This window comes from Leptodactylus fuscus, chromosome 1, assembly GCF_031893055.1.
Source record: "Leptodactylus fuscus isolate aLepFus1 chromosome 1, aLepFus1.hap2, whole genome shotgun sequence".
Lineage (NCBI taxonomy): Eukaryota > Metazoa > Chordata > Amphibia > Anura > Leptodactylidae > Leptodactylus > Leptodactylus fuscus.
In genome coordinates, this window is record NC_134265.1 from 251,953,671 (window position 1) to 252,005,219 (window position 51,549).

At 43.3% G+C, this 51,549-nt stretch overlaps 1 protein-coding gene across 1 annotated transcript; it reads left to right on the forward strand.

Annotated features, from left to right (window-relative positions):
* The first annotated feature begins 1,088 nt into the window (after positions 1–1,088).
* On the forward strand, positions 1,089–15,917 carry LOC142217261 (alcohol dehydrogenase 1). The gene is made up of 9 exons (XM_075285458.1): positions 1,089–1,121; positions 4,699–4,800; positions 6,030–6,168; positions 6,781–6,868; positions 9,094–9,313; positions 9,829–10,089; positions 12,814–12,949; positions 13,608–13,746; positions 15,730–15,917. The coding sequence occupies exons 1-9, from the start codon at positions 1,104–1,106 to the stop codon at positions 15,752–15,754; spliced, it is 1,128 nt and encodes a 375-aa protein (XP_075141559.1). The 5' UTR covers positions 1,089–1,103; the 3' UTR covers positions 15,755–15,917.
* The last annotated feature ends 35,632 nt before the right edge of the window (positions 15,918–51,549 follow it).

A 51,549-nucleotide genomic window follows, 5' to 3' on the forward strand; every position in this document is an offset into this window, starting at 1 on the left:
TGGCAAAATAAATGTGCATTAGTTCTAAGAGCGAAGCTGATGGTGCAGAGCTGGATTTGATAGGTGATGAGAATGCCAAATTTACATGCTACAGGACCAAGAATCAGCTTGCAATAAACTCACTTTTAGGTCTGTGTTTACATACAGAGATAACACACTCCCTGTCTCAGCCAAAAATTCAATTAGCAGACCTGATAACTGGAAGAGGGAGATAAACAGCTCAGAAATACAAGCTTGCTCTCAAGTCCTGAGCACTCAGCTCCCCCTCCCCTCCAGAAAGCAGGGAGCTATGTTACTTGTCCTGGGCGGAAAGATAAGATCATCCCCAGGTCTGTGCTTATGGAAACGCTGTGTAAACAATGAAGTGTATAATCTCAGATAATAGCCAAACAAAGCAGTTTTGCTGAAACAATGTATTTAGGAAAACTCATACATCCACATAAGCTAGCAGTATAGATAGGATCCTTGAGATGGGACAACCCCTTTAAGCACAATTATGCTGTACATGAACATAACTGCGCTAAACCCAACAGCAATGATTGCTCGGAAAGAGTGGGATCTAGAGAAAAATTCCACCTGTGCCAAAATCAGTGACTAGAGATAAGCAAACACTGTTCGGCACAGCCGTTCCGAACAGCACGCTCCCATAGAAATGAATGGACGTAGCCAGCAAGCTGGGGGTTAAGCGACCGGCCGCCAGCAAAGTGTACGTGCCAGCTGCTTCCATTCATTTCTATGGGAGTGTGCTGTTCGGAACGGCTGATCCGAACAGTGTTCGCTTATCTCTATGAGTGACATAACTGCTTGTCTGTGTCTAGTAACATCAGTTATTACATTTTTCAACTACATAAACAGCAATGTGAATAAAGTTCACATCTAAAAGGAAAAAAACATAGTTATAACTGTTAATACATAAAGGATCATTACCTTTTACACGTTTTATCTTTCACCTATCACTGTTGCAATACTCTGTAATTACGATCAAGGGAGGGTTATTTATTTAAGGAGATTAAAATGGGAGGAATGATTTGGAACCTTTGCAAATGTGAATTGTGATAGTGGTTTACAATTATCTCTGGATAGTTTGTGGAAGGGAATGTGATATGGCTACTGCTGGGAAGGTAAGTATTGTTCTAAGGTGTTCAGGGTTTCTTGATTTGTAACAAAAGTCTTATCAGGTCATATTTATATGTTTTTTTACATTAATGATTATGTGAGAATTTTTGATCTTATAATTATTCTTTGTATCTAAAGGCTGGATTGACACTATGCTTTTATGCTGAACTGCATGCAGTTTTTATTTGCAGGAATTACCTGTTTCTAGTACTATGCAGTAAGGCTAGGGCTCCATAGCTGTGATTTATTTTTATGCGACCAAAGATCACTGGGTCACCTTGTCACTTCTTTAATAATTTTAGTACGTGGAGTTACTTTGCAACCTCTAGTTTGTAGCAACAGTGACTTCAAAACGCTGAACATTGTTCAATTTGAAGTCATAACACCCCTGAGGTCGCAATGCGACTCCATTCTCTAACATTAGGGAAAGAGTCGCAAGATGACTTTGTGCTCTTTGGTTGCATGATGGGAATCACAGTCAAAATCACCATAAAACTCTAGCCTAATCTAGAGGTTTTCAATTCATTGGCCGTTACCATACAGGTGAAATACAGGAAAATGTGCCAGGCATTACTGCAAAAAAGGGCAGTGTAAACCCAGCATAAATGTTCTTAAAGGGGCTATATCATTGGGAAAAGTCATTTTAAACTAATCACATCCTTGCATAGCCTTTAGAAATGCTATTCCACACCTACCTTTAGTATGTAAATTGCATCAGTGGTTTTTTAATAAGTCCGTTTTTATTCATATGGAAATAAAAGCCTCCCATCGATTTCAATGGTTCTGCTAGCTTTTTTTTTTTCCACTAGTGGAACCTGAAGATTATATGTCTCAATAGGTTGTCAATAGCCTCATCCACCTTCATGTAACTTTGCGAAAAACACAAATTATTTTTTGAAAAAAAAAATGCACTAAAACACATATTTGCACCTAAAAATCATATTCAATCTCACAATCACAAACAAAATACACTTAAAATAATAGCTCAAGATGTAGACTATATATATATATATATATATATATATATATATATATATATATATATACTATTTGTACCGCAAACTTTAACTACAACAAGAGCTTGGACTCTCAAAAGCACAAATACACAAGACAAGCAAGATTTTGCTGTTATTCATTAATATGTTAAAAATCTATACTGCACCTAGCAAACTGACTGTGACACAAAAATCTAACTTTTTAAAGATTGCACAGCATACTGTATATAAAAACAAAACTTAATATGTCATATATACAACCACCTTCATGCAACTTTGCAGCAAACAGAGATTACAAGCAAAAACTGCACAAAAATTCAAATTTGCCACTAAAGTTTATGCACAGTCCCTTTCTGCATACAAAATGTACTTTACAAAAAGTACAGTGACAGTGTCAATACACTTCCTGGTTATGCTCAGAGGGGTATTACAAAAGAATACCCCTCTAGTAAGGCTCAGAGGGGTATTACATTTTCCATCTATGTGACAATCAGAGACAAAAGTATAGTATGCCCTCTGATTGATAGGAGAGAGGTAACATAGACAGAAGTCCCCCCCCCCCTCCACCCTGGATCACATACAGGTTATGCACAGATAATGACACTTCTTAAGATTCTACCTGAGGCAGGAAGGGGGGGGGGCTACACGTTATCTCAGGACTGGTTGGGGCTATGAAGATGATTTTGGATTAATTTTAAAGATAAGAATATCATCTTTAAATAATACCAAGATCTTATTGATAGCCTTTACAGATTCTGAGTGAATTGCTGTTAAAAATGTTATCAGGAATTGAAATCTGGGAGCCTAATGCTTAATAGAGTTTTCAACAGTGAATTGCTCCAGAGCTGTAAGAGTTATCTTGAAGATCTTGGTATCACTTTAAAGAAACTCCAATCATCTTCATAGCCCCAACCAGTCCTGAGATATCGGCATTTGTAGTAAGGACATATTAGATACATCCTCGGCTACAGAAATGCAACCCAGGGAGGACATACAGATACATTGTTTCCAGGGAAAGGGTTAAACTTTGGAGCCAAAAATAGGAATAGACCAAAATGTAGCATATATATTTGAATTATATTTACACAAATCCAGTAAGCAGCAACTCTTTCTCGACTATTAACCTTCTAAAACCTCGGTCAAATATGACAAGTTGCCATTTTAGAGTGGATCACTACCCCCTGGAACAAGATCTGGGGGTGGAGATCCATTACCATTTTCTCTAATTCTGCCTTATTCTGAGTTGTTTTTTCCCCCCAACTTCCCAGTACATTGTACAGATTGTACAATATTAAATGGTACCTACAAAAATTGAAAGGGTTGTCCTCTTTCAGACCAATATTGATAGAAAATTGTTATTATTTTTATGATAAAAAGTTGTACAATAAATTAATATCACATGACCCTTATCTTCCCAGGTGGGACCAGCAGCATTGACTGCTCTCTATCCCTAGTAAAGATTTTTGTATTTTTTTGTGAGTGTTTTTCAGGTTTTTGTTATGTTATTGTCAGGGTCTGGGGTTGCTAGGTGGGGTGGCATAGACACAAAAGTCCAGCTTCTTTTAGTCCAAAACAAAGGTAGAGTTTACTTACACTCAAAAAGGTAGTGCAGCAACAAAAGGAAACAATACAAAAATAAATACCTGCCCGGCTAGGCTCTAACTAAACATGGAATAGGTTACCTCACCTAGAATAACAGAAATCAAAAGCCAGTAGAATCATTCAGGACACAGCTCCAAAAATATGACCTCTCTGTCAGCTCTCCATCCAAACTGCCAAAGTGTTGCTGCTGGAGCTGGCTTCTTAAGCCTCCTTGACGAGGAGACTCTCTGCAGCTGAGTCGTTGCCGGAACATCCCCAAAGTGTGGACTGGAGGAGGGGGATGACAGGTCCCACTACCAATCCTACCTGTCATTCCTAAAAATCCAGCCGAATACTGAGCATTTACCAAAATGCTCAGCAGACGAAAGTTGTCTGCTGAGAACAAACATTCCTGGAGTTTTCTCATCTCACCCACCTGAGTAGTCTGGGTGAGATGTACACCCCCTCCATTACCTGACCAGCTATTGGCTTACATTATGTATGATCACATAGTTGCATTTATGTACTTGCAGCTTACTATCATTTGTTAGTACCAGCATGTAGGGCAACCTAGAACATACCCACTGTGAACCAAAGGCACCTGCCACCCTTCCTGTTGCATTCAGCTATGCCCTCCTCTCTTCTGTTTCTATTATTTTTGGGTGTATTAATTTAGGTAGGTATTGGTTATGAGCTTTGTTGGGTACTGGATGAGCACCCATAGGAAAAAGTATAGAAAACTCGGTTTCCTGTAGTCTGACAGTTAAGTCTTTATGTTTTTCTACTGGTTTGTACAAAATATTTGATTTATCATACAACCTTTCAATGAAATTGGGTTAAATATGAGATATTTATTTTAGAGTTATATAAAAAAAACACAATATAATATCTGATACAAGTTCATTCCTGGGTTTGAGGAGACTGTGCAAAAGACATGTATATATATTGATCTAAAATGGTGGATGTCACATGAGCATATTCAGTTTTATTATCAATTCACATTCAGGTAATCAAATGTAAGGCAGCCGTGTGCTGGGGCCCTAAACAACCATTCAGCATTGAAGAGATTGAGGTTGCTCCACCAAAGGCTCATGAAGTTCGCATAAAGGTGAGGTTTATACTTGCAAACAATTTTATTCCAATATTTAGAACAAATACTCCAAATCTACCTGGGGTGTGCCATGGTTCTTACAAGAGAAGTGCGAATCTCTGAAGATTTCTTTTTGGGTTTGAGTCATTCGGTCCAAAGATTAGTTTTGGTTGAACTTGTTCGTTATGAACCAGAAGTGCTGTTATTGTACCCTGGGGTCTTCAGAATCCCTTCTCTCACCTCCCCTGGGAATGACATTGGCTTATGCTATGTGACTGATGAGGGTCAATCGCAGGCCTCAGAGATCATCCTGGAAGAAGTGATGTCACCCAGAAGACCCCCCAAGGAGCTCCAAATGTTGAATCCTACCCTAGAATTGGCTCAAAAAAATGTAGCAACATTTGTAAAAAAACACCCCCCCCCCCCCACAGCTTTAAGGGGATATTCCCATTTGATTATTATTATTATTGTTTATTTACATAGCACCATTAATTCCATCGGATCCATCTCATTCCAGCGGATGAGAGTAGAGCGGAGTAGGAGGTCATTGTAGGATCTGAGGTTACGTGTAGGCCAGTAGCGGGAGATTAGTTCAGAGATATATGGAGGGGACAGGTTGTGGATCACTTTGAACGTTAACGTTAATAGCTTGAACTCAATTCGCTGGGCTATAGGTAGCCAGTGGAGGGACTGGCAGAGGGGAGCAGCCGTTGAAGATCGGGGGGGTGAGGTGAATTAAGCGAGCAGCGCAGTTTAAGGTGGACTGGAGGGGGGGGGGCGAGGGTGTTTGCTGGGAGTAGGGTGTTGCAGTAGTCTAAGCGGGAGATTATGAGGGCATGGGCGAGCATCTTGGTAAACTCATGGCATATTACTAGGATATTTCATCAAGTTATCAATGTTGAGGTCTAGCTTCTTAAATCCCATGGATTCCAGATTTTCACTGCACACTGGTGGCCCCAGTCCCCAGCTGTGAAGGAGAGCTGCAGCAAAGCTCAATTTAAGTGTTGTACAGTAAAGTCTGGGTGGGGAAAACTTGAGTTTTCATGAAGCACTGCATATTTCCAAAGAGTCCATTATACAACAATTCCCTCTGATAAATAAATGAAAGTTCTTATAAAACACCTTTGTGGAGAATGAACTGGCCTTTCTGTTGTACATGTAACCACAAGATACACTGTGTCATATTTTAGCTGGATTCCTGTCAGAATTTTCAAGAATATAATCTTAAATATTATGTATTCCTGCAGATTGTGGCGACTGGAGTTTGCCGATCAGATGATCATGTTATAAGTGGATCATTAGATGTAAAATTCCCTATAATACTGGGGCATGAAGCTGCTGGCGTTGTAGAAAGTGTTGGTGAAGGAGTGACAAATCTACAACCTGGTAAGGGTAGAGGGCTGTAAATATAAAAGAAAAAGTAGAAGCTGATATTAACATTGATCATCAAAGGCAGCTTTGAAAAACTAGAGAGGATTGCTATAGATGCAAAAAATTAAAGGCTATGAACAACTTTGTGACATTATTTCATTCCTCCAAGTTAACTGAAATAAAGAAGAAGCAAATTAACAAATAGTTTTCATTAAAAAAAATAAAAAATTCCTTCCATTTTGTGTATACAAATCCTATGTATATCTGTTTACATGGATACCAGCTTCAAACAGACCCTGTGTAGTCTGATCCTATCTATCTCTACAGTCAGAAACGCCTTCCCTATTATGGCTCGGCGTTTATACATTTTAGACAGAATTGGCTGTCATTCAATGAGTAGGACTTCCCACTAGAGTCGACTCATAAGCCGAGAATAAATAAGTCCATATATTACACATAATAATACAGATTTCCAAAAACTATGTATTTGTCTGGTTCATGTAAAAGATGACAATTCCCCCTTCAAAATATTAAAAAAGATCATCTACTGGAGTATACACACAAACTGAGTTTTTTATATGAAACTGTAATGTAATGATATTTTTACTTATATTCCTTTTCTTATAGGGGACAAAGTAATCCCATTGTTTGTTCCTCAGTGTGGAAAGTGCAGATGTTGTATAACTCCAGAGAGTAACCTTTGTTACAAGAATGAGTAAGTATTTCATTTAATACAGGGTTCTTGAAAGGGGATTTATTATAAGCTAATACACATAAATGGCTAACTTAAGGGCTCGTTCACACCGGGCAAGAGGAGGCGGATTTTGGTGCTGAATCCTCCTCAAAATCCGCCCCCTCACAATAGAGGTCTATGCAGACTGCTAGCGTTCCTTTTTCTGCTAGCGGAAAAAAGAAGCGAGCTGCCCTTTTTTCAGGCGGATTCCGCAGCACTCTCCGGACTAGGCCCATTCATTTGGGCCTACTCCGGAGTAGGAAGACGCGACTGTGGGAAGCTGCGACAGTCGTGGCAGGCGCATTTTGGTCCTATTCTGATGCGGCTTCCCGCGTCAAAATCAGGACCAAAATATATGGTCCCGTACCCCGTCTGAACGGAGCCTTAGGGACAGGACACAGGGAAAAACACACACAGGTCATACATTACGTCCTTTGTTATACCTTCATGTAAAGGTAAAACAAACTTGCAGGACAGGCCAAAGTAGGCCTTGGTTCCCTCTACATCTTTGAGAATACCTCGGGGGTAAGGACATTCAACTGTTCCAGATTCTTTCCTAAAAGATAATGTTATTTCTGTCTCCAACACTGCATGAGTCTATAAAATGTTGGGCTTCTGCTATAATAGAGGCAGTTGCGCTATTAGTAGCAGATTATGCTACTTGGATTTTTGTAACAAAAAAACCTCAAAACAAAACATGCATTAATCTAGAGAGCTACCTTCCAAAACATGGTCCTAGACTCCTAGAGCCAAGTTCACTCTTACAGCAAGGAGCAGATATTGTATATTCCTTATTCAGCATTCTTAACAGGGGATGCATGGTCTAATAAGTCCCTGTAGCATCTCTTCCTAATGAGACTTAGTACCCCTTCTAGACCTCCAACACAGCCAGCCAGTCAGTAACCCTGGAGGACCCTGGGTCTTCCTTTTTAGTGGTGGGGGGTTCCTAATTTGGCTCTGGTTCAGACAACCAATTAACTGTCACTTTTATTTGTTTTATGTTCACATTACATACAGTAATAATAAAATACACAATAGCCTATAGTTATAGGTTATTTTATTAGGTTAATCTATAGGTCAAACCGTCTTATTTTCTAGGCAGTATGTATACAACCAGTAGATCTGGCTCTACTCCTATTCAGTGGACCTGTCAAATATCTACATCATAATTGCCTTCAGGGGGTAGATTTTTCAGTTTTACATTTTTTTTAAATGACTTGTTTCATGGCTGGTTTCAAGTCTATCTATAAATTTTCTAACTCTCTAAGGCAAACACAGCCAAAGTTATGTGAAAATTAAAGTGACTTGTATGTCTATGGAAAATGAAATGTAAGCTTTAAATACAAACTCCAAGTTTACGAATGCACTGCGCTGCCACTCGCTTTTACACAAAAAACGTATTTCTCCTACTCCTAAACTCTATGGCAAGCTTTGCAGCACTCAGTGCTCTGTATCATGCAGTTAGATAAATATCACATCCATCCCTACATCCACCATTACTGAAATGCCTTGTGTTCTAGCCCACCCAACCTTATATAGTGTATGTGACATCAGCACTGTAAGGTGTACACCTACCGCTGACTATCGCCTTGGAGGCTGAAAGGTGGCACCAGAGCATCACATTCATTTACAAGACACATGCCTCCTGTATTTTTACTGTGCAATACATGTGGCGCCAGCCATTTTAGTTTGTCCAACACGGATTCTATTTGTTCGGTTTTTGTTAACAACTAAATTTGTAATATTCAGGTCAAACTCAACTTTTGATGAATTGGTTTACCCTTCTCTAGTTATATTCAGTATTTATGGATGAACTGAATCACAAGTGTGAGGTTAGCTTTAGCTCCGCCATGAGTATTTGCTTGACACGTCTCTTCAGATTTCTGCCAAACCAACACATCCTTCCTCTGCCTGTTTCAATAAATAAGTTCCTCTGTGATTAGATGTCAGTAAGCTACAAGTACGCCGAGTCCTTACTGCTTTGTGTCTGAAAATCTTCATCTGAAAACATTGTATTTTAGAACCCAAAATACTTCTATAATAATGAGCACCTTGCACAGTCATACGCTACACTTGGTCACTTCTTCTTTGTGTTGGGCAAGATGCGTATATAGAACTCATATATGCATCTATATGTAATAGTGAAAACACAATAGAAAAAATAGTAAAAATTTCCAGTCAATTATTTCCTTCCATTATTTTCACAGCATTGGAAAATATAGTGGCATGCTTTTGGACAAAACTACTAGATTTACTTGCAAGGGGAAACCGGTTTCTCACTTTGTTGGTACCAGCACATTTACTGAGTACACAGTGGTTGATGACATTGCTGTGGCTAAGATACACAAGGATGCTCCGCTGGATAAAGTCTGTCTCATTGGCTGTGGATTCTCTACTGGATATGGTTCGGCTGTGAATACTGCTAAGGTAAATACTAGATTTATTTCTATATGTGTATGATTAATTTATTCAAAAAGACTTGCTTATTTTTTGTCGAAAGGGGCTCTATTAAGTAATCCCTACATCTATCTCTGCTAAACACAGCTTTCTCAAAGACTAACTCACTTGATATAGGGATCTGCTTTAAATATACACATCACATCTGTACATAAGTGCTGCTTGTAGTACTTTCCTCTCTGCATGATTCCTGTGGACACCACATGGAAAACACATGGACCCCATTATAGTCTATGGAGTCTATGTGCTTTCATTGCTCACCGCTTGTCAATGTGTTCAGTATTCCGTTTGGGGGGGTCCCCAAGCAGACTCCCCGAACGGAATACCTAACGTAGATGTGAACCGGGCCTAAGATCTTATTTACCAATATTTGTACAGTTCATGAAATGGTGTTCAGCAAAAGTTGAAACTAAAGCAAAAATGTATCATCATTTACACATTAACAATAACTAAAGCAGTGGTTACAAATGTTTTACTTACTACAGGTTAAACCCGGCTCTACCTGCGCAGTATTTGGTCTTGGGGGAGTTGGATTGTCAGTGATTATTGGATGTAAAGTAGCTGGCGCTTCCAGGATTATTGCAATTGATTTAAACAGCGACAAATTTGCAAAAGCCAAAGAGTTTGGTGCTACAGAATGTATCAACCCCAAAGATTATGACCGTCCTATCCATGAAGTGCTGGCAGAGATGACTGATGACGGAGTGGACTATGCCTTTGAGGTCATTGGAAACACTGGAGTCATGGTACATTGATAAATTATTTGCATAGTACTAATTATATTAATCTTATGAAATGTATTAGGAATTTTCCAGGAATTGGGCAAAAGATAAATATGTCGGTGTACTAGCAGTAATTCATTTCTACATATAAGAAGTGGGGGCTCATGGTGCCCATGGGCATATACAGTCCTATGAAAAAGTTTGGGCACCCCTATTAATCTTAATCATTTTTAGTTCTAAATATTTTGGTATTTGCAACAGCCATTTCAGTTTGATATACCTAATAACTGATGGACACAGTAATATTTCAGGATTGAAATGAGGTTTATTGTACTAACAGAAAATGCGCAATATGCATTAAACCAAAATTTGACCGGTGCAAAAGTATGGGCACCTCAACAGAAAAGTGACATTAATATTTAGTACATCCTCCTTTTGCAAAGATAACAGCCTCTAGTCGCTTCCTGTAGCTTTTAATCAGTTCCTGGATCCTGGATAAAGGTATTTTGGACAAACAATTCAAGTTCAGTTAAGTTAGATGGTCGCCGAGCATGGACAGCCCGCTTCAAATCATCCCACAGATGTTCAATGATATTCAGGTCTGGGGACTGGGATGGCCATTCCAGAACATTGTAATTGTTCCTCTGCATGAATGCCTGAGGATTTGGAGCGGTGTTTTGGATCATTGTCTTGCTGAAATATCCATCCCCGGCGTAACTTCAACTTCGTCACTGATTCTTGAACATTATTCTGAAGAATCTGCTGATACTGAGTGGAATCCATGCGACTCTCAACTTTAACAAGATTCCCGATGCCGGCATTGGCCACACAGCCCCAAAGCATGATGGAACCTCCACCAAATTTTACAGTGGGTAGCATGTGTTTTTCTTGGAATGCTGTTTCTTTTTGGACGCCATGCATAACGCCTTTTTTTATAACCAAACAACTCAATTTTTGTTTCCAAAATGAAGCTGCCTTGTCCAAATGTGCTTTTTCATACCTCAGGCAACTCTATTTGTGGCGTACGTGCAGAAACGGCTTCTTTCTCATCACTCTCCCATACAGCTTCTATTTGTGCAAAGTGCGCTGTATAGTTGACCGATGCACAGTGACACCATCTGCAGCAAGATGATGCTGCAGCTCTTTGGAGGTGGTCTGTGGATTGTCCTTGACTGTTCTCACCATTCTTCTTCTCTGCCTTTCTGATATTTTTCTTGGCCTGCCACTTCTGGACTTAACAAGAACTGTCCCTGTGGTCTTCCATTTCCTTACTATGTTCCTCACAGTGGAAACTGACAGGTTAAATCTCTGAGACAACTTTTTGTATCCTTCCCCTGAACAACTATGTTGAACAATCTTTGTTTTCAGATCATTTGAGAGTTGTTTTGAGTAGCCCATGATGCCACTCTTCAGAGGAGATTCAAATAGGAGATCAACTTGCAATTGGCCACCTTAAATACCTTTTCTTATGATTGGATACATCTGGCTATGAAGTTCAAAGCTCACTGAGGTTACAAAACCAATTTTGTGCTTCAGTAAGTCAGTAAAAAGTAGTTAGGGGAATTCAAATCAATAAAATGATAAGGGTGCCCATACTTTTGCACCGGTCAAATTTTGGTTTAATGCATATTGCACATTTTCTGTTAGTACAATAAACCTCATTTCAATCCTGAAGTATTACTGTGTCCATCAGTTATTAGATATATCAAACTGAAATGGCTGTTGCAAACACCAAAATATTTAGAACAAAAAATGATTAAGATTAATAGGGGTGCCCAAACTTTTTCATAGGACTGTAATTGTAAAAAACAAAACATAAGCTCAATTCTCAGATGCTCCACAATCAACTGCAAAAACTGCAAGCACAGACCCCAAAAATAGCAAGCTCCACTTCTGACTCCAACAATGTCTCTCCCCTGACTTCAGCCCCTTCTGAAGCAGGAAACCCTTCCTAATGCTGAGTTCACACAGAGTTTTTTGGACTAGATTTTGCCGCGGAATCTGCCTCAGAATCCCCTCCAACAAGCACCTCCCATTGACTTCAACGGGAGCCGTTCACTTCTTTTTTTCCGTGAGCATTTTTTTCCCGCTTGCAGAAAAATTAAGCGAGCTGCCCTATCTTGCTGCGGGTTCTGCGGCTGAATCAGCTGTGGACATCCGTGGCGCGACACTCCCTCCTGACGACGTCCATTCATTTGGGCCTAATCCAGAGTGGAATACCGCGACTGTATGCAAGTGGTGTTTTTTGGAGCGGATTCTGAGGTGGATTCCCGCCTTAAAATCCGCTCCAAAAAACTCAGTGTGAACTCATCTTAAGGCTGAGGCCCCACGGTACGGGAACACAGCTTTTTTTGCTGCGTTTTTTTCAGCCAAGGTCAAGAATGGCAACAAAAGGAATCGAAAATATAAAAGAATTTCTTATACTTCTATCATTTGTGCAATCCACTCATGGCTTTGGCTCAAAAAACCTCCGCAAAATCTGCAACAAAGAAAAGCTGTGTTTCTGCAACATAGGGCCTTAATCTTAGGATGGATTTTAAACAGACAGTAGAATTAGTGGCCATTTTCTTTTTTACAGTCATACCACTATAGGAAAAATGAGTTCATGCATAAGGTTTTGTAGGCATCTATCAGGGCTAATACACTGACATGATTTTTTTTTTTAATTGCTACATTTCTGGAGTATCTCTTCAAGTATTATAAATTGTATTATTTATTATAAACTGAATTTTTGTGTTTTTCCACCAGACTTCTGCTCTATTATCCAGTCACTTTGGCTGCGGAAAAACTGTGATTGTAGGTTTAGCTCCTTCATCTTCTACCATTACATTTGATCCATTGGCAATTCTAACCGGGCGAGTTCTGACTGGAGCTATTTTTGGGGGTAATGTATATGGAAATTCCCTTACCATAGCTTATGTTATAATACATTACAACTCAGGTGTAAAGGCTGCGCCATTGATAAAGATCTTTATTTTATATAAAGTGGATCTTGAATCTGTGGTGGCAGAACGTGGAACAACTTTTTGACTGACAATTCATTGAAGCAGTCACATACTAAGTCCTTTCTATTAATGGCTAATGCATCTGTTGGGTGGCAAAACTGACTTTCCAAGTACTGGCTATGAATGGCCCTGAAAAAAAAATAAAAAATTAAGTATTGAAAACATTAGACCCAGCAATCCACAAATATCTACCTTCAGCTTGTATGACAGCAAAGGAGTCTGTGCAGTAGCATAACAATATATGGTACAGCAAAGCTTGTGATAAGTCTGGAAGTGGTTCTGGCAATTGTAGGCAGAAACCTAAAACAGTGATGTGACCGTGATCAGCAGCCACACACAATAGCACAAATCCAGTAGTAAAGCTGCACAGGACAAGGCAAAATAGCGTAAAATAACTAATAGCATTTTGAGAATTTTTCCTCAAATCATGGGTTCCTCCCTTTAATCCTTATAATCTTTCTCATATTCAGAACAACTCACATGGACATGTAATATATTCAATAATATACTTTAATAACAATCTTGTTTTTGGGGCAGGTTGGAAGAGTAAAGATGATGTACCAAAACTTGTGTGTGACTATATGAATAACAAATTTAAGTTTGATGGACTGATAACCCATAGACTACCATTTGAGAAGATCAATGAGGGGTTTGACCTCCTGCGCAAAGGAGAAAGGTATGCTTTATGCATTAAAACTATACTAGCAATGAAATCCCTTGTACCAAAAATCCCTGCCCCCTAATATGTTATCATATCACCTCGGAAAGTCAGCATGCAAATTAGCTGAGATAAGTCACCCTGGCCTGTTAGAGGAGATGAGTCACACTGGGAGGCTGAAAGGGGGCATCACTTTATATGGCAATATGTTGGGTTCTGTACCATGGTCCCAATGATTTACGATGAAATTGCCCGTTTTAAAATCCCATCATGCTTGCAGTTCTATGCGCTACAGAATTGGAGCTATCAGTTGTTAAAGACCCGGTGATGGGGCACATCCTAACCAGAAATTATTGGGAGTTAGCCACCACAATGTTAGTGCAGGTATAAGACTTATGAAACTTGAGGTTGCATTGAAACAAGGTAACCTGTAACTTTACTTGAGGCGGCAATGCAGTAAAACAGCTTCCAAGAATGGAGCTACAGTTCTTGTAGTCACCACTATGAGTCGAGAATGAGCTTGTCCTCCACTTTTATTATTTGCCACTTTTTTTTTCTCTTATTGTTCTCAAACGTACAGCCCCAACAGGGTATCCACTGTATGCCGTGTCCTTTCCATGACTTGGGCAGGGTCGTTGCACTGACACTTATGTCCAACTTATACTCCGAACCCAAGTCTGGCACTCTCTTTAACTATATCAACTAGGTATACAGTCTCGCTCCTTCTGACTAGGGCTGACTGGACTGTCTCGACACCAGGCAGGGACCTTGTTCAGCCCACTACTTATCCCTCCCTGCTCAACCTCTCTTTCAAAGCTCTTGTCCTCTCCTTCTCTGCTCTAGAACCCTGTACTAGGAACTTGACAAAACTGTGCCACCACTCACAATACAGAAATATCAAGCTAGGAGAGCCATTCACAGGGTGATTTGCAAGTGGAAGATTGCTGCAAAAGTAGGAGGGGCCTTTTCAAGAGGCTTGGCCTTTAAAAAAAAGTGAATAGATACATATATTCAGACCCCATATAATAGTATTAGATCCCAGATTGTTGCTAGTTAAATAAAATAATTGTGCCATTTTTATTTACATCATTTAGTGATAATGTTAAATATTGTGCTAATTTTATTGTGGGGTCCATAATGGTAAGGGTATGCTCACGTGGTAAAATTTGACAATTTCATCCCAAATCCGGGGAAGATTCCACCCAGAATCCATCTATAATGCAGTGGCTCCTATGCATACCGCTGAGTTCAATTCAAGTCCACACGGACCCTTACAGCAATAGCAAATATGTCTGTTACTTGCTTTGTTTTGAGAACATTATTTCATAAAGTGTATTAGTAAAATGAATTTATTGTAGTTTACTTTACTATTAAAGCTTTAGTAACTAGAGATGAGTGAGTACTGTTCGGATCAGCCGATCCGAACAGCACGCTCGCATAGAAATGAATGGACGTAGCCAGCACGTGGGGGGTTAAGCGGCCGGCCGCCGTCAAAGCGGAAGTACCAGGTGCATCCATTCATTTCTATGGAGCGTGCTGTTCGGATCGGGTGATCCGAACAGTACTTGCTCATCTCTATTAGTAACCTCAAATAGGGCTATCTGAGTCACAGCGGAACACTTAATAGGGTCTGTCAGGTACCATATGTGGCCAAAGTTGTAGTGATTCACTTATCGGTTGTTCAGGTCCTCTAACAGACCAGAACAACAGATAGGCCTACACTAGTGTGAACCTAGTGTAAAAAGAACATGGCGTTAAAACTGTATATCTTTCAAGTTTCTTAAATTTTCTCAAAACAATAATATGGAACGCTTTATGTAGTACTGTATTTCCTCAGAAAACTATGTATAATCCGTAGAGTGTGAATATTTCTTTGTAGATGGATTGTTTATTTTACATAATGTTATGCAGTGTGATATGTAAAAGGTGGAAAATAGACTTACTGTTGATAGGTTACGGTATATACTATAAAAGGCTATAACAATTGTATTTTCTTTTTAGTATCCGAACAGTGTTGTATCTTTAAAGAGCCTGATCCTGGAAGACATATAACAAAGAAATATCTAATGTCATCTGCCTGCAAGATGTAATATTCATTTATCATAAGAAAAGTTATTATATAATTGGAAGGTCTAAGGCCTGGTTCACATCTGAGTTCAGTATTCTGTTTGGGGAGTCAACACATTGACAAGTGGTGAGCTCATGAAAGCATACGGCCGCATATACTAAAATGGGGTCCATGTGCTTTCTGCGCGGTGTCATGGAACATGCAGAGAGAAAAGTAAAGTACTTCATGAACTACTTTCCTCTCCGCATGACTCGTGCAGAAAACACACAGACCCCATTATAGTCAGTGGCTTAACTACCGCCATAGCAGCAGAGGCAGCTGCCACAGGGCCTGGGACATTAGGGGCCCGGTGACAGCCGCTACCGCTGCGTTTTTTCATTTTTTCTTAATAGGTTGTGACCCTATTTACTTACCAATCCTAGCAGGGCCGGGATTGGTAAGTGACACCGCCCCACAAACACTATCATTATACTCGGGGGTCTTTTCAGACCCCCGAGTATAATGCTCGGAGGCCTGGAAGAGGTAAGAAATATAAAAAACACTGTTACTTACCTCTCCACGATCTGAGCAGGCTTCAGGCCTAGTCGTCTGACATCTCATGACCCCAGCCTGCATCCTGGGTCATATGACGTCTGACGTCATTGAAGATGGACTACAGCAGAGGCCGACAGCGTAGGTTTTTTAAAATGTTTTTCTCCCCCTGGGTCTGAAAAGACTCCAGAGTATAATAATTGTTTCTGGGTGTCCACAGTGGGGCATAATACTGTGTGCAGGGGCCACTATGGGGTACAATACTGTGTGCAGGGGCCACTATGGGAGATAATACTGTGTGGAGGGGCCACTTTGGGGGATAATAGTGTGTGCAGGGGCCACTAAGGGACATAATACTGTGTGCAGGGGCCACTATGGGGTATAATATTGTGTGCAGGGGCCACTATGGGGCATAATAGAGCACGCAGGAATGCATAGTAGGGGGTTGGTCGAGGTCTTCGGTGTCGGTCGGGGGGGGGGGCTATGTGAAAAGTTCGCCACGGGACCCCGCTATTCCTAGTTACGCCACTGATTATATTCTATGGGGTGCGTGTGCTTTCACTGCTCACCTCTTCTCAATGAGTTCGGTATTCTGTTTGTGGGTCCCCATGTGGATTCGCCGAACGGAATACCGAACACAGATGTGAACCGGGCCTAATGTTACAGAATATGGCTGATGTATACTGTATCTTCAATACATCTAATCTTATTTAGACACTTTAGGAAAACTGTTTATACATCTACACATAATCTCTCTATACAACAGTGGTTCCAAAGCTTTCTTAATGGCCAAACTCAGCATCGAAAGAAGATTGCTGGCCACATTTAACATGAACAGTGTACATATGACCGATTTTACTAAAGATGTGTTCACAATAACTGTTGCATTATATTGCTGGATATCCCACCAGGCATGCTGCAGCATCTTTCCAGGCCTTATTAGAAGTTGCACAGTTGACATATGGCTGAGGCCCCACGTTGCGGAAACACAGCTTTATTTGTTGCAGATTTTGCTGCATTTTTTTGAGCCAAAGTCAAGAATGGTTACAAAAAGAATAGGAAATGTATTGGAAATACTTGTGCTTCTTCTGCTCAATCTACTCCTGGCTCTGGCTCAAAAAAAAATGCAGCAAAATCTGTAACCAAAAATAGGCTGTGTTTCTGCAACGTGGGGCCTCAGCCTAATGAAGGAGACACTCAGGCAAGATGGCAGCCCCTATAATCATGTATGGAAACTAAAAAAAAACAGATTGGAATACAGTAACATGCAAGATAAAGGTTGGAACCCCTGCTTAAGAGAGAGCTAGAGTCTTATATTTCTCTCAGCTTCAGAGTGTAGGTCATCGATACGTGGCACCAGCACCTTTGCATTGCACCAAGTGAAAGTGCCAGAAAGTACATGAAGATCTGGCAGTGTCACGTGCTGCAGCCGTCGTTGCTAGGAAAAACATTAGTTTTGGTGATGATTACATTGTAATATCTCCCTACATTGTGTGTTTCTATGTTTGAATAAGGGTGTGAAAAAGGGTAAATGATTTTAATTTTAAAGCAACTCATAAAAATGTTTTGTAATAAATATTACTTACATTTGTCCAATGAAAATTCCTGTGTTTCTTTGTTTGTTGTATCCATGGTGAAACCAGAATGAATATTTATTTCCATCTATCCATAGGATCTTCCATAAATGTCTGATTAATGTTGGTTCTACCTTTGGGATCTGCACCTATCCTTAGAATGGAGGCTCCTTGATCTTGTCCAGGTAGCCACTGGTAGAGGTGGCTGAGATTGCAGAAATAGCTAAGCTCGCTGCTCTATGCTTTCCTTAAGGCTGGGGTCCCACGGGACATAAATGCCGCGATTTGCACGCAGCGGAGATGCGTTTTACAGTGCAAGCAAAGGGGATGGGATTCATGCGAATCCCATGCCCACTTTGTGGAAAAAAACGCAGTGCGGACACGCTGCAATTTGCAAAGCCGTTGCAAATTCCCATAGATATAATTGTAACAGAAAGCCCACGGAGGAAAACTCAGCGAAATTTCTGTTGAAAGCGCTGCGGAAAGAACCTCAGTGCGTTCACGCAGTGGTTCTTTTCGCAGTGCTTTAGTGCTGTGATTGCAGCCCGTGGGGCCTTAGCCTAACTCTGAAAGAGGTGAAAGGGAGCTAGGTTCCCTATCTTCCAATAACTTTCATGAAACATATACCTGCCAGACTACTGCAGCCTACTGCAACCATTGGTGTAACGATTGAGAGAGTGTAACCGCAACTAAGTATGGGCCCACGGCCAGATGGAAATGGCCCGGGCGCTGGACCACAGTGGTTGGGGGAAGCCTTGTTCCCCGACCGCTATACATATTGTTAATGCAAAGGGGCCTGACTGGGCCCTTATCCATTAAATGCCATCCCAGGGGAGGTGTATAAAAAAAATAAAAAAACTTACCTGTCCTTGGCTGAGCATCCCCTCCAGGGCTTTTCCCGCGGTAGATGCTAAATCCTAGTGGGCTAAAGGACCTTTGATGGTGCCATGACCATGTGATCAGACTCTTGTGTGGGTGGAACTATTCTGGATTGTAGAGGACAGTGTGGAAGCTGCTGAGAATGAGACTGATGGAAGGTAAGGAGGAGAAAAGAGAACATGTGTGAGCAAGAGGGGGACATGGGGGTGCAGGCTGTGTGTGAGCAAGGGGAGGGAATGGGGGTGCAGGCTTTGTGTGAGCAAGGGGAGGGAATAGGGGTGCAGGCTGTGTGTGAGTAAGAGGACGTATATGGGGGTGTAGGCTGTGTGTGAGCAAGAGGGGGGAATGATGGGTTCAGGCAATGGTGGGGGATTGGCACTGTTAGCACAAAATACTGTGTGGGGGCCGCTGTTAGTATTATATGCTCTACAGTGGCTCGCACGCAGCATTATATGCTGTGTGGGGACCACAGTGGAGCACATAATACTGTTTGGGGGCCACTGTGGGGCATGTAATACTGTTTGTGGGCCACTATTGAGCACGTAATACTGCGTGGGGTCCTCTGTGGAGCATGAAATCTGTCACAGTATTGTTTACATGCTGAGCACTGTGCTGCTCACTCACCGTATTCTTGAGAACTACAGTTGTGGGTACTAAAGCTGTACCCCTTTCAAGTAGCTGAGATATCGCTTCAGCGCCCATAACCACCACTATCAAGAATTTGCTCTAGGAAAGGGGTAGGGGGCCCTAGATAAAAGTTTGCACCCATGCCCACAAGACTTTAGTTATGCCACTGACTGTAGCTAACGACTGTCCTCAGTGGTATACACCAAATGGCCACAGGCCAGTAATTGCCTGCAATGATGATGTGAGTATATGGCTATATTACGGCTTCAAACAAATAAATAGAAAGCTGCAAGCAGGACAGGAGTAAAGGGGTACAGAAGGGGGAACGATCAGGATAGTAATCCTTTTTATTTTATTTTTTAACATTTACCAGCACCACCACCGTTCCTTAGTTTTGTCTCTTAAATGCAGAGTTGGGAAATGTAATAGCAGCAGGTCTACTTACATTGAATTCTTCTAAAGCAGGGGTCTCAGCCTAACAGGCCGCATGCGGATCGAGTGTTTGTCATCTGTGGCATGAGGCTTTCTCCCTGGTTCTATCAATTCAGTTATGAATAACAGAACCCTCATCCCAGCTTTCCTACTTTGTAGATGAAAGGCAAGCTTCAGGGTAGATACCTGCCTCATTGCATCCCTCTTGGTACACTGCTGGGATGTAGGTGCACCTGTTGCAGGATCAGAGAGTGTGCCTGGTAGCAGTGAGGTAAGTACTGATTGGGGGCCCCTGATGGGGTTGTTTAATCACACAAAGATCAGGCCCATCAACTTCAAATGTGCGGCTCATGTTCCCAACCAAGTTTGAGAGCCCAGTGTCAAAACAAGGCTTGTCCAAGAAGCTCAAAAACTAACACTGACTTTAGCCGACAGAGGTTTTGTAACTGGACATCCACATCACGGCTACGTTGATTATTTATTGGTTCCTTTATAATTTATGAATCACATCCAAACATTGGACTTTGAGGGCAGGACCATCAGGCCAGCTACACTTTTCATCTTTTTTTTTTTTTTTGGCATAAATGATGCCTAAAATCTATTCTAGCTGTAAACTGGCTTAGATTTCTGTGCAAACACACGGAGTTTTGGGGACTTCCTGAATGGAATACCAAATGCATTGATAAGCGGTGAGCTTATGTGAGCTTTTGGAAGCACATTATAGTCTATGGGGTCCATATGCTTTCATAAGCTCACCGCTTGTTTTCCGCGCAGTCTCCGCACGAGTATTTTAAATACCCCCTCCCTTGTATTAATAATGCCCCTAAAAGCCCTTATATAAATACTGCATATCATTAATAAAAGGGGGGGGGGTTATATAGGGGCTATTAGGGGCATTATTAATATAAGGGGGGTATTATTATAAGGGGAACTATTTAAAGAGGACCTTTCATGAGTTGGGGCAAATGCGGTGTTATATACTGCTGGAAAGCCGACAGTGCACTTAATTCAGCGCACTGTCGGCTTTCACGATCTGTGCCCTGGGTGAAGAACTATCAGTGCTGGTACCGAAGCTCTTCACCGTCAGAAGGGGCGTTTGTGACAGTCAGTCAGGAACGCCCTTCTTCACAGCAGCGTCTATAGCGTTGTACTGTGAGAGCGGGGAGGAACGCCCCCTCCCCTACTGATAGTACTTGTCCATAGACGAGTACTAGGGGGACGTTCCTCCCTGCTCTCACAATACCTCAGGCAGCAGAAAGGCTAGGTTCACCACTGCCCAGGACTACAGCGCTGCAAGGCTACAGTGCTAACCACTGAGCCACCGTGTTGCCCCATAGTCCAAGCTTTTATCCATAATTGCAGATAAAATGTATGGTCATGAACATTATAGTTTAGCAACTCAATGTGCCTTATATTAATAGCAATTAACCCCATCATGTTCCTCACATTAACCACTGGGTGTTTCTCATAAGAGTTACTGATACGTGAAAGACATGGAGGTAAAAATAAAGCATCTTCATCACTGAGGTCCTTTATTAGTACCGCCCTATGTATGTCTCACATATTAGTAACTCTAAGGGTCCATTCACACAAAGGAAAATGGTGACTAATTTGGTGTGGAATTTCAGCGCTGGAAAAAAAAGACTCCCATTGAGTTCAATGGGTTCCTTTTTCAGCTAGTAGAAAAAGGATCCCATTGAAGTCAATGGGAGGCTTTTCAAATCGCATCTCCAAGGCTCATCTGGAGACAGCCCAAAGAAAAGGGAGTTTTCAGTCAGGCGTTTGGACTCTGCAGGGAGGAGCAGTGGAGCCCTGTGACAGGAGTTGTTTACTCGGCACCTTATCTAATGGTAACCAGATCCCTGTCAGGACTACCCTGCACTACAGTCCCCAATATGTACAGCTGGGAGGGCACAGACCAACTGTATTGGATCCTTAAAATACCCCCTCTCTCCAGCACCTGCACCTTGAAGGCTCTGAAGAGGCTAAGGAACCGGCCATAGACTGCAGGGTTGTTTTTATTTTTAAAATAGGTGACGCTTTACAATGTAAGAGTATATGAGCGTATGTAATGCACTGGAGAGCACATAGGCGGGGCCTGACCTTCTGCCTGTCTGATGAGAAATACACCAGCCCACCCTGCCCTTTTTATATGGTGTTCTTGGTATTTTTTGTTTTGCATTGTCTTTCTTTCTTTGCAAATGTCACGGCATGGTGGGAGACCATGCCCAAATAAATTGTGGTTAGGGAAAGAGGGCCTACTTGCCAGCTGTTTCACAGCGGGGCATTCGGGTAAGAAGGTGTTTGAATTAGTAGTATCAAATATAACACTGACACTGATATTGTGGGGTTGGCCACAGCTTTATTAAATAAATTATAACATATAAGAAGAACCTTGTTACTCCATAACGACCTATATAATGTGTCACCAGATGCCAGCCACCACGTCCACAGTGGGCATGGATTCAATTACAGGTGAAAGAGGACAAGGTCCTTCCATATGCCGCAGTGACACCTGAGAACAGAAATAAAAAAATAAAGTAATAAAAAAAGGACAACCACAACAATAGTGCAAATAAAACAGGTGAAGATGTGAGGGAGAAGGTGATTCCACGATGCTGGTGGGGATCTGAGAGGGCCCTTCCACCACACCAGCACAGAGTAGAGTGGTCCCCTCTCAAACTAGAAGCACCCCGGGGGAGACTACTATCACCACCATTAGCGGTGTCCGGCCTAGGAGTGGAGCTGGGGAGCGTGGCTCAGTGTGCTTGGCCTAGCTGGTGACATGTCATCCACCACTACTACTCCCATCCTCTGGTTCCCTCCCTCTGGATTGCAGCAGTCACACTTGCAGTTTTTAGATTGCATTGGTCAACACAAAATAATTTTCAGGAAAGGTAATATGTCTGTTTTATGGAGTTTGATGTCCTGATTCCAAAAATAAGCTCTATCACATAAAGTTTCTGAAGCATTTTTGTTATTATGTTATTTCTGCATTTTCAATGTATGTCTAATGTCAAACACTTTTAATTTCTGGTCATATTTTGGTTTCTGTGTCGCACGTGAAATTATTTTGGTTCAATAAAATCAGTTTTGTAAGGTCAAGTATTTTTTCTGATATGTACTTTACTGTTTTCTTAATGTCACCAGTATATTTCCTATACCTTATAATAATGATGCTCCTCTGTGGAAACTATACAGAAAAACTACTGTATATACATTTTTGAAATCAGGTCAAAAAGATGATTCAGAAAAGTACAAAGTAACCTGCAATCATTACAAAAATATATTTTCTTGTAGACAAGTGTTATCAAACAAATTTTAATATCAGTCAAAGATAACCCGAATATAAACAAAATGCAGTTTTTCATTTTTTTAAATTTCAACCTGGTCCTATGTGAAATAGCAATCGCACATAAACCTAATTGGTTGTGATACCTTGGTCGGCAACAACTGCAATCCATCTTTTGTGATAACTGGCAATGAATTTTTCACATCTGTTGGAGGAATTTTGGCCCACTCTTGTTTGCAGAATTGTTTTAATGTAGCCACATTGCCAGGTTTTCAAATATGAATGGCCTGTTTAAGGTCATACCACAGCATCTCAATTGGGTTTAAGTCCTGACTTTGACTAGGCCACTCCAAAAATCTTTAATTTTGTTTTTCTCAGCCATTTGGAGGTGGACTTGCTGGTGTGCTTCAGATCATTGACCTTCTGCAGAACTCAAGTATGCTTGAGCTTAAGTTCAATGATGGTAATTGTGGTAGAGAGCAGAATTCATGATTCCATCAATTACAGAAAGTCTTCCAGGTACGGAAGCAGCAAAGCAGCTCCAGACCATCACACTACCACCACCATGTTTGACTGTCATGATGTTCTTTTTCCTGAAACGCTGTGTTTGTTTTACAGCCTTTGTGTTCTTTTTGGCCACCAGTTGAACCTCTCCCATGGATACCATTTTTGGTCACACTCTCCATTATTGTTGAATCATGAACAATGACCTTAACTAAAGCAAGCGAAGTCTGCAGGGCTTTAGATGTTGTTCTGGGTTCTTTTGTGACCTCCAGGATCAGTTGTCAGTGTACTTTTGGAGTAATTTTGATAGGCCAGCCACTTCTGGGAAGGTTCACCACTGTTCCATGTTCTCTCCATTTGTCGATAATACCTCTCAGGGCTCGTTCACATCTGCGCCTGGTCTCCATTCATACAGGTTTCCGTTTCCTGCACAAAACAGAGCAGGAGATGGAAAGCTGCAGGACTCTTTCAAACCGATTCATTTGAAAGAGCGCCGGTGAGCGTTTTATGCTCTCCGCCGCGAAACCGTTTTTTTTAAACCGGACACAGAGTCGGACATACAGTACTCTGTGTAGTTCACTGAAGTTCCCAAGCCCTCCAAATGACCTTGTATCCTTATTCAGACTTTGTCATAATGTGTTACTTTTACCCTACTTTATGTTGTCAGACAGGTTCTATCTAGTTAAGTGTTTCATTTTACAGGTCTGGCAGTAACCAGGGCTGGGTGTGGTTGGCGAAATTGAGTTTAGCTTTCCAAAAAATGTGGTTAATAGTTATGTCATGGGGGAGGCATTTTTTTTTTTGTTCACACCAGGTTGTTTGTGATAGCTTTCTCTCATTAATAAATAAAATCATAATTTAAAAACTGCTTTTTGTATGTTTTGTATTTATTCAGGTTATCGTTATCTGATATACAGAATTATTTGATAATCTGAAACAAATGTGACAATGTACAATACAAAAGAAATTTGTAAGAAGGCAAATACTTTTTCACAGCACTGTACAGCTCATTCTGCATCATATGTAACTGTAGTATGTACAGAATTTATGCCCTGGGACCATTGTGCATGTATTACAACACAAATGAGCTCAGTGTGTATATACTGCAGCAGTGCAATTGCTAATATAATCAAGTTGCAATTATATAATATGGAAACTCTCACCTATGGATTAGACACCCATTGTGCCCAGCAGTGGCCAAGACCAAGACAACCACAGAAGTATTATCAAACATATGTAGAAGCTCCTGCATGCTCAATTATGCCCCATAGTGGCCCCAGTACACAGTATTATGCCCCATAGTGGCCCCAGTACACAGTATTATGCCCCATAGTGGCCCCTGCACACGGAATTATGCCCCATAATGAACACCCATGAACAATTATTATACTCTGGGGACTTTTCAGACCCCAGAGTATAATAATCAGAGACCGAGGGGAGATACAGACATTTAAAAAAAAGTTACTTACCTGTCTCCGGCTCCGCTGCAGTCTTTGGTAGTGCTGGCCATCTTTAATAACACACTGATGTCACATCACATTTCATGCCCTCCCTCCATCTGCCCCCAGTTTCATGTCCTCCCTCCATCTTCCCCCAGTTTCATGTCCTCCCTCCATCTTCCCCCAGTTTCATGCACCCCTCATCTCTACCCCCATTTTCATGTCCTCCCCTCCATCTCTGTCCCTGTTACTGTTGCTCCTCAATTGCTCCACACCACACATACACACACACTCACACAGACACACACTCTCCATCCTGCATCTCATATTACCCCTCCCCTTCAGTACGTAGCACCACATCTCTCCTTCTCTTCCAGGACTGCAGGGGCTATAAAAGACACGCCCACCTACTCATGTGATGGCTGACGTCACACAAATGTCCTTCAGCTACAGGTCCTACAAGCTTTCCCCCGCTCTTATCGCAGTTACAACATTTTGTCTATTATAAGAACGGGGGAAAGTTTTTTAATAAGTAAAACACCACAGGGAGCTGTGCGGGACAGCAATATAAATGTGGGCCATGCAGGGAGCTATTCTGTTACCGGCTGGACTCCAGCCGGTAATAGCCTGTTAAGAAAAAAAAAAAACCCGCAGGGGTAGCGGCTGTCGCCGGGCCCCCTAATGTCCCCGGGCCCTGTGGCAGCCGCTACCACTGCTACCACAGTAGTTACGCCACTGCTATATACATTCACTAAACTGTAACAGTAATAAACAAACACAGAGCTCAGAAGGCAGATGAAATTTATCTAGTCACCAGGCTACACAAGTGTATGTGTGAGCTGCTGTGAGGGTTGACCTACTGATAACAGTTACACAATGCTGCTAGAACTGCTATAGTATATAGTGTGACATGAATGGGACCCCATGATTAGGGGCCTGGTGTAAGCTCTGACCTCTATGGCTATGCCACTGCTTTACACACTTGCACACACTTAACTACCGCTATCATTTCTTCTAACCCACTTACTGTGTACAATATGCATTTTAGTGGCATAGTGAATATACCTGTTGGTGTCAAAGTTCAATCTTGTTGTTGAAAAAAACAACTTGTACTTTATATGCATATGAGTTGTTTGGTGCATTTAAGCCAGCCAGAACTTCTGTTTTTGCCCCATAATATACAGTTGTACATAGCATTTGTTAACATGACATTGTGCTAGAAGACAATTTTTTTTATTCATATGCTAATTATCCTTCTCCATGCAACTGTGCACCCTCTATTCTCTATGTGTGTGAGAGCAGAGAGGCGGCTGTGCTGATGACTCATCTCTCTGCTCTCACACACATAGAGAACAGCAGACACAGACACTTCCGATGCACGGAGAAGGCTAATTAGCATATTAATAAAAATTGACTTATTCAAAAACTACTGGGGCAATTTACATACAAAAGGTATGCGTGGAATAGCCTTTCTAAAGGCTATGCAAGGATGTGCTTAGCTAAAAATGACTTTTCCGAATGATAGAGCCCCTTTAACTAAATTGCTGTCCATTTCCTGCTCCTAAGGAAATACCATCCATATACACATCAGGTTTAAAGGGGCTCTATCAGCAAAATCATGCTGATAGAGCCCTACATATGCGTGCATAGCCTTTAAAAAGGCTATTCAGGCACCGTAAAAGTTAAATTAAACTACCCCCCCGTTTTAAAATAATAACTTAAAAAAGAATGTTCTCTACTTATGGAACGTGCACCCTGGGCGGGCATTCAGGGTGCGCCGTCTTCTTCTTCCCCGCCTCTTCTTCCTCTGACGTCTTCAGGTCCCGTCCTCCTCCGGCGCTTGCTCGCGGACACTGATAAAAAAAATAGCCCGGGCTACTGCGCATGCGCCCGGGCTATTTTTTTTTTTTTTATCAGTGTCCGCGAGCAAGCGCCGGAGGAGGACGGGACCCGAAGACGTCAGAGGAAGAAGAGGCGGGGAAGAAGATGAAGACGCATCCAGAATGCCTGTCCAGGGTGCACGTTCCGTAAGTAGAGAACATTCTTTTTTAAGTTATTATTTTAAAACGGGGGGGTAGTTTAATTTAACTTTTACGGTGCCTGAATAGCCTTTTTAAAGGCTATGCACGCATATGTAGGGCTCTATCAGCATGATTTTGCTGATAGAGCCCCTTTAAGATGGCTTCACAGTGAGGGGAAGGAGGAGAGACTGTTCTGTTTTCATACAGTGAATGTAAAGAACAGGTTGTTTTCCTCACAGCTTGTCTGCAAACAGCTTTCTTTGTGCACTGGAGTGAACATCTTGCAGTGCATCACAGCTTACAATGCTGCAAAAAAGTATTTGCCCCCTTACAGCTTACATTGCTCAGAATATCAAACAAATTTCAATTTCAGAGAATAATAATTATAATGAATACAAAATGCAGTTTTTCAAAGATGGTTTCATTCAATAAGGGAAAAAGATCATGCCACACCATCTCAGGGCTCGTTCACATCTGCGTTCATCTGTCCTTATTGCAGGTTTCCGTTTCCTGCATAAAACAGATGCAGGAGACGGAAGCCTGCAGGAGACTTTCTCACCCATTCATTTGAAAGCTGTCCGGCCGTGAGCGGCAGTGAGCGTTTTGCGCTCTCCGCCGCGAAACCGGGTTTTATAATCGGACACAGAGTCGGACATGCAGTACTCTGTGTCCGGATTAAAAAATCCGGTTTCGCGGCGGAGAGCCTAAAACGCTCACCGCCGCTCACGGCCGGACCCGGTCTATGGTTTCCGTCTTCAACCATAGAACGGAGACATGAACGCAGGTGTGAACCTAGCGATAATGGGATTTAAATCCTGACTTTGACTAGACCACTCAAAAACCTTCATTTAGTTTTTTTTCCAGCAATTCAGAAGTGGTCTTGTGCTTCAGATCATTGTCCTGCTGCAGTACCCAAGAAGGCTTGAGCTTAAGGACAGGAGCTGATGGCCAGACATTCTCTTTCAGGATTTTCTGGTAGAGAGCAGGAGTCATCCTACTAATATTGTAAATGTGAAAGTTTGTGGGTTTGTGTGTTTGTTATTCTTTCACATAAAAATGGCTGAACGGATTTGGATGAAATTTGGCACATAGATAATTTTAAAAATGGGGGGGGGGGGGGAGAAAATCTAATTTGTCGCAAAATTCTAAAACAATTTTTTAATTTCTTCAGATCAAGGCATAATGTGTTGCTTTTAACCTACTTACTGTTGTCAGGCAAGTGATGGAGTGATTTCTTATAGATATACAGTCCTATGAAAAAGTTTGGGCACCCCTATTAATCTTAATCATTTTTAGTTCTAAATATTTTGGTATTTGCAACAGCCATTTCAGTTTGATATATCTAATAACTGATGGACACAGTAATATTTCAGGATTGAAATGAGGTTTATTGTACTAACAGAAAATGCGCAATATGCATTAAACCAAAATTTGACCGGTGCAAAAGTATGGGCACCTCAACAGAAAAGTGACATTAATATTTAGTACATCCTCCTTTTGCAAAGATAACAGCCTCTAGTCGCTTCCTGTAGCTTTTAATCAGTTCCTGGATCCTGGATAAAGGTATTTTGGACAAACAATTCAAGTTCAGTTAAGTTAGATGGTCGCCGAGCATGGACAGCCCGCTTCAAATCATCCCACAGATGTTCAATGATATTCAGGTCTGGGGACTGGGATGGCCATTCCAGAACATTGTAATTGTTCCTCTGCATGAATGCCTGAGGATTTGGAGCGGTGTTTTGGATCATTGTCTTGCTGAAATATCCATCCCCGGCGTAACTTCAACTTCGTCACTGATTCTTGAACATTATTCTGAAGAATCTGCTGATACTGAGTGGAATCCATGCGACTCTCAACTTTAACAAGATTCCCGATGCCGGCATTGGCCACACAGCCCCAAAGCATGATGGAACCTCCACCAAATTTTACAGTGGGTAGCATGTGTTTTTCTTGGAATGCTGTTTCTTTTTGGACGCCATGCATAACGCCTTTTTTTATAACCAAACAACTCAATTTTTGTTTCCAAAATGAAGCTGCCTTGTCCAAATGTGCTTTTTCATACCTCAGGCAAGTCTATTTGTGGCGTACGTGCCGAAACGGCTTCTTTCTCATCACTCTCCCATACAGCTTCTATTTGTGCAAAGTGCGCTGTATAGTTGACCGATGCACAGTGACACCATCTGCAGCAAGATGATGCTGCAGCTCTTTGGAGGTGGTCTGTGGATTGTCCTTGACTGTTCTCACCATTCTTCTTCTCTGCCTTTCTGATATTTTTCTTGGCCTGCCACTTCTGGACTTAACAAGAACTGTCCCTGTGGTCTTCCATTTCCTTACTATGTTCCTCACAGTGGAAACTGACAGGTTAAATCTCTGAGACAACTTTTTGTATCCTTCCCCTGAACAACTATGTTGAACAATCTTTGTTTTCAGATCATTTGAGAGTTGTTTTGAGTAGCCCATGATGCCACTCTTCAGAGGAGATTCAAATAGGAGATCAACTTGCAATTGGCCACCTTAAATACCTTTTCTTATGATTGGATACATCTGGCTATGAAGTTCAAAGCTCACTGAGGTTACAAAACCAATTTTGTGCTTCAGTAACTCAGTAAAAAGTAGTTAGGGGAATTCAAATCAATAAAATGATAAGGGTGCCCATACTTTTGCACCGGTCAAATTTTGGTTTAATGCATATTGCACATTTTCTGTTAGTACAATAAACCTCATTTCAATCCTGAAGTATTACTGTGTCCATCAGTTATTAGATATATCAACCTGAAATGGCTGTTGCAAACACCAAAATATTTAGAACAAAAAATGATTAAGATTAATAGGGGTGCCCAAACTTTTTCATAGGACTGTAGATCTGGTAGGAACTAGGGCTGGGTGTGGCTACTGAAATTAAACTGAGCTTTCCAAGAAATGTGGTTTATCCCAATTAATTGTCTTCCCCATCAATAATTCATGGGGAAGACAATTATTTTCACATAGGACCAGGTTGTTTGGGATAGCTCTGTGCCCTTAATAAATGAAAACATCATTTAAAATCTGCTCTTTGTATTTACTCAGGTTATCTTTGTTTGATCATCTAAAACATTTGACGAATGTGTATTACAGATGGGATATTATTCGCAGAGAGCAAGCAGTTTTCCCGACTGTTCTTATAGATTGCCACTTTCCAGTTTTAGGCTAAGGCCCCACTGGGCGTAAACGCAGCGCTAAAGCGCTGAGGAGAGAACCGCGGTGTGAACGCACTGCGGTTCTTTCCGCAACTCTTTCAACAGAAAGTTCGCTGAGTTTTCCTCCGCGGACTTCTTGTTACAATTATATCTATAGGAAAGCCACCGGAGTTTCTGTAGATATAATTGACATTCTGCGATTTACAAAGCCACAACGGCTTTGCAAATCGCAGCGTGTCCGCACTGCGATCTTTTCCGCAAAGTGGGGATGGGATTCGCATGAATACCACCCACTTTGCAAGCACTGTACAATGCTGTGATTTTTCCCGCAGCGTCTCCGCTGCGGGCAAATTGCGGTGTTTATGCCCAGTGGGGCCCCTGCCTAAGGCTGCGTTCACACAGAGTTTTTTGGTCAGGAATTTGGTCAGGAATCTGCCTCAAAATCCTGACCAATAAACGCCTCACCATATAGTCCTATGTAATCTTTTTTTTTTTTTTCTGCTAGCAGATTCTCCACTAGCAGAAAAATCCGCTATTGAAAAAAAGAATGAACATGTCCATTCTTCAGGCGGATTCCACCTTAGGAAATCAATACAAGTCAATGGGAGGCAGAAAAAACGCTAGCGCTAACAAAAACGCCTCAAAAAACACCAGGCGGATTTTCTATCTCCCATTGACTTGCATTGATTTTTCTCAAGCAGAAACGTCTGATAAACGATTTAAAAAACTCCTCAAAAAATGCCTCATGAATTTTCCTGAAGCGGATTTTTCCTGACCAAAAAATTCAGTGTGAACGCAGCTTTAGGGCACATTCACACGGAGCAAAATAGTGATGAATTTGATGTGGAATTTTCCACGTGGAAAAAAAAGCCTCACACTGATTTCAATTGGTTCTGCTAGCTTTTTTTTCCACTAGCGGAATTTTCCACTAGAGGAAAATTCTGCTAGTAGAAAAAAAAAGCTAGTAGAACCCATGTGCCTGAAGACACTCCCTCCTCCAGACTAGGCCTATTCATTGGGCCTAATCTGGAGCAGTGCACCGGCTTTCAGTCATGGCTGCCCGGTTTTTGGAACGGAACCTGAGGTGGCCTCTGCCTCAGCTTCCGATCCAAAAAACCCAGTGTGAACTTACCCTCAGTGTTCTGATATTACCAGAGGAGCAATTTCCAAAAAGTGCAGAACCTTTATTTGTTTCAAGAAGAAGAGGATGATGACAATGGGGGGGGGGGCAATAAAATAGTAAAAAAAAACAAAAAACGAGAAAAGCTTTAAAAATATATAATAAAAAAAAATGAAATAAATAAAAATTCTAAATCACCTCTTTTCCCTAGAATACATATAAAAGTAGAAAATCATATGTCAAACATACACATTAGGTATCCCTGTGTCCGAAAATGCCTGGTCTACTAATAGTTTTCCTGTACGGTGAACGTCAAAATCAAAAGTGCCAAACCGCCAAGTTTTTTTTTTCAATAAAAGGTGATCTAGGCAATAGACATTCCCCAAAATGATATAACTGAAAAATACATCTGGCCCCGCAAAAAAAAAAAAAACGCTCTATGCATCCCCGTACAGCTGCAGGGTCACCTGTCAATGTGGCCTTGCAGCTGTTGCAAAACTACAACTCCGATATATTAAATATTTTACCATTTTTTGCTTCCAATTTTTTTCCCCTATTTTCCTCCTCTAAAACCTAGGAGCGTCTTATAGTGCAGTGCGTCTTTTAGTCCGAAAAATACGGTACTTGCCTCTCTTCCTTGCAGGCTTCTTCCTGTGGTACAGCCCTGCCCTGTTTTCTGTGCACTACAGACTCAAACCAGCTCTATAGCCAATAATCCACCTCTACTGTGCAGGCCCGATGCCTGCACAGTAGAAGTGGTTCATCGGCTGCAAAGAACAGAGCAGCGCTGGAACAAGCTTTTTTTGGAAAGTTCATCCAAAAATTTGCTGTGAGTCAGGTAAACTGGGAAAAGTCTAAGGTGAAGTGGTCCAGATTCAACAGGATCAAAATAAATTAACATATTCTACAAAAGGGGGGGGGGGTTAATAGAAATGATAGTTATTTGGATAGTTTAAACTTACCTTACATATAAAGACATGGTTTCACAAAGGCCCATTTGCACAACTTATTACTTACCATTTATACCAATTACCTGAAATAAATCACAAACACACCAAATTCTTCATTGGATAAAAATTGGCCGCGATGCCTTTATTAAGGGGTTACATGAAAAGTTAAATAACCATAAAATAAATATTTTATTAAATAATAAATAACCAATAATTAACCAAAATCAATATTAACCAATTAATGATCACCAAATCAATTAATTAAACACAGTCCCCCCAGCATTAGCTGGGGGACAATTCCCCACTAACAAAGCATCGCGACAGGTAGGAAAATAGGATCTTCAAGGGAGGGGAGGCGGGTGCTGCTCCATCTGGATCCTGGGTAAGCTGCCACAGATCCCTCACAAACTGCTCCTTATAAAGCTCCATTTTCCCGCCACTGAAACCAACGGACCAATCATCTGCCGTATCCGCTACCAGGCAGAAAACCTTCATAACCTGCTCATGCCTTAGAGACACAGCTGACCCAATCAAAACCTCTGCCACAGCTTCCAGCTGTCCAATCAGCTGATGCTCCTGCTGCTGGGCAAACTTCAAGAAACTTCTAGAACCTGCTCATGCCATGGCACAGCTGACCCGAAGATGACCTCCCATAAGGTAAAATCACTGTGAACATAAAATAGGGAGGGAGAAACACACAGAAATACCATACCATATAATTAACATAAATTCATCATTAAGACACCGTGCCAGGGCCTGTGAAACCATGGGGCCCATTCCTTATGATTCCATGGGCCCTAACATTATGCGTCCTTTCTCTAGCAGAGTTGGGGTCCATTCACACGGAGTAACGCGAGGCGTTTTTTGTGCTTATTTTTACGGCCGTAAAAAGACGTTTCCATTGAGTTCTATAGTAAAATGCGCCTGTATTTTTACGTCCGTAATTTTACGTCCGTTATTTTACAGACGTAAAAATACAGGCGTATTTTACTATAGAACTCAATGGAAACATCTTTTTACAGCCGTAAAAATAAGCACAAAATAAGCACAAAAAACGCCTTGCATTACTCCGTGTGAATGGACCCTAAAGAGGCATTGAGATCCTTCTGTAGTAACTCTTTATCAGGGTCTGATGGTCCACCCTTTGAGTACTATGGGAGATATAGTGATGCCTTATTGTTTATACTTTTGAAGGGATTTAATCTCTCAAACATGAGGGTAGACTTACTCAGTCCATGATAGAAGCTTTGATTGGGGGATTAAGTGTCCTTAGGGTCTCATTGTTCATGTTTGGGGCGTGTGGGTGTCGGTGGGTATGGGGTAGACAGGTGATGGGGCGGCTTAGTGGTGTTTGGTTGGGGGTTTAATAGTACATGGGAGATGGGTGGTTTGATAGTCCGTGCGTCTCATCTTCCTCTTGTTTGGTGACCGCTATATGGGGAGGTGGGGTGGGGCGGGTGGTTTGGGGTATAACAGTCCATAGAGTCTCATCTTCCTCTTAGTTGGTGACCGCTATATGGGGAGGTGGGGTGGGGCGGGTGGTTTGGGGTATAACAGTCCGTGGGGTTTCATCTTCCTCTTGTTTGGTGACAGCTGGACACATATTGGGCAGCGATCTCCACAGTGGCCTCTTCTTCTCCCAGTAGAATGTAGAGTTTCCTCTTCTCGTCTGCAAACGTGAAGTCTGGGATGTGGGTATAGAGTATTTGGTAGTAGACGGCTCTCACAGCTGAGTATTTGGTGCAGTGTAGCAGGAAGTGGGTCTCGTCTTCAAGGGCCCCCTGGTCGCAGTGCTGGCACAGTCTGTTCTCCCGTGGTTTGTACGTCTGCCTGTGCCGCCCTGTCTCTAGGTTGTGGGCACTCAGTCTGTACTGGCTCAGGGCTTGTTAGTCCACAGAAAGCATGTCAGCTTCTCCAGCAGCTCAACACAGCACAGGCTGCCACAACACAGCACAGGCCTCCATCCAGCACAGCTCTGGCTTCCACAGCACAGGACCCTTCTTCATACAGCACCCACTTCCTGATTTCTGCTAAGTGGTGATGATGCAGTTGCCTATCTCCAGTGCAAGGCATCAAAACTGCAGTCCCAGCACACTGTCAGGCTTGTAGGGGTCCAAAATGTCCCAGTAATTACCTGTAATCAGACTTTGCAATCTAGTACAATATTTACATTCACAAGAATTAATTGCATTAATTCCCTATGGGCAGTTTATCAATTTGCTGCCACCCACTGACCAAAGTTAGTTACTGACGATTTGTTACTTCACAACCTTACAGAAGCAGGGAGAAACATAATCCTATGTATGTTAATGGCTTACAGAACAATTTGAACAGTTGTCCAGCCTGGCGATTAATTGGATTATGTCAAAATTGCTACCTTTGAATACTGTTAAAGTAACCTCAGAATTTTGAGCATTTGGAAAGTAAAATAAATGTTAATATTAAAAAAATAAAATAAAATCCATGTGGCCTGGCATGTGAGCATCTGTTTTATATTTTTTAAAACTTATTAATTTTTTTTTACTATTTTATTGCCCCCCTCCTTCCCCAGGGTGCTTGAATCTGCTATCTTTTGACAATTGCAGTCTATGGGAATTTCGCTTTGCTACTATTGAGGCTGGCCATAGAACATCCTATCCTACTAATATTATAGTTTGGATGTTTGGATGTTTGTTACTCAGTCAAAAATGGCTGAACGGATTTGGCTGAAATTTGCAACATACATAGATAGGAACCCCAATTAAAACATAGGCTACTTTTTATCCCGGTAAATGACGACACTACATGACCGTTAAGCACGAATTTAGACACACACTACGTTTGAGGACCTTTGATGATGTCATCACAGGCCCTTCAGCCATCCCATAGGATCATGCTATGTGGTGGGCGGAGCTACTTACTGCTACTACTTACTGCTAATTTGGGGGCGGAGCTAAATAGGAGGGAGTCAGACAGTGTGAAAGTTGAAGAAAATTGCATCTCATGGAAGATCAAGAGGCTACAGAACATACAGGCTGTGTGTGGCCAAGAGGAGTGTATCGGCTGTAGAGTTTCAGTAAGTAGGATTGGGAATCTGTTGTTTTGTTCGGATGGGGGAGGGGAGAGAACTGTTGCCCATTTCAGCAACATCCATTCAGCCGTGTCTAACACAGAAGCTGCTCAGACACTCTCACATAACACAAGTCCTGTACTCCAAGTTAGCAGATGTAGCAGAGCTGAGGCAGTGCGCTAGCAGTTTGTGTGCATAACACAAGGTCATGGTGGGGGGGGGGGGCAAACTGTGTTAAATTTCACCAGCAGCCATTCAGCTGTGTCTAATACAGACGCTGCTAGGACGTCCGTTGTAGCAGAGCTGAGGCAGCGCGGTACCACAACTTCCTCTGCTCTCCACACAGATGTGCATTCAGCTGGGGCTGCTGCGCATATGCACAAATGTAGCAGATTCGACATGTGGACGCAGGCGGATCACCGCCAACCACATTTGGCTAATTATAAGCGGCTCATCGCCAACAACAACCCGCAGACGAAGTCGCGGGCGGAAGCTAATATCAGTATAAATATTCATCTTTGGGTGGACCAGTGATGGAATTTACTATGATTCAGTGCCGCAGTAAGATAAGGCTTGATGAAAAATGAGGAAGAAAGGAATATAAAGTGCCAATGAGGGCCATTTTTAAGACTTGTATTATAACTAGAGGTATGTGCAAATACAAACTATCTTTTGTTGCCTTGTTTTGTACATACTAAAAAAACCAAAACAATGGGTTACTGTTAGAGATGAGCGAACAGTGAAATATTCAATATTCGTTATTCGTTTCGAATAGCCCCTCAATATTCGACTATTCGAACGAATATCGAATCCCATTATAGTCTATAGACTATCAACTAGACACTTTACAAACTCAATAGAACCACTATGAAAGTGGAAAAGTACTTGGAAACCTTCTTTCCTCCACAATTGTATGGACAGAACAAGTGATTATGAAGATAATCTTGTTTCCCTTAGTCCTAACAGTGGCACAATGTGGGGTATTTCTGCCTCTGTGTGCTGGTAGGACAGGCGGATATTTAATTAGCCAATCAAATGCGTGGCAGGCCCTATAAGAGGGCACAAGAACCTCCCCTCTGCGTGTAAATACAAAAGTACCTCCATTACATTTATATACAGTTTTATACATAAGATATGATTCCCAGGGTGGGAAATCTTGTGCCGCTGTTAGGACTAAGGGAAACAAGATTATCTTCATAATCACTTGTTCCCTGTCGTCCGTACCAGCGGCACAATGTGGGGATATAGCAAGCAGGTCCCCAAGATGGGTGGGACAAACCCATGACCGAACTTAAAACGGTCTGGGCAAAGGCAGTGGAATCTGCCACTTGGTCCTTCAGGCGGTAATGCCGAATGAAGGTGGATTCAGATGCCCAAGAGGCAGCTGCGCATATTTGGTCCACAGACAAAGCACTTCTTTCTGCCCGTGAAGTGGACACTGCCCTGGTTGAATGGGCATGAAGGAAAGATGGAGCCGACAGCCCTTGGGCGGTATAGGCGACTCTAATAGTCTCGGTAACCCACTGGGATATTGTAGCTTTGGCGGCTTTGGCGCCCTTGTTTTTCCCCGTGTAGCTGACCAACAGGTTTTCAGTCCGCCTAAAGGGGCGAGTGCGCTGCAAGTAGATCTGCAGGCATCTAACCACATCCAGCTTGTGCCATCTTTCTTCTTCAGCAGAAGAAGGGAACGGAAAAAATACTGGAAGGGAAATCAGTTGGTTCCTGTTTACAGCAGATGGCACCTTGGGACGAAACCCAGGGAGGAACCTAAGCTGTACATGGTCAGAGAAAAAGGTGGTATATGGCTCCTCAGCGGACAAAGCTTGTAGTTCACTAACGCGTTTGGCAGTTGTGACTGCCAATAGCAGCGCCATTTTGCCAGAGGTTCAAATGGCTGGCCACATAGGGCGTTCAGGACCGGAATAAGGTCCCATTGGTGGACAGGGGTGTTTACCACCGGTCTCAGCCTAGTTGCCCCTTTAATAAAGGTGCTCACTAAGGAATCCTGAGACAAACGCCTCCCCAGATAGGCGGACAGGGCCGCTACGTGTACCTTGAGTGTGGCCGCAGCAAGACCTCTGTCTAGTCCGTCTTGAAGGAAGTCCAGGATCGCCTCCGTAGGGGGATCGGTGGAGTCCACTTGATGCTGCAGACACCAGGCATTAAAGATGTTACCTATTCGACGGTAGTTCCTGTTAGTCGAATCTGCTCTGGCGCTGGATAGGGTCTTCAAGACGGCTTGTGACAGTCCTCTATTTCTCAATAGGGACTGGTCAACCTCCAGGCTGTCAGGTTGAGTCTCCTCAGATCCTGGCATCTCAGCTCTCCTTGGGTTACCAGGTCTGGGAGTGGGGGAAGCCTCCAATATATGTCCTAACTCATTTGTATGAGCTGAGCAAACCAAGCCCTTTTTGGCCAGAACGGGATTATGGCTATTCCCGAGGCTTGGTCCTGTCTTATTTTTATCAATACCTTCGGTATGATTGGAATTGGAGGGAATATGTAAAACATGGGATGGACAGGGCATCCACCGCCAAGGGATTGTCCTCCTGGTACAGAGAGCAGAAGGTCCCCACCTTGGCGTTGAGTCGGGTAGCCATAAGATCGACCTCCGGGAGACCCCATCTCTGGACGATCTGTTGAAATACGTCTGGATTGAGAGACCATTCTCCTGATACGGTAATACCCCGACTCAGCTGATCCGCTACTATGTTCAGGGAGCCCTTTATGTGAACAGCGGATAACTGGACCAGATTCTTCTCCGCCCAGGCAAATATGAGATTCGTCTCTCTCAGCAAAGTTGGTGACCTGGTGCCCCCTTGTTTGTTTATATAGACTACCACCGTCATATTGTCTGACCGGATTTTGACAGACTTGCCTTTCAATTCTGGGGCAAAGTGTACTAGGGCCAGGTACACTGCTCTGAGTTCCTTGAGATTGGATGACCCCAGCTCCGGACATCTCCATCATCCTTGTACAGTTTTGTCTTGACAATGGGCTCCCCATCCCCACTGGGATGCATCTGTTGTCAACAGGGTCCACACTGTCGGGACCGTGGACCTTCCGTCTTTCAGGTGTATCCACCATCTGAGGGAAAGACGGGTAGCGGGAGAAAGGCAGATCTTCTTGTGCAATCCCCGTGGAGACCTGTTCCAGGTTCTCAACACTTCCATCTGCAGAGGACGCAAATGCCATAAAGCCCAAGGGACTGCCCTGGCCGAGGATGACATCAGGCCCAGGACTCTCATGGCAGTCCGGATGGTTACCTGCCGAGTGCGCAATAGGAATCGTGCACTGGCTTGGATTCTTTCCTTCCTTGGACTGGAGAGGAAGATCTGCATCGCTTCTGAATCCACTATAAATCCGAGGAATTTTCTTCGGGTGGATGGAACAATTTCGGACTTCTCCCAATTGATAATCCTAACTCCTGTAGGAAGTTGATGGCAAGGTTGAGCTGCTGGAGGAGGGCAGCAGGAGACTGAGCTTTCAGTAGCCAGTCGTCTAGATAAGGGACGATGAAAAGACCCTGAAGTCTGAGGGCCGCGGCGACCGGAGCAATCACCTTGGTGAATACCAGTGGGGCGGATGTGATGCCGAATGGCAGAGCTGTGAATTGATAGTGCTCCCTGTGGCCGGCCACAGCGACAGCAATCCTGAGGAACTTCCTGTGGAAATGAGCAATGGGGACATGTAGATAGGCGTCCTTCAAATCGAGGGTAACCATCACCTCTCCTGGCTGAAGAAACACAGCCACGGAATCCACGGTTTCCATTCGAAATGACCTCTTCCTGATAAACCGATTGAGGTACCTCAGATCTATTATCATCCTCCAGCCCCCGGTGAACTTGGGGACCAGAAAGACGGGGGAGTAGACTCCCAGACCGTGGTCTGAGGCTGGTACCTTCTCCAGGGCACCCTTGGTAACATATTCGGCAACCGAGGCTTCTAGACTGGCCTGCTGAGAAGGTGGAAGAGTTTGGGTGGAAACAAACCGATCTGGAGGTGGAAGATGAAAGTCGATGTGATACCCGTGCTGTATGATCTTCAACACCCATGGGTCTTGGATATGGGTGAACCATGCTCTGGAAAAGGAGGAAAGACGTCCTCCCACAGGAAGTGGGGCCACAGGGAGCTGCCCCACGTCAAAACTCAGGCTTCCTCTTGGTGTCCTCCTTGGAAGCGCCATGACCAGCTCCCCTAGGGCGATATCTAGAACGCCGTTGTTGGGAAGGGAGTCTATAATTAGAGGAAGAACCTCTGCCTCTAGAGGGAGCACGTCTGCCCCTGGATGCTTGAGGTAGGGACCTTCCCCTACCTTCAGCTAATCCCTCCATAATGGCGTCTAAGCTTTGGCCAAACACCCTTCCCGGCTCAAAGGAGAGAGCACAGAGAGCTGCTTTAGACGCAAAAACTGCCCACCAAGGCTTTAGCCAAAGGGGTCTACGGGCCGCAGTAGACAACACCATAGATTTGGCAGAGATTTTTAATTGATGGCGGGAGGATTCCGCCAAATAATCTGCAGCCCTATGAACTCTTTTCATAGAGGCCAGAATCTCATCTCTGTCTACGCCCGAGTCTATATCCCGCTCCAAGGCGGCTAAGCGGTTGCGCAAAAAGTCACCAACCGTAGAGGAGGCTATGGCCACAGAGGCTTGCGCGGAGGAAGCTGAGTAGACCTTCTTCACCTGTACCTGTACACAGGTACCTCCTAATAATATTGAGAAATGTTTACTCCCTGCTATTCTTGTTAATGGTAATAAAACTTTTGCATGTCAGGCGATGGTGGATTCAGGTGCCGCCATGAACTTCATCCATGAAGTTGTGGCACAAGCTCTAGGAATTGAATTGATTCCCTTGAAATACCCATTTCAGGTATCTGGAGCAGATCTAACCCCTTTGTCTGAAGGGAAAATCTTAGCCCGTACTGCTGAGGTGCAGTTTTTTGTCGGCAGTTTACATGTTGAAAAAGTGTCATTTTTTGTTATGAAAAAACTTGCTGCAGACGTTATTCTTGGTTTACCCTGGTTGCGTGTACATAATCCAGTGTTTAATTGGGAAACTTCAGAGTTGGTTAGATGGGGAGATTCCTGTACTTCTCATATTAATTCTGTTTGTACTATCAAAAATGATAACAAAATTCCGGAATTTATTACCGAGTTCAAAGACGTCTTTGACGAGCTCAATGCGGAGGCCTTGCCTCCAAATCGACCTTATGACTGCGCAATTGATTTGGTTCCTGGACCTAAACTACCCAAAGGTCGCATTTTTAACCTTTCAGCTCCTGAGCGCGAGTCCATGCGCCAGTACATTAAAGAGAGCCTATCTAATGGACATATCCGTCCTTCAGTTTCTCCTGTGGGGGCGGGGTTTTTCTTCGTTGAAAAAAAAGATGGTGGCCTCCGACCTTGTATTGACTACAGGGAGTTGAATAAGATTACGGTCAAAGACCAACATCCTCTGCCACTCATTCCGGATCTTTTTAACAAGGTGGTGGGGGCTCGATGGTTTTCTAAAATTGACCTCCGCGGAGCTTACAACTTGATTCGGATAAGAGACGGGGATGAGTGGAAAACCGCATTTAATACCCCTGAAGGTCATTTTGAATACCTAGTTATGCCTTTTGGTTTGAGCAATGCTCCGGCGGTATTTCAACGTTTTGTGAATGACATTTTTAGGGATCTGTTAGGTAGATATCTAGTAATTTATTTAGATGACATCCTCATATTCTCACCGGATTGGGAGTCACATCAGCAACATGTAAAAGAGTTTCTTCTTAGGCTACGTCAAAACCACCTCTGTGCTAAGTTATCCAAGTGTCAATTTGGAGTCCAGGAGATAGGTTTTTTGGGATACATCCTTACTCCTGGTATCATTGGTATGGATCCCAGAAAGGTATCTGCAGTACTTGAATGGGAGAAACCTACTACCTTAAAAGAAGTTCAGAGGTTTCTAGGTTTCGCCAACTATTACCGAAAATTTATCCGAAATTTTTCTTCTATTGTTAAACCTCTCACCGATTTGACCAAAAAGGGGGCGGATCCTGCCTCCTGGACACCAGAGACGGAGGTAGCGTTCACCACCTTAAAACAACTTTTTACTTCTGCCCCAGTCCTGGTCCATCCTGATCCTGAATTGCCCTTTATTGTAGAGGTTGACGCTTCAGAAGTAAGTGTAGGAGCCGTCCTGTCTCAGGGCACTGAACCATTTACCAACCTCCAACCTATCGCCTACTTTTCCAGGAGGTTCTCCACTACAGAGGCCAATTATGATGTTGGCAATAGAGAGCTTCTGGCGATTAAGTGGGCCTTTGAAGAGTGGAGGCACTTCCTGGAGGGGGCCAGACATAAAATTACTGTACTGACTGACCACAAAAACTTATTATATTTAGACAAGGCGAAAAGATTAAATCCCCGTCAAGCCAGGTGGGCTCTATTTTTCACTAGGTTCCACTTTGTAATTACCTACCGTCCCGGCTCAAAGAATACTAAAGCAGATGCCTTGTCCAGAAGTTTTGGTCTTAGTGGTAGTTCTGATGGGGAACCTGAAAATATACTTGCTCCTGGGGTGGTAGTGGCAGTTGTGACCTCGGATCTTGAAACCCGTATCCTCAACACTGAGGATGCTGCCCCTAGTGCGCTACCGCCAGGTAAATTGTTTGTCCCTAGTCACCTCCGCTTGGAGCTCTTAGAGGAGATCCACTCCTCTGTTCTGGCAGGTCATCCAGGCATTACTCGTACTGGGAATCTGTTATCACGTACATATTGGTGACCATCTTGGCAACGGGATGTTAAAAAGTTTGTTCATTCTTGCGAGACCTGTGCCAGATCTAAGGTGCCCCATCACCTTCCAGCGGGTCTTTTACATCCACTCCCGCTACCCAATAGACCCTGGTCACACATCTCCATGGATTTTATTACTGATCTCCCTTCCTCTAAAGGGAAATCGGTAATTTGGGTTGTAGTAGATCGTTTTTCTAAGATGTCCCACTTTGTTGCCTTGAAAAAATTGCCTTCAGCTAAATTGTTGGCCTGGTTGTTTATCCGTCACATTTTACGTCTGCATGGTATTCCTTCTAATGTGGTGTCAGACAGGGGCGTACAGTTTGTGTCCAGGTTTTGGAAAGCCTTTTGTAACAGGTTGGGAGTCTCTCTTTCTTTCTCCTCAGCCTTCCACCCAGAGACTAATGGTCAAACAGAGAGATTGAATCAATCTTTGGAACAGTATTTGAGGTGCTTTGTGTCTGATTGCCAAGATAAATGGAGTGAATATTTGCCCATGGCTGAGTTTGCACTAAATAATCATGTCAACTCGTCGACTCAGTCGTCTCCTTTCCACATTAACTATGGTTTTCACCCCAGATTCTCCTCAGGAACAGGTAATGAATTTGCCTTTTCCTCAGTAGAGGACGTTGCTAAATCTCTCTGTACTGTATGGGCTGAAAGCCTGGCATCGCTGAGAAAAGCCCAGGCTAATCAAGTCAATTTCGCCAACAGAAAGCGCCGCCCTGGACCTGACTTTGTGGTGGGTGACAAGGTCTAGTTATCCACTAAAAATCTCCAACTTCGTGTTCCATCTTCTAAGTTTGCCCCGCGTTTTATTGGTCTATATCCCATTTCTGAAATAATCAACCCTGTGTCATTCAAATTATCACTTCCTAGGTCCCTCCATATTCACCCAGTTTTTCATAAGTCCCTACTCAAAAAGTATGTTCCGGCAATGGTCACTCGTTCCCCACCCGAACCAGTGATCGTTCAGGGGGAACTAGAGTATGAGGTGGAACGGGTCATTGATTCACGCAGAGTGCGGAATTCCCTTCAGTTCCTCATACATTGGAAGGGGTATGGACCGGAGGAGCGTGTTTGGGTGGCAGCCAGAGACCTTCACGCTCCTAGATTGGTGGAGAAGTTTTTCCGTTCTTGCCCTACTAAGCCAGGGGGTCCTCTTGAGGGTCCGGAGGCCCCTCCTCAAAGGGGGGGTACTGTCAGGATACGGAGTCGCCGCGGTCTCCTTGCTGCGCGGCGTCTCCCTGGGAGACGTGTTAGGAGTTCTATTGGGTGTGCTTAGGTCTTTAAGGGTTAATCTTTTCCTTACCTTCAGTCTCCATGCCGTTAGCCATCAGGTGTGTTCTCTGCTGCTATTTAAACTCCACCCATCTGACTCTGAAGGTAGATATATATTTGTTAAAGGCTCCATTGCATCTGAGGTTTATACGCTTGTCTCTGTATATGCTCCTAATTCTAGACAAATCCCTTGGTTATTAGAAATGCTTAGAGTGCTGAAACTATTTGCTGAAGGTTCTATAATTCTAGGGGGAGACCTGAACGTTGCTCTCAATCATGACCTGGACTCTACGGCTAAATGCCCTATTCATAGCCAGAAACTGATAGGCAGGTTATCATCTGCACTGCAGGATCTTCAACTTCTAGACTCTTGGAGATCTTTGAACCCGTCAGGTCGAGACTATACTTTCTTTTCTACTAACGCTAAAACTTACCACCGCCTGGATTATATCCTCATCTCACATCGTCTCTTGCTAAATGTTCAGGCTTCTTCTATAGGAAATATAGACTTCTCAGATCATGCACCGACCTTTCTCAAACTAAGGATGCAACAGTTGCCTAGACCTCAATGGTCGTGGACCTTAAACGAATCTCTCTTGGACTCTGACACACATACTCAATGGGTCGGAGATAAAATTACTGATTTCTTTGCCTTTAACTCTTCTCCGGATTGTGACCCTGCTATCCTCTGGGAAAGTCATAAGGCATATGTGAGAGGTTTTCTTATACAATTGGCTTCCAGGGTGAAGAAGGATAACCGGAAGTCATTAGATGAGATTCTTTTGAAAATAGCTCGCATAGAGAAAATTCACAAGCGTACCCTTGCAGTCCAGGCACAGAAAGACCTTCTGACTTTGCGGGAACAACTCCGAGACTATCTCAACCGACAAACAGCCAAACACCATCTCCATTACAGAAAATTGATCTACGCCCATGGTGTCAAGGGTAGTCGCATCATGACCAACTTGTTAAAAAAGGAGCGGAAGAAGCTTTTCATTTCTGCTATCTGCTCTTCCACAGGCTCAGTGGTTTCCTCCACTGATAAGATTGCTTCTGAGTTTCTGTCCTTTTATGCTGGGCTTTACAATCTCTCAGAGGATCCCACCTCCAAACCCCCTCCTGATCTTCAGAGTAAGATCGAGGGTTTCTTGACATCTCTGGATCTACCATGTATCTCACCTGAGGCACGTGATGGCCTTCTCTCTCCGGTCACACAGGAGGAAGTTGGCATAGTGCTGGACAGCTTTCAGACTGGGAAGAGTCCAGGCCCAGATGGCCTTCCCCTACATTATTATAAGAAATTCAGAGAGCGTCTTCTACCCCATTTGACTAACTGGTGTAACTCTCTCCTAAATGGAGCGCAACTCCCACCGCAAGCTCAAGAAGCGTTTATCGCTTTGATTCATAAGGAAGGAAAGGATCCGCTGGAATGCGGAAGCTACCGCCCCATCTCCTTATTAAACACTGACATTAAAATTTGGGCAAAAATTCTCTCTCAAAGACTCCAACCTATTATCCCTTCTCTAGTTCGAGATGAACAATCAGGTTTTGTGACAGGGAGAGAGGGTCATCATAATCTGATGAAATTGTTACCTGCTATCCATTGGGCCCAATCGTCTAACCTCCCTCTAGTGCTTTTGAGTATTGATGCTGAAAAAGCATTCGATAGGGTCAATTGGTCCTTTTTGTCTGCTTCCCTTGCTAAATTTGGCCTTCCAAGTAACTTTATATCTGCGGTCTTCTCCCTGTATCGTCAACCGTCAGCATGCTTACGCATAAATGGCACCTTATCTGATAGCTTCAAGATCCTAAATGGCACAAGACAAGGGTGTCCCCTATCCCCCACCCTTTTTATTTTATTTATAGAGACTTTGTTACAGGCAGTGCGCCAAGACCCAAGGATTTGTGGTGTGCCCCTACGAGACTCCGAGCTTAGTGCTACTGCTTTTGCAGATGATCTGCTCTTTACTATATCTAATCCAGAAGATGGTCTACCAGCCCTAGTAGATAGACTGATGGAATTTGGTAAATTATCTGGTTACAAAACCAATTTCTCCAAATCCGAGATCCTGAACATAACCCTCTCTAAATCTTTGGTTGAGAGACTTAAACCCCGCACTCCATTCGTTTGGGCTAAGTCAGAGATTACATATTTAGGAATTCAACTAACTGCCGATCCTGCTGCTCTGTACCACAGAAACTTCCCGCCCTTACTGGATGAGCTTAAACGGTCCTTTGCAACTTACGCTTCACTGCCGGTCTCTTGGTTCGGACGCAAGGCCATTATACAAACTTACCTTCTCCCAAAAATTCTTTATAAACTATCTATGTTACCAATTCGGATACCACGGACCTTCTTTGCAATTGCCCGATCGCTGTTCTCGAAATTCATATGGCGCAACAAGACCCCAAGATTGGCATGGTCCTTGATCACTAAACGGAAACCTGAAGGTGGTATGGGTCTCCCCAATCTATACGACTATTACAAATCTGCTTTACTGAGTTGGTGGCTGGAACAGGCGGCGCCGATTCAATCACCACTGTCCTCTCAAATGCTGTTAGAATTTCATGGATCCAACTATTTTCGTCATCTATGGCTCCCCCACATGGGTGTTAGATCTAAGCCCTTTGCCGACCCTTTTATGGATAGTGCTATGTTCATTTGGTCTACCTTGAATGATCAATTGGCTCCGAAACCCTCTCCATTACTACCACTGGGCCTCCTTCCAGACCTTGTTGGAGTTGACGCCACTGCCTATCCCTCCTTCTGGGACAAACTCAATCGCTTCTCTATTCTGGACATTGTAAGAGATGGTGGATCTTTATCGCTTGATAGTATTCGCTCCAAGCTTCCTGACTTACACCTTTTTTTTTTGTACGAGAACCATATCACTTACGTCCTACATAAGCTCACCTCCTCGTTCCCAGTTAGAACCGAGTTGACTCCATTCGAAAAGATTCTATGTTCTCCCACCAGAATGCTACGTAAAATCTCTCATTTATTGCACTTCCATGTTTCTCCAACAACTTTTTATAAACCTGCCTTTCTGACCTCATGGGAACTAGAGTTGGGCATCAAGCTCTCTGATGAAGAAGTTGAATCAATCTTGTCTCTCTCCCATGGTACATCGATTTGTGTTAGAGCTCAAGAGAACCACTACAAATTGATTACCAGATGGTACCGTACGCCGGTCTGGTTAAAACAAAAACGCCTTACCTCTGACGATTCCTGCTGGAGATGTTCCTCTGCTGTGGGAACATACCTACACATTTGGTGGGACTGTCCTCTCATCAAGCCGTATTGGGAATCTATACAATCATTGCTCCAGTCCATTTGCTCGTCCTCTTTCAAGCTCTCTCCAGAGTTGATGTTCCTGAACATGCCGTCTCCAGCCTATAACCCAAAGAAGGATAAACTCCTCTCCCACATGTTGTCTGCAGCTAAAATGATTATTCCCCTATACTGGCTACAAAGTGTTACTCCCCCGCATGCTGTTTGGTTAGATAAAGTGTCTCAGATAGCTAGATTCGAGGAACTCCTCAGCTGTGCCCAAAGATCTACGGAAACCTATAGACGTATCTGGACACCCTGGCTGTTAAGGCATTTACAGTATATGGTACCCACTGAACTTGGCTATCCCCCCTTGTCTGGTACTTTCTTTTTCCTTCTTTTATTTCTCTTCTCCACTCTCCCATTGACCTCTCTTCCCCCTCCCTCCCCTCTTTCATCCTTCCTCCTGGTTGGGCTTGTATTTTGTATTTTGTGTTATGTATTATGTAACTGACGTTATTCAGATCACTGCTGATTTCAATTTTGTGGATGTTGTTGCTCTATAGATCTCTTTGTTTTATCGCTTCATTTTGACATTATAATGTATTCTGTTCTTCTGCATTTGCTTAATAAAGCCTTTTTGAATTAAAAAAAATAAAAAAATAAACTCCACCCAGGCATGGATCCTTGCCAGCCATTCACTTTGTGGTTCCTGGTCCCCCTGCTCAGTCTGATTCCCTGTCTGTTAATATTCGGTCTGTTCTCTTGGTTAATCTACCCGGCTTGTATTTTTGACTATCCCTTGTCTTTTGATTTGGTACCTTTATTATATCTCCTGGCTCGACCTCTTGCTCGTCTGACCTCGCCTTCTCTTCTGTGTCTTGCTGGGACTTGTGGTCCTCCCTGGTTCCATGCTGTTTTAGTCTTTTGTTTTGCATTGCAGTTACACTGTGCTTTCTGTTTAGGTGTGACCCCCGTGACTCCAGTCCCTAGGACTTTCAGGGCCTCCTCTCCCCTTATCCTAGCCGCCGGATAGAAGTGTCAGGAGCCTTGGTAGGCGCACTTCAATTAGGAAGTGCATGGGTCTGCCTCATCTCAGATATTACAGCATAGTTATAGCTGCAGGGCCTGCGACCCCTTTTGTCATTAGCTGCACAGTGTTGCTTTCCCAGCTGTGTCACTTTGCACTGCCTGCCCCTGACTCCAATCCTTACACCTACATTGTCGTAGTTCCTGTCCCACCTCCCCTGCACAGTTATTGGTGCAAAAAAAGCGCCAGGGAAGGTGGGAGGGGATACAAATTTTTACTGCGTTAGCTGCGTGGTATTTGATTGGAATCGGATACCTTGAACAGCCTGATATTCGAACGAATACCAATTCAGCAGCAGCCATCTTCTTTGGAGTGGCCTGCTGGGTGAGTAGTATAACAACCAGGAATAGGAATAGACTAGACAAGCTGATTAGAAGGGCCAGCTCTGTCCTGGGGATCCCCCTGGACCCAGTACAGGTGGTGGGTGACAGTAGGATACTGGCCGTGGTGAGTTCCATGCTGGAGAATAACTGCCATCCTACGTATGAGACCGTGATTGCACTGGGTACTACTGTCAGTGACTGACTGCTTCACCCTAAGGGTGAGAAGGAGCGATATCAGAGATCCTTCCTCCCAACCGAGGTTAGGCTGTACAATCAACACCGGTCTAACCGTAGATCAAGCCATACAGAGAACTGAAGATCCTGAAGTTGTGATATTCCTCCTACTATCTTCTTTCCTTATCTTTTTATCTGAGCTTTTTGTATGTTGTATTCTTGTATTATTATTGTATTTATCTATGTTGCTGTAACACACTGAATTTCCCCATGGAGGGACTATTAACCCTTTCCCGACAACCGCCGTACTATTACGGCGCATGCCGGATGTGTAACTACAGCGTGCTTCTTAGGGCCTTTTTCAACTTTGTAGTGGCATCAGTCATCTTCTTTGGAGTGGCCTGCTGGGGAAATAGCATATCAACCAGGGATAGGAATAGACTCGACAAGCTGATTAGAAGGAACAGCTCTGTCCTGGGGAGCCCCCTGGACCCAGTGCAGGTGGTGGGTGACAGAAGGATACTGTCCATGGTGAGTTCCATGATGGAGTTACATAGCAACTAGAGATGAGCGAGTACTGTTCGGATCAGCCGATCCGAACAGCACACACGCATTGAAATGAATGGACGTAGCCGGGACGCGGGGGGCTAAGCGGCCGGCCGGCGTCAAAGCGGAAGTACCAGGTGCCTCCATTCATTTCAATGCGTGCGTGCTGTTCGGATCGGCTGATCCGAACAGTACTCGCTCATCTCTAATAGCAACCGATCAAGTTATAGGTGTCGTTTTCTCTTTTTATTTTTAACGTCTATAGCTACACATAAAATATAAACCACAAAGAATGTTTTGAAAATGCTATATACAATTACACATATCATAAATGCTTTAGCTGGTTCTGAACTGCCTGTTAACTATATACAGTGGCTTGCAAAATTATTCATATCACTTGAAGTTTTTCACATTTTGTCATCTTACAATCACAAACTTAAATATATTTTATTGAGATTTTAAGTGATAGACCAACACAAAGAAGCAGATAATTGTGAAGAGTGTGACATGCAAAAATATTCAGCCATCTGTACTCTGATACCTCTAAATAAAATCCAGGGCAGTTGATTGCCTTCAGAAGTCGCTTAATTAGTTAATAGAGTCCAGCTGTGTGTAATTTAGAGAACACTAGTGAACAAACAGCATCATGAAGACCAAGGAACTCACCAGACAGGTAAGAGATAAAGTTGTGGAGAAGTTTAAAGCAGGGTTAGATTATAAAAACATATCCCAAGCTTTTAGTATACCAATGAGCACTGTTCAATCCATCATCCAAAAATGGAAAAAGTATTCTCTAACTGCAAACATACCAAAAGATGGCCGTCCACCTAAACTAACGGATTGAGCAAGGAGAACAGTGCTCAGAGAAGCAGCCAAGAGGCCTAAGTTAACTCTGGAGGAGCTGCAGAAATCCACGGCTCAGGTGGGAGAATCTGACCACAGGACAACTATAAGTTGTGCACTTCACAAATCTGGTTTTTATGGAAGGATGGCAAGAAGATAACCATTGTTGAAAGAAAGACAAAAGAAATGCTGTTTGCAGTTTGCCACAAGCCATATGGGGGATACAGCAAACACGTGGAAGAAGGTGCCTTGGTCAGATGAGACCAAAGTTGAACTTTTTGACCTAAATGCAAAGCGCTATGTGCGGCAGAAAAGTAACAGTGCTCATCACCCTGAACACACCATCCCCACTGTGAAACATGGTGGTGGCAGCATCATGCTGTGGGTAGGCTTTTCTTCAGCAGGGACAGGGAAGCTGGTCAGAGTTGATGGGAAGATGGATAGAGTTAAATACAAGGCATTCCTCGGAGGCATAACTAGAGGTTGAGCACAGGGGGGTGAACATGTGAAAGTGGGCCCCCAACTTAGGTATACTGATATTATCACTATATGGTGACTGTATAGTGGTAGATATCAGCTGTACACAGGACTCTGCAGACAATTTAGGAAAATACAGTGCAGTAACATTTAGTGATTTGCAGATGATGTCTCTGACTAATTGTTCACATTCCCTGTCTCTTCCATCTGGACTGCCATGACCAATTCTTCCACTCTCTGTCCCTACCTACACACCCATCCTAATGCTACCCCCAATTATAAAATATATAATACTAGCAGTTACCCGCGACTTCGTCTGTGGGTTGGCGGTGGTGTTGAACCGCTTATATGTGTTGTCCCCACATCTCTGCCGCCAGTTCCTTGTCCCCCTATCTCTGCCCCCAGTTTCTTGTCCCCCATCTCTTCCCCCTAGTTTCGTATCCCCCCATCTCTGCCCCCAGTTTCTTGTCCCCCCATCTCTGCCCCCAGTTTCTTGTCCCCCCCATCTCTTCCCCCTAGTTTCGTGTCCCCCCCATCTCTGCCGCCAGTTTCTTGTCCCCCCATCTGTGCCCCCAGGTTCTTGTCCCCCCCATCTCTGCCCCCAGTTTCTTGTTCCCCCATCTCTGGCCTCAGTTTCTTGTCCCCGCAGTTTCTTGTCCCCCCATCTCTGGGCCCAGTTTCTTGTCCCCCTATCTCTGGCCCCAGTTTCTTGTCCCGCCATCGCTGCCCCCACTTTCTTGTCCCCCATTGCTGCCCCTAGTTTCTTGTCCCCCATTGCTGCCCCCAGTTTCTTGTCCCCCCATCTCTGCCCCCACTTTCTTGTCCCCCCATCTCTGGCCCTAGTTTCTTGTCCCTCCATCTCTGCCTCCAGTTTCTGCCCCCCCATCTCTGCCCCCAGCTTCATGTCCCCCCATCTCTGGCCCTAGTTTAATGTCCCTTCATCTCTGCCTCCAGTTTCTGCCCCCCCATCTCTGCCCCCAGCTTCATGTCCCCCCTATTTCTGCCCCAGTTTCTTGTCCCCCATCTCTGCCCCCAGCTTCATGTCCCCCCAGCTTCATGTCCCCTCCATCTCTGCCCCCAGCTTCATGTCCCCCCATCTCTGCCCCCAGCTTCATGTCCCCTCCATCTCTGCCCCCAGCTTCATGTCCCCCCAACTCTGCCCCCAACTTCATGTCCCCCATCTCTGCCCCCAGCTTCATGTCCCCCCCATCTCTGCCCCAGCTTCATGTCCCCCCATCTCTGCCCCCAGCTTCATGTCCCCTCCATCTCTGCCCCCAGCTTCATGTCCCCTCCATCTCTGCCCCCAGCTTCATGTCCCCCTCCTACGTTGGCTCCAGTGTAGTAGCACTTACCTTGGCCACGCTCCCTCACCGCT

Bases quoted from the DNA above. Each gene is read 5' to 3' on its own strand.
- LOC142217261 (XM_075285458.1), top strand. The intron at 4,801-6,029 runs GTGAGGTTTATA...GTATTCCTGCAG, and splicing joins CTCATGAAGTTCGCATAAAG to ATTGTGGCGACTGGAGTTTG. The intron at 12,950-13,607 runs GTAATGTATATG...TTTTTGGGGCAG, and splicing joins GACTGGAGCTATTTTTGGGG to GTTGGAAGAGTAAAGATGAT.